Source organism: Peromyscus leucopus, chromosome X (assembly GCF_004664715.2).
Source record: "Peromyscus leucopus breed LL Stock chromosome X, UCI_PerLeu_2.1, whole genome shotgun sequence".
Lineage (NCBI taxonomy): Eukaryota > Metazoa > Chordata > Mammalia > Rodentia > Cricetidae > Peromyscus > Peromyscus leucopus.
In genome coordinates, this window is record NC_051083.1 from 123,434,481 (window position 1) to 123,506,569 (window position 72,089).

A 72,089-nucleotide genomic window follows, 5' to 3' on the forward strand; every position below is an offset into this window, starting at 1 on the left:
AAAGTCTTTCAGCATTGTTGGGTCATCCAATTTGGCTGCAGGCCTAGAATATCTGACAGATCATTTTTAGAGGCAGGAATTTTGAAAGACCATCTTACCCTGTCTTTGCAGAGTTTAGTAGTTACTTTTTTGTGTGTCCCACTCGTCCAGAAAGGACAGCATTCTTTACTGTCAGCAGTCAAGGTAAGGACAGTTCTTTGCCCAGCAGCCCATTATGAGCCAGGAAGAAGTTAAACTTCCAAACTGAGTGTCTTAAAAGCCCAACATTCTCTTGGGATCAGAGTGGTGCTGCCAGGAGCAATTGAGTCTCACGTCAACTGAATTCTAAGTTATTTAAATGTCATATTTTCTAGGTCTATGAAGTGTTTGAAGATTACCTGTCCATGTGACCTATGTATCTGTAAATCTGGACAACCTAACTAATGTAACTATAGAGATCACAAGCATGGGTATCTAAGTCTTAGCTACCTAAATAACCTAAGGACTAAGACTTTATATAAACAAGGTATACAGTCTGTAAGCAAATGTACAGTAAAAGGAAAATGACCTCAAAATTGTGACAATAGATAAAATATCTTAAACTGAGGTAAAAATGTATAATGCAGTATACAATATGACAACAATATGTATCAATATACAAAATATCCTAAACAGAGGTAGAATGTACATACAGTATGATAAATATAATTTTACATTTGTATCAATATACAAGATATTTTTAATAGGAGTATAAATATATGTATAATATAAGAAATATACTTTTATATTTGTATCAATATTCAAATTATCTTAAATAAGAATATGAAAATAGTTTATATTTATATCAATGTACAAGAATCCATAACCATGCAAATTATCTAAGGTTGATATTTTACTAAATTAGTTTACTAGTATATATAATAATAATCTACATTAATATCTCTGTGGGGTCCTGTAAGAAAGCTCAGATAGTTACGTCTCAATAGGGCTAGTGGTAGATTCTGCATCCAGTCTCAGAGTAATGGGTAAGGTTGTCTGAGATTCTGGCTGGAAGTGTGGTATGATGGACCATCTCATCTTGGGACTGTCCTGGAGAGGTTTCAGTCCAAAGTTGATCATTGAGTAATATTCATGGGTACCATGGCATCATTCTAGTCTAGGTAGAGTCATTGTTGTGGGGCCCCATCTTCCTTCTGGAGACTTCAGTGATTGGTATTGGAAAGACTTATTTTTTATTGTAGAAAACTTGAACATTTTTAGTATTGAAATGGAAAGTTTGGATTTATTTTGGATATAGAAAAGATCCTCCAAAAGTGAGGAAAAGCATGGAAAGAAATAGAATCTTGATGACAATGCTCCCTTTTTTATTTAGCAGCTATGCCCCAGGGGCATGTACCTCAAGTCCACAGGCAGGTGTAACAGTTACCTGCTACCTCACTAGGGGCAGAGCCTCAGGGCATAGCTCAAACAGCATCCACTACAGTACCAGCATCTCTTTTCTTGGCAACCTCAGCCCTCCTGTACCTGCCTTCCAGCCTCTGTCCCTCAAACGTGTTTTTTTTTTCCTTCTGTGATAACATTACTCATTTTACCCCCCTTGAGATAGGATCTCAGATGTCTTAGGTTCTAATGATGGCTTAGTTAATCTGGATCTAGTATATACCACATAATTTGGAGAAAAGTAAACTTTTCTGGTTTTATGTTTTCTTAGTCTAACAGATTTTTTAAACAGTTATTGGGATTCCATTAAAATATTAAATATAACTAAATGTGTTAGAACTTGAGTTGATCATCATCAAACATTTTTAGTGGCCAGGAAGTCAGATATTATTTCTTCTTTAGAAAAAAAGGAAACTGTAGAATATAGAGGAGACACAGAAGAAAAGTATTTTCCATCATTCTCATAGAATTTTTACATTTAAGAATACTAGTCAAGATCTGGGAAAATGATTCGATCATTAAAGTGCTTTCTAGACAAGCAAGAGTATTTGAGTTTGGATTCCTAGGACATATATAAAAAGCCAGTCATGGTGCTATTTGTGTGTAATTCTAGTGCTGGTGGCAGGGTAGATACAGGAGGATCCCTGTGGCTTGCTGGCCAGAGTTTCAGTTTAAGTGAGAGAGACCCTGTCTCAAAAATAAGGTGGAGAGTGATAAAGAAAAACCATCAAATAACATCAACCTCTGGCCTTCACACACACGTGCATGTACATGCACCCATACATGTATAGAAGGTTATATAATGCATTCACATGCACACACAATCATACACAATCTTTACTTCACCTAGAATTTATCATGACGTGTAGTTAGGAATCTGATGTCAGAAAATTTGATCTAAGTAGAGGTAGTTCCCCTATTACTATTTTTTGATTTCTTTTGTTACATACCTTAATTGAGATCAATTGGCTTGATCTGTTTGGGAGGCATCCAGGCAATAGGACCGGGTCCTGTGCTCAGTGCATGAGTTGGCTGTTTGAAACCTGGGGCTTATGCAGGGAAGCTTGGCTCGGCCTGGGAGGAGGGGACTGGACCTGCCTGGACTGAGTCTACCAGGTTGATCTCAGTCCTCGGGGAGGATTTGCCCTGGAGGAGGTGGGAATGGGGGGGTTGGCTAGGGGGAAGGGAGGGGGCGGGAGGGGGAGAACAAGGGAATCCATGGCTGATATGTAGAACTGAATTGTATTGTAAAATAAAATAAAAAAAAGAGTGAAAAAAAAAGAAATCTTTATTACACACAGAATCTCAGTATAACCCGCATCTGATTCCATGCTGTATTTGGGTCCACTGATCTGTATTTCCTTGTTGCTCCACTGTTGCAATGATTGCAGTTTATAGGACATGTGTGTTCCTATCTTAATATTTTTCTGAAGACTAGTCTTACCTCACGTTCACTTACCTTATCTCAGTGAATGATTAGATTGATATTTTCTAGTTTTAGGGAGAAAAGCCATTAGATTATGATGAAGTTGTAGAGAACTAACTTTTCCAGAGCATGGTCTAACCTTTCATTTATCTGTATCACCTTTCATATCCTTCTTTCTGGTAATGTAGTTACATTCAAGAAAGCCTTATGTATTTCCTGTTAGGTTTTCCTCTAAAGATTATCATTTTGCACACCTCGTGTTTTATTAACATGTATTAATTGTGTATATTAATGTTTGGATTTGGAGTAATTTCTAATGGCCCGTGTGTTAAAAGCTTGGTGCTCAGCTTTGAGCTATTGGGAGGACATGGAGTCTTTAAAAGGTGGAGCTTGGTAGGAGGTCTTCTGGTTGCTGGAGGAAAGCCTTTGAAGGAAAGAGTGGGACCTGGCCCTTGAACTTTCTCTGTTTTTAGATCCTGGTGGCAAAATAAGTGCTACTCCATGATGTCCTGCTTCATCACAATTGCATAAACATCAAGGCCAATTGACCATGGATTAAAACCTTCAAACAGTGCACATTCAAACCTTCAAACAGGCACTTATTATAGTAAGGGAAGACTGATTAACACAATGGGTACCATGTGATATTTTTGTCATTGTAACTGATATTGTGAAAGAGTTGAGCTAGTTTTCAAATGATGGATAAAATTTCGATCTAGGGAACAAAAATGATACAAGTGAAGACTTACTGAAGAAAAAATTGTACTGCTGAGGGGAATGTATGGGTTAATTATTGGGCAGAAGTTATATATTTATCTCTGATTTTTTTTTCCTGGTAGCACAAGCCTTACTGTTTTGATAGGGCTATTATGATGGTTCTTGAAATGTGTGGAATATGAAAATGAGTCTTTTTTCTAATGCAAAATAAGTAGACTATATTAATTTGGAACCATGATTTAGATGAACACATTCTGACACCTTGTGGTCATTTCAGGGTATGTGCGACATAATTCCACTGTTTGAAAAGAAAGTATAGGAATTGTGCACAGATTGAAATTAATGTTATGTTATGGGTAATACAATGCAGCCACCTTGTTTTACATATGTTAAAAGTGAGACTCAGACAGAAAACAGACCCTGCCAAAGCTCACACAGATTCTTAGCAATCTAGCTGCAATCTGCTCTTCTGGTCTATTCTTTTTGTTGTGTCATGTTCCATTTCTATAACTCTGGAATTATGGAAAAAAGAACTAAAAGAAAATTGTTATGATTTTAGAATAATTTGCGTGTAATTCTATGTAATTTCTAAGGCATTTCAATCATTTATATATGTGTGTGAGACTGGTAGTGTTTGTGGATTGGGAAAGAGGTGTCTGCTGGCTGCTTTTTGGGTGCTCCTAATGTTGACCAACTTATGAGAGCCATTAGATTTGGGAATTCTGCTTTAGTGAGTGAATCTATGTCATTCTCTGAGTATTTAGGACTTTGGATATTGTTAAAACCTTTCGTAGAGTTTTCTTCATAGTGTAAGAAAATCTCATCCATGAATGATGTACCTTGTATGCATGTTGCAGTGATATTTATCCTTTAAATCCTTATATATATTTTTGAGTGTGTGTTTGTGGGTATGTGCACATGGGATACAGGAGCAGATGGAGCCCAGAAGAGGATGTCAGATCCCCTGGACTAGGATGATTACCGATGATTGTGAACTGACCAATGTGGGTGCTTGGAACTGAACTCTAGTCCTCTACAAGAACAGTGAAGTTCTCAACTACTTCAGCTCCTTTTTAAAATTTTGTTAAAAAGTTGTATTTATGTATGTGTGAATGTGCATGTATGAGTTTAAGAGAGGCACACTCTTATGATTATTACAGGCTTTTTACAGATCTACTTTCCACACAAATTCAAGGGGCAGCTGTTCTCTGCAGTGTCCATGTACTTAAAATTAATTATTCATTTCTTAGTGTTATTATGGTAATATTTTATTTGTACTGAAATGTGATTTTATTTGTGTGTTAATAAATAAAGTTGCCTGGGGGTCGGAGCTAATAGCAAGCCATAGCAGAAGCTGGGTGGTGATGGCGCACACCTTTAATCCCGATCACATGACAGACAGATCTCTGTGTGTTCAAGGATACAGCCAGCATGGAGACACATGCCTTTAATCTCAATACCAACCATAGAGACCTAGAGGTCTGTATAGATAGGCAGTGATGAGGAGGTCATGTGCTTGGGTTTACAACCAATGAGAAGACAGAACAGAAAGTCAATAAAAAGACAGATACACAGGAAGTAGGTCTCTTTCTGAGGGGAAGGACAACATCGGCAGTAGGGTAAGAAAGGGTTTTTAGTATCAGCTCTTAGCTACTGCTCTGACCTCTTGGGCTTTTAACTCTGCATTTGGCTCTGTGTTTCTTATTTAATAAGACTGTTACATCTACATGTTATTATTATTTGTTATTGTTGAAAGTGCTTAATATGTGTGTGTGTGTGAGTGCACACATACCATGGCACATATACTTTGGGAGTCTTTTCTCTTCTACCTTTTCATGGGTCTTGGGGATCTTGACTCAAGTCATCAGACTTGCACAGCAAGTACTTTTATCTGCTGAGCCATCTAGCCAGCCCTAATTATTCTTCTGAAAAGAACTCAGAAGAGGAAGAGAAGTGGGATGCCCTACACCTTTACTCATTAGTTGGTCTTGGGGCCACAATAAGTCCTCTTATTCTCTTTCCTCTAGGATCCCCACTGTCTATTCTAAATGTACTTTCTCTCCTTCATAGGGCCTTGTGGTTACTTAAACTTTCATTCTTGAGTGGGCTGAGACCTAAGTCAAGCATTGCTGTGCTTCCCCATTCACAGTTACAATGGGACAAGGAAGATGGACCAAAGTGAAAGATGGTCCTGAACTGTATTGATATCTTTAATATATACACTGTATTTATCAGGGTGTTACCTTATCTGTCATTGAGACACAACCTATAATCATCTGGGAAGAGAGCTTCAATGAAGGATTGTATACATCAGGTTGAACTGTGGGTATGTATGTCTCTGTGTATGGGGGATGTCTTGATTGTCTTAATAGACTTGGGAAGACCCACCCTAAATGTGGGCAGCATCTTTGACAGTAGACCAAATGAAAGGACACAGCAGAAAGAAAGATTTTTGGCATTGGTTGGTGTGAATTCATGCACATTGGCACATTTCCAGCTGCTGTCTTTGCTAATGTGGCCGTCCTAGTTATGAATCCATTTCCACAGTTCTGCTCTGGTCGTGGACAATGGATAACTATCATCAACTGTACAAGTTGTGTCTCTACTTGCTAAATGTGTCTTCACATTTATGTATTTATTCATTCATTTATTTATTGTGTTGTATATGTGTGTGCACATGTGCCCACAGCATGCATGAGGAGAACAAAGAACAACTAGTTGGAGCTAGGTGGTTCTCTCCTTCTACCATATGGGTCCTGGAGATGGAACTGAGGTCATCAGGCTTAGTGGCAAGTGCTTTACCCAATGAGTCATCTTGCCAGGCACCCTCCACTCAGTTCTGAAGGATAATTAGGCTGGATATTACATTTCTGGTTGGAAATTTTTTATTTCAATAATTTGAATAATCTTCTTGTTGTCTTTTGGGCTGTAAGTTTTCTGCTGAGACTTCCCTTGTGTGTGTGTGACCTAATGCATTTCTCTAGCTGAGAATAACCTTGAACTTTTCTTTACATTTAATTATTGTGTGTGTTGCACATGTGTGGGCAGCATGCATGTGTCAGTCAGGGAATAACTTGTCCAGAGTTGCTTCTGAACAACCAAGTGTGTTCTAGGGGTTTAACTGGTCACTCTGCTTGGCAGTAAGCTCCTTAACTGCTGAGCCATCCATCTGGTCCAAAGACCATGAACTTCTGTTCTTCTGCTTCTGCGTCTTCAGTGCTGTGACTACAGGCAAATGCCACCACACTAGGGTTATATGGTGCTAGACATGCATGGTAGGCAAACATTCTACCAGTTGAGTTATATGATCATACCTGCCTTGTACTTTTTATATTTTGACTACAACATGCCTTGGTGAGGTTATTTTAATTGAATTTTACTAGAGTCCTTCTAGATTCTTGAAACTGGATATCCATATCTCTGTGAAAATTTGGAAAGTTTTCAGCCACAATAAAATAGGTTTTCAATATCTTTATCCTTTCCTTACCTTCTGCAAACCATGTTTTGGTTACTTTCATTTGTCCCATAAGTAAAAAGATTTTTCTTTATTCTTAAATTTTTTCTTTTTCTTTCTCATCCTCTTCCAACATCATCATCATCTAACTTGATTCATTTGAGGTGGTCCTCAAGTTCTGAAATTTTTTTTCTGTCATTGTTCAGTGTTCTATTTAGTTGAGGAAGCTATTGTACTTTTTATTTCATTTATTCAAGGTTCCAAGATGCTTGATTGGTTCTTTTCAATGAATTTTCATCTTTTTGGTGAATTGCTCATTCATGTCCTGAGTTGTTTTTCTCATCTTTGTATTCTTTATCGGTGTTGTGTTATATGTGACTGAGTTTCCTTGGAAACATCATTTTAAAATCCCTTCTGGGCATTTTTATATTTCCTTCAAACTTCTATTCAGAAAAATCACTGTTCTTTGTATGTGTTGTATTTCTTGTATGCCTGCCTTGATGCCTGTGCTTCTCTTGTGATTTTGTTTTCAGTTTTAGCAAGGGAAGTGCTGAAACTAAAGGATACATGAGCCCTTTCCCCATTTCCAAGGACAGACTTGAGTGATGCTGAGACATTTTGCACCAGCATCTACAGTTACTATACCCTTTCCTACACTCTTCCAGCCAGTGCAAGAATTGGTAGGGGCTGTTGCCACAAATTCCTACCTCTGTAGTGCTTCAGGGCTTATGTAGGAGCCTTTCCACATCTTCATGCACAGTCGTGGTTGAAACTGAGGAACTTGAAGCTCTATTTCACAGCTGATGGCTGAAGAGTCAGGAGAAGATCTCCCTTCAATCACGTTAGAGTGCGAGTGCAGGTGTCATCAGGTTTTGCTGCTGCATTCTGGAGCTGTGGACCTCAGCCATACTCCTGGAGTGTCAGGGCTGGGATAACCATCCTCCCAACTCCTAATGCAGTGACACAGATGAAAATGGGACCTTGAGGTAAGGTATAGCAACCTGAGGCGTTGGAGAGAAGACCTCCCCTAGATCACATTGGAGCTGAGGGTCCTGTCCAGGATTTTTTTTTCAGCTCTTGATGCACAGGATGGACTTGGATTTCACACTGTTAGTTCCAGTTCTGATATTGTGGGTTATGGAGATCTGCCTCAAAGCTCCTTCTCCCTATTCCGTAGGCAAGCCAGGGCAGGTCTCATGCTTCTGGCCACGGCAGCTGCTGAAGTTTGCTATATGCTCGAGGGGATGCCCTCTATCCAGCCAGACTGCCATTGGGCCAAGGCTCTGGCAGAGCCCAGTGTTCTCCAGGATGGCAGCTGTTAGTGCCTTTTCTGAGGGAGTTTGGCCTCTGAATGGTTAGGTGTGTCTATAATGATACCCTTCTTTGGTTTTTTTAGCTTTTAGTTACATTAAGAGCAAATTTAAACCCTTAACTGAATTTAAAGCTTGCAAAAACTGTGAGTTTCTCCTTTAGACAGGATTACTCGCCTACTTTTATTTTCTAAGTTAATGTCCCCTTCTAGCTGAGGAGGTATTGGTATTTGATAGTAGCTTTGAGAAGGAGAGTCAGTTTTCCTTAAGGGTGTGATCCCTGATAGGTTGACCGTGTTCTAGGGCAGGCCTCACACAAAAAGTAGTTGGGCAACACAAACTGGACTTTATGGGAGAGAGGAAGAGAAGAAGAAGGAGAAGGAGAAAGAAGAGAGAGAGAATATGAAGGTGGGTGGGTAGCGAGGTGTCCGGGGCGGATCTGGGAGAGTTGGAAGGGTGAATGTGACCAAAATATATTTTATAAAATTCTCAAAAATTAATAAAAATGCTATTTAATAAAAGTGTGTGTACCTGTTTCCTGTTTGTGCAAGTGCCATTGGATATGCATGCAGAAGCTAGAAGAGAGCTGCAGTTCCTCATGTAATTGGGCGGATTACTATCCTTGTACTCTCCAGTTTCTCTGAGTACAGCCTGACTTGCACATGTGCATAGTTTTCTGGAGTAGCAAAGATGTCTGATAGCTTATCCAGGGCTACAGTGGTGGTTTTATTTCCCCATCAAATTTCAGCTGGTGTGTTGCTGACTGCAGTAGCATTATATCCTCAAATAGCTGTGATACTGGTCTTCCCCTGACCACTTAGATTTGACACTAAGAACTGCTGTTTTTGACAATGTATTATAGATTAGGGCCTTTTTGCAATATACCCCACATCCAGTCTGTACCCACTGGCAGCAGAGTTGTTGCTTGTCAAGGTTCTCCCTGCTTTGTTAGTAGAGTCGTTGTGATAGGAGCTGGGTGAGGGTGTATGGAGAGATCAGTTTCAAAAGCTGTCAGTGTCCTCAGTGTCCAGTACTTTTTCTTATATAGGTGATTATCAATCTTGGTATGCCTCTGAATGATTAGTATGCACCCCAATACAGTTGTTTTGGACAACTCAATCCAGCTTCATCATTGACCTTGTGCGGAAGATTTTCTTAGCTTCCTACTTTATCAGATATTTTCATAGTTCTACTCCCTTCTAGAACTCTTTTTATTCCTTCCTCTGCCATTCAATAGGACAACTAAAATTTTTCTTCTTTATTGAATGTTTCCCACAAGTTTTCTAGGTTTCTGACCTACTGACAGAGTGAATGTGCTTGTCTACATGCATCCTAGTTAGGGCATTGAAGCTGTGTCTTAAGAATGTACTAACTTGTCAATGAATTCTTGATAATACAGCCTTATAGTCTATCTCCCTATATAACACAGAGTCTCAAAACCTAATCCAGATGTGCAGTTCCAGGTCCCCTTGAGCTCTCCAAGACTTTCTTGGGCAATTACTTTTGTCATCTTTTTGTTGTTGTTGTTTACTTGTCAGGTGCAGTACATTGTCTTCTGGCTTATGTTGGAAATTAACCTATGCTGTTGGTAATGGGTAGAGAAGGTGAAAGCAAAGCCTTAGTGGTGCAAATGCTTTCTTACACGGGAGAAGGCTGTGTGATGTTCTTTAACTATGGCAGATACACTTTTACTACTAGAGAAGGTAGGGCCACCTGTGTAATCCAGTAGTGTTTGAGGTTGATGGGTGCTTTAGAGTCAACATCTTCTGGGGCATCCAGGTGTTGCCGTTGCATAGTTCAATGTCTTAGGTTTCCCCAACAAGAGCTCTGACCTTCACATAGTGAAGGACCTTTGATGGATCTTTTAGCTGTGTTTGTTCCTCACTTCAGAAAATAATGGTTTCTCCTGTGATCTGCCACCAATTTGTTCTTACATCTAGCCATTAATTGCTTGTTAGAGGTCCATAGTTTCTCTTTATCCTTCTTTGAGGTGCCAATAACAACTAACTCTCCTCCCCTTCCTCCTCCTCTTCTTTGATTATTACACCTGTTTTACAAATACTTAAACCAGCCCACTGGCAACAGGATTCTCTTCAGCAAGGATATTCCCCATGTTAGCACTAAGGAAGTCCCTGGCCATTGAGTCATTGCCTTGTTCAAGAGACTGTGTTTCCACCCAATAACCAGGGTGCTATCTTCTTCTTACACTAGACAAATGAGTAAGCTAGTTCAAAATTCTTGTATAATATTAGAGGGACCAGCGTTAATATTATACATCTCAGGGGCTCAGGAGAGAGAACTACTAACGGTGAGGACTATTTTCAGGAAATAGAATCTCAGCACACTGAGCTCTATAGTTCATTTGCTTTAATTCCTCTGGCATAACATCCCATATACACAGCTTCAGTTCTGTTCTCATGCCTAGCTCCTTTCTTGCCTGATTTCTCTCTATACTTAGCTAAGTTCTATATTAATTTTCTCATCTTAATTCTGCCTCATCTAGGTCCTTTTCAGCTTGTTCTTACCCAGCTAGTACCTTCCTATCTGGCTCTTCCTCATCTTCCATTTTGTCCACATGTACTCTCTTATAGCCCTTCAGTCTATTTCTTCCCCATCTCAGTTTGTTCCTCTCAAGTCTTACCCGTCTAGTTCTTCCATTCTCTTTTCTCTTCTCTGTCTGGTATATAAAGCCAGGCTTCCAGGGTCAAATGGAGGGGTGATAAGAATCACATTGAGAGGCAATAATCGTTAATTATCATTTGCAACCCCAAAGGGAAGTGACCAATGGGGAAATGAATTAACTAAAGGCTAAATTCGGTAATATCTAAGAAGAGGGAATCTTATGTGCTCAACTGTAGTCTTAAACATGATTAGTAGAAAATGTTAAGAATCTACAAGTTGCTAGGTCAATGGGAGAAAATAAAACTTCTTTTTTCCTGTGGCTCCTATCTGTCCAAGCTATCTGCCGTTTTTCTGCAGGGTGGGGGAAAGTGTGCTCAGTCACTAGGCAACCTGTGTACAGCTAGATGCCTCTGGTGATAGTTAAAGGGAGATCTGGAACTAGAGGTAAGGTTTGGGAAAGGAGAAAGTAAAGCATAATTGGCACATCCACCAGGCCTTCTCAAACAGGTAGCCTGGATGCTTAAGTCTGTTCTTAGAGAGTACAGAGGTGTCTCTGATAAGGTACTTTCCTCCAACTGGGGATGGATCTGGCCAGATGCTGCCAATGATGATAATTACAGGGAGGCTTGAACTGGGGTTCGGGCTGAGCATAGCTGTTAGCTCAGAAGGTTATCTAAATATTCCTAGAAGTGGTTAGATAAGGAGTTAAAGATCTATGAAGTTAGTAAGAATGTAAGAAAGGAGGGTCCGAGCTAAATTGTGTAAAGCTATACTTAATGTCCACCTGACCTAAGCTGTGTCTCCTTGTGGAATTTGCCTTAAATCAGGAGACCTTCATGTGGACTGTTATTACTGTTAGTCCTTGAAAGTGGCCAAGGGAGATAATCTGATTCCAGAGAAAGCCTTTCCTGAGGCTGTTCTCCAAATACCTTGAATGTGTATGTCCAGAGAGTGATCAGTCCACACTGTTAGCCCTTCTTAGGGAAAAGTCAGTTGGGAAAACTATGAAGGCACACATGATTTTCAAAGCAGAAGACAAGCCAAGTAACACCAAAAACTCCTTGGAATTTGGCTTCCTCGGGAGGAATTCCCTGGTTCCTTCAGGTGGTGACTTTGCCATAACCAGCTGAGTTCTTATGATATATTCCTGTGGCCTGTAGCACAAAATTCCCATCAGCTTAATACTGTTTTTTTTTTCAGGCTTCTTTATACCAAGTATGCTGTTAATAGTACAGGTCCTCAAAAAGTGGGTGCCAAGATGGAAGTGGACATGCAAGAATACTTTTGATTTATTTTGACCTTTCTGGATTTTTTTTGAGATTGTAGTTTAATTGCAGTGTTTTCCCCTTCCCCTTCTTCTCTCCAAACCTTTCACATACCCTTTGCACTCTCTTTCAAATTCATGGCCTTTTTTAAAACTTTCTATTGATTCTTTGTGGGTTTCACATCATGTTTTCCGATCTCACTCATATCCCCATTCCCTTGCTTCTGCCCTCTGTCCTTGCAGCTTCCCCCCAAAACAAAATTTAAAAGTAAAACAACAACAACAACAAAAACAAAACAAACAAAATCTCAGCATGGAAGCTGTAGTGTGACACAGTGAGTTACACAGTAAACCCTTCAGTCCATACATCTTTACTGTTCATTGCAATGAGTCTATCGGTCTGGTTTGAGGCCTCTGATTTCTGCTATACCATCAATACTGAACCCTCACTGGGACTCTTCTTGGATGTCTTATTGTTGCCCTGTGTAACTCCCCACCTTCTTCCCACCCCACCTCTCATCCATTCCTCAGAGAAGGTAAGGCCTTCTCTGAGGCTTCTTGGGGAGTCAACAAAGTCTGGCATATCAAGTTGAGGCAGGACCAAGCCCCTCCCCCTGTATCTAGGCTGAGCAAGGTATCCCTCCATAGGGAATGGGCTCCAAAAAGCCAGCTCATACACTAGGGATAAATCCTGGTCCCACTGCCAGTGGCCCCACAAACTGCCAAAGCCACACAACTGTCTCTCTAATTCAGAGCGCCTAGTTTGGTCCCTGGGCTCCCCAGCTGCCAGTCCAGTCAGTGAGTTCCAACTAGCTTGGTTCAGCTGTCTCTGTGGGTTTCCCCATCATGATCTTGACCCTCCCCCGCCTTGCTCATATGATCCCTCCTCCCTCTCTCCAACTGATCTCCAGGAGCTCAGCCCAGTGCTTGGCTGTGGATCTCTGCATCTGCTTCCATCAGTTACTGGATGAAGTTCTATGATGACAATTAGGGTAGTTGTAGCTAGAGTTTTTCTCTCTGGATCCCGCCAAGCCCTGGCAGTCCCATAGCCCACTTATAAAATAAACATACAGATGCTTATATTATTTAAACTGATTGGCCATTAGCTCAGGCCTACCATTGTCTAGCTCTTACACTTATACTCAGCACATTTCTATTAATCTATATGTTGCCACGTGTTCTGTGGCTTTACCTGCTGCCTTTACATGCTGCTCCCTGGACAGCAGGCTGGCGTCTCCTCCAGACTTCCACCTCCCAGTCTCTCCTCTCTGTTTGTTCCACCTATCCTATACTTTCTGCCTGGCTACTGGCCAATCAGTGTTTTATTTATCCACAACATACAGGACATCCCACAGCAGGTAGTCATCAATCTGATTACAGGGGAAGGCTAGTTCAGGGACCCTCTCCACTATTGCTAGGAGTCTTAGCTGGGGTCATCCTTGTAGGTTCCTGGGAATTTCCCTAGCATCAGGTTTCTTCCTAATCCCTAATGGCTCCTTTATCAAAGTATCTCTTTCCCTGCTCTCCCTCTCTGTCCCTCACCCAACTGGACCATCCTGTTCCCTCATGTTCTCTTGCAACATCCCCCTCCCCCTCCCCTCACAATCCCAGTTTACTCAGGGGATCTTACCTATTTCCCCTTCCTAGGGGGATCAACACATGTCTCTCTTAGGGTCCTCTTTGTTACCTAGCTTCTCTGGGGTTGTGGATTGTAACCTGATTATCCTTTGCTTTACGTCTAATATTCATGGCCTCTTTTTAAATAAACTTTTACTGCATGAATATATGTATTTGTATATAGCTATATCCCCAAATATAGCCTGTTTGCTAAATCCATGTAATGCTACTTGTGTCTATGTTTTCAGGGCAGACCATTTGACACCAGACAACCAGTTGGTGTGCTCTTTCCTAGAGAAGAACACCTCTCTCCTGCCCAGTTTTGCTCAGTTGCTTGTAGTTTTTCATGAAGTGTTGAGCTGTCATGAGCTTTACCCCTTTCAGTTTGGCATATTCAATGGTGTCACCATTATTTAGCTCATGTATTGGTGAGATTTTTTTTCATAGGTACAGCAGCTTCTGATGTTTCTAGGAGATACAACCTCACAGCAAACTTCCTGATTCTCTGGTTCTTAAAATCTTTCCACCTCCTCTGCCAGTGTTCCTGAGACTTAAGTGCAGGAATTGTTTGTAGATGTATCCATTTGGACTGGACTCTACAACTCTGTGTTTTGATTGGCCGTGGTTTTCTGTAATGGTCTCCATCTATTGCAAAGAGAAGTTTCCTTGATGAGGGGTGAAGAGTATACTCTTCTCTGGTTATAAGGATAAACGTTTACATTGTTAGGGATCATGCTGTTTTAGAAAAGTGGTGATTGTAAGTTTTCTTCCAAGATCCATGACTTCACTAGTCCTTGGTAGCTGGCTATGTTTCCAGTACCAGATCTGGTTTTCTCTTTTTGATCAGGTCTTAAGTCTAATTAGAGAGCTGTTGGTTACTGACAAGGTATGTGTGTCACTACTGCATTCATGGGGCTATTATACCATGCTGATCATTGTGGTTCATAGGTGTCACAGCTGTATAGGACTATTGGTTACTTTCCTCTTTTAGAAGTTTGCATGTCATCTTTCAGGGAGCAGAAATTCAGGTCAGTTCCACCTCCTGGAGCCTCTGGGCCCTGTTTCTGAAGTGCATGATGTCTTCAGCAGTAGGGAACTTCCATCTATGGGGGGTTACCAAAAGAAACAGCAATAGGCAATATGTTTTGAGAGTCTCTTGGATAGCCCTGAACAGCAATAGCATTTTTAAAATTATTTTTTAATTTAATTTAATTTTACAAATCAGCCACAGATTCCCCTGTCCTCCCTCCCCCTCATGGAGAATACAGGTAAACAAAAATGTACAGGTCACCAGAGGATATGAAAGATCAAGATACACATTGGTCTCTGTGAGAGAGAGAGACAAAATAAAAAGAGTAAGCATAGAAATCTTAATTCAGTTCTAAGAAAGTTGGTCAAGGCCAAGAAATGGTTCTTGAAGTAAAAGGCTGGCTATCATCGCAGAAGGGATCTGCATTGGTAGCCATCTGTTTGTTATTGCCAAGAAGCAGCTCATGAAAAGCATGGCTTCAGGGCAGATACAGTTGCAGGGTTCAAAGCATGACAGTGAAATACATTGTCAGTGAAATACATGAATTGCAATTCAGGATTGATATATAGCATAGCTACCACAAACATTCTTCTTTTTACCCCTTTTAATAGCTTTACCAAGTTTTTGTTTTTATTTAACATCTTTAGTACTAGTCATCTTTGTTTATTTCATAACTGAAACTTAGATAACATGTTATTAATCTAGTACTAATTATTGAAAAGGAATGGAGACAAAATGGTGAGAAAAGTATGAAAAGGTAGAAATGTGCAAAGTAGAGTTTTGGAAGAATAATATCTGCCAATTGCCTAAAAAAGATGTTAGAAATTAAATTTTAAAGTGAGATAACCACTTTCTTCCATATTTAGTGAGAATGTAGAAGATTTTAACCTATGATAGAAATGATGTTTAAAGTATTTTTCATCATGTATGACAAGGACTAACTATTGTAGAAAACATTCATTTTCTGTCTCTTGGGCCCTTTATTCATCCTTTTGTATGCTTTCCCCTATATACCTTGAATTGCCCAAAAGGTAACCAGTGCATATCTTAATGTGTCTCAGAAGTGTGCTCTTCTATATAAACATTTTACTTTGTATTTTCTGAAATAGATATCTAAAAATCAAGATTGTTTTACAAAAGTAAGTTTATATGATCAAATCTGATGTATTCATTATAAGCAGAATACTTACATGATAGACATGTATTTAAAATAGACAAAACCCTAGTTAAAAAAAAACAAAAAAACTCTAATGTTCGCTGAGGTTGCTTGGGTGCAAGGATATACCCAAGTAGGGGTAGCTCATATGTCTCCATCAGATGGAGACAGTCGACACAGGTGGAAGAGGTACTGTCTGTAAATTCTTATCAGGAAGAACACATCAATGTGTATGGTTACTAGACATGTTTTGTTTAGAAAAATATATTTTTTTTGCAGAACTCTGTTTTAATCAGACAGGTTATAAGTGAAGTAAGCAGCTAAAGAAGCAGTTTATCATATTGTTAGATTTAATGAAAACTTACCTATTAAGGTAGGCATGACTTGAATATTAATCCTTGTTACCTTTGAGTTTACTATTTATATTTAGCTCTCATGTAACCTTATATCCGACACCCTTAACTAGTACAATGTTGATGTGAAAGAATATTTCTGTACCCTATGGACACATCCTTGTCCTCCAGCTAATAATGCCCACTGCTAATCATAGAGCATTTAACATTTTGATAGAGTTGACGACTTTACTCAGACTATTCTATCAGATATTTTAATATCTATATCTACATCTATATCTATATCTATCTATCTATCTATCTATCTATCTATCTATCTATCTAGATGCAGATAGATGTAGGAATAAATTTTAACTGTGAACATTGTGCCTTAATTATGTGGCCATTTTACTGGACAGGTAAGAATACTTGTGTGAGTCTCTTAGGAGTGAAGATTCCTGGGAGAAGAAGGCAAAAATTATAGTCAGTTCTCAAATTTCTATGTCAATAAGTAATCCTATAAAGGGGATGATCCAATAACCACTTCTGTTGGATGTGGAAGTGGATAATGGAATGTTGTAAGTTTTCCTAACATGCTGAATTCCTTAATTCTATTTGACTTGTGTAATTAAAGGTAATTTTTTTTTTTTTTTTGGTTTTTTGAGACAGGGTTTCTCTGTGTAGCTTTGCGCCTTTTCCTGGAACTCACTTGGTAGCCCAGGCTGGCCTCGAACTCACAGAGATCCGCCTGGCTCTGCCTCCCGAGTGCTGGGATTAAAGGCGTGCGCCACCACCGCCCAGATTAAAGGTAATTTTTGACATATCATATTTGTGTTCTAAGAGCCGGAGATGAGAAGAGAAAGGGGATGTTCCAGGAGCATACTGGCTGGTAGAAAAAAATCTGTCCTATATTAAACATGGTTAAAGATACTTAAAAAGCTGTCTAGGCCAAATAGGAAAACCATGAGAGGTTATATCATCTCGGCTTTTTATTTAAGTATTAAATGATTAGGAAAGACTCTATTTAAATTTTATTTTTAAACTTATTTATTATAATTTTTTAGTTAAAATTAAATTTTAGATTTATGTCATTTTTATGTGTTAAGTATTTGCCTGCATGTATGTGTATGTGCACTATGTGTGTGCCCAGTGCCTATGGAGGTCAGAAGAGGATGTCAGATTCCCTGGAACTAGAGTTACAGATGGTAACACATGGGTGCTGGAAACCAAACCCAGGCCCTCTGCTAGAACAAATGTTCTTAACCACTGAGCCATTTCTCCGGACCCAATTTATTTAAAATTGAAGGATTGTTTTTGTAATTGTATCCTTAGTTTGATGTTTCAGCCCTAAGTACACAAAATGCATGTACTTAATTTAAAATTTAAATTTAAAAATTTAATCAGTGTAAATCTAAGTAACCCACGTGTATAGATAATCTAGAAATACAAATTTTAGCAATGTTTTCTCATTAACGAGCTTCCTTTTGTTTCTTTCCCATCTCAGTTTGCCTACACTTGTTTATTTGAAGGTGATCCTGAAGTACCTACATGAGCAATATCTTTACGTGGTATTTTGGTTGGTTTTAATGTCAGCTTGCCACACTCACTAATATACATGGCAATATGTCCCTTTTTTCTGCAAAGTTCCAGTAGAAGAAACAAATGTGCTTCTTCAAGTAATTGTTGACTGCTGTAGTGCACTAATTATACATAGCCTCTTCTCAGTCTGTTCTTCCTGCTTGCAATGTACTACATCATGGCTCACTTGGTCTAATATGTTTAACCTGATAATATGCCTTAAATGAAACAACCATGACCACAAGCTTGATAAACAAAAAGTATAACTAATGTCCTCAAAATGTTTCCACAGTTATTTCCTATAGACAGGTACCATGCTTGTGTTCTCTCAACTAAAATTTCAACTAGAGTAGCATGTTTGGATCATGGTGCCACATTTCAGGTGGAGTGGTAAGAAAAAGGTCAATATGTGGTAATAGTGGATTTTAATATTTTTTAACCAAAGAATTTTTATAATGGTGTCAATCAAGTCAGTGTATTTGTATTTATTTATTTATGTTCATATGTGTGTGCATGATAAAAATGTCTCACAAAACATTAATTGCATGTGATGAACTATGTTTCCTATTGTAATAAATTGTCTTTTATTTGGATTGTTTGTATGTATGTGCATGCATGCACATGTTCACATGCTTGCAGAGGCTAGAAGACAATCTCTGATATTGTTCTTCAGGAGCTGTCCACCTTGGTTTTTGAGATAGAGTTACCCATTGGTCTGGGCAACAGTGATTTAGTGGGGATGGCTAACAGTTGAGCATCAGGGATCTTCCTATCTCCTCATCTCCAGAGGGGGGATGACAAGTGTGATTTCAGGCCTAGGTTTTGAATATGCGCTAGAAATCAAACTGAGGTCCTCATGCTTATATGGAAAGCATGCTGCTTACTAAGCATTATTTCCACAGAGTCTGATACATTTTTCAAAAAGATGTCAAGAACCATACCAATAGCCCATTCTACATTTTGAATAATACTCATCAGAAATATTTGACTGGAAAAATTGGTGTCATCATGATAATTGTTTAGGGGCAATAAATACCACCTTAATATGTAGCTGCTTACTTGATAGTGTATGGTGCTTAATATATATGTATGTACTGTTAAACTTTTATCTTTTATCCGTCAGGAAAATGAGGTGGCTGGCTGCATACACAGTTCTCCTTAAGAAAGAACTCATCTATGTGGAATCACTGCTTAAATGAAAATAAAAGTTATTATAATTTTAAATTTGTCTATCTGTAACATATTCATTCATTACTTTATGGTTCCCATATGGGGATAGAAAAGAAATAAGGCATAGCTAATGAAATTAGAAAAATAATTTTAACTAATTAGAGAAGAACTGAGAATATATTTTTGCAGTCTTATATAAGCAAATACAAATTCAATTCCCACAGGGAACCTGTTTTTTCTTAATGTTATCTGTCTTCTCTACAGTGTAGGGAACTGAATTCTCAATGCAGCACGAACATGCTAGCAACCTAGTTAGCAAACAGAATTGTGCTTCATGAGTGGCAATGCATTTATTGTTTCAATTTCTATACTGAATTCTGTACTGAATTTTATAAATCTACATTCTTTATAAAATATAATATTTCAATAAATTATTTGAGAATTTCATATATCCATACAATGTATTTTGATCATATTCACCCCAACTTCTCTAACTACTCCAAGATCTACCTCCAACTTCTCTATTCCGTCCCAACTTTGTCTTCTTTTTCTAAAATAACTCACATTTAATCTGTCTTTTAGTATACAGCATGTGATCTATTACCATCCATCTGGGTTTTCATCTCTGAGCTAATAATCCTTACTTGTGTCCAGAATTAAAAACTAAAACACATTATAGGTGGCATGAATTAAACAGAAAAGCAAGAGGCTATTCAGCTCTATTTCTCTTTCATTCAGTTGACCTTCCTTTGTTTTCCTTTCTTTCTGCCTCTTCACCAATACCGGTGGCAATGGCTTTAGCTATTAGAAATAAAAAAGGCTCTGAGGTTTATGCTCTTGATAGAGAGAGAAGGGCATGGCAAAAATAACATGGGCTTATAAAACAAGTACAGAAAATAGTTATTCTATTATTGAGGTGATAAGTGGGTTCAATGGTATAATCCTCTCAGTTTTTCAGTATATTTGAACAATTTCACTTATAATATTACAAAAACCACCACAGCCTGGAGAGATGGCTCAGCACTTAAGAGCACTGGCTGTTCTTCCAGAGGACATGGATTTGATTCCTAACACCCACATGGTGGCTCACAATCATCTGTAACTCTAGTTCCAGGGAGTCTGACACCCTCTTCTGATCTCTACAGGAACCAGGCATATACCCGGTGCACAGGAAGGCAAAATACCAATGCACATAAAATACTAATTAAAAAAATACCACAACCACAACCAAACATGGTTCAAATAAGACCAGGAATGAATACGGACCATGCATTGACTATGTGGAGGTAACTGGGAGATGTTGCAAGGGAAGTTTTGATGGGACTGTGGGGAGGGAAGCCTTGTTAGCAAGGATATTTAAGAGAAGAGGTGAAGAAAGGAGTGAAGACAGCAAGTTTTAGCAGCTTTTTTGAGGGCCTTTACAGTAAAGTAAGAAGACATTTACTATGAATAGGAAAGTAGCCAGAGAGGCAAAGGGGAAAAGATGCTTGTGTGCAAGTGGGAGTGATCCACACAATCAGTAAAAGCAGAGTGGTATAGGAAATGAAATGAAAACAAGGTCTCTGGACCAGTGTTGGCAGGCAGAATTCTGTGCAAAGATGGAGTAAGAAGACAGGAACTGGAGACAATGAGTTTTCAGATAGCATCTGAAGAGAATAGGAGTTTAGATGTAGGTCCAAGCAGGATGTGACAAGAGACGCTATAGAAATTTGCTTTCATTTTTGTAACTAGAGTTTTCCTGCCTTGCCCATAGTCAGGACAAATCTTTATCTCCAGCCAGTCCCACAGCCGCTCAGACCCAACCAAGTAAACACAGAGACTTATATTGCTTACAAACTGTATGGCCGTGGCAGGCTTCTTGCTAACTGTTCTTATAGCTTAAATTAACCCATTTCTATAAATCTATACCTTGCCATGTGGCTCGTGGCTTACCGGCATCTTCACACACTGCTTGTCATGGCAGTGGCTGGCAGTGACTCCTTCTGCCTTCCTGTTCTTTCTTTTCTCCTCTCTGTTAGTCCCGCCTATACTTCCTGCCTAGCCACTGGCCATCAGTGTTTTATTTATTGACCAATCAGAGCAATTTGACATATAGACCATCCCACAGATCTTCCCCTTTTCTTTTTCTTTCTTTCTTTTTTTTTTAAGAGGAAAGTTTTAACTTTTACACATCTCCAAAGCCAGCTTGGTATATTTGGAAATTTGGGCGTAGCTTCTCTTACTACTTCCTGCTGGAGGAGAGCGCCATATCTTATGGGGACACAAAGAAAATTTTAGGATTATGGAGTAGTCCATGAGGCTGTATCGTCTGAGCCAGTTGCCTTGAAACGAACAGTTCTGGATGTTGGATCATCTGAGCCATGGTGTCATCAGAGACCTTTCAGGGGGTCTTGGCTGGTCAAACCTGATGTATCTTAATCTGGAACAAATCCATAGCCTCTGGTTTTCTGTGAAAACAAAAGCAGAGCCTCCTTTCCAAAGAAACATATCCTTACATCCAAAATTTGAAGTCAGGGTACCTTTAAAATATACATTTTGGCATAACTCAACAGCTTTTGCAATCAAATGTTTTTCTTCAGTTACGAATATCAAAGAGAACATAATCCAGATTCTCTGTGTGGTAGCCATCTTTATGTGGCTTATTTTTTATATTTATATTGAGACTATTGCTTTAAACTGCAGCCTTCTAAGACTGAAAAGGTGCTGTGGCTGCTGGCTCCTCTCACTTCAGCTTCCCAACATGGCAGTGGTACATTTTCCACCAGCTCTGGGAGCCATCAACTCTCAGAAAAAGTGGGTCTATGCTTCTATCAAAGCAGCATGTAGCCCAGAAACCTCTTTTTTTGTTTTGTACTAGCAAAGGCTAAATCCACCACGCAGCTTAATGTGCCACTTGCAGAGGCCTCATTCCCACCATACTGCACGTCAAGTGCAAACGCCAGGAACCCGACAGTAGCTCAAACCTGCATGTTGGGGCATCTAGCTGCCCATATGAGACGTGAAGCAGGAACCTGGTTTTGGCTCTGTTTAGAATTGCTTATTAAATATTTTCAGGTTTAAGGTGGAAACTCGAGCTGTTGGGCGCCATTTATAGCTAGAGTTTTCCTGCCTTGCCCAGAGTCAGGACAAATTTCTGTCACCCGCCAGTCCCACAGCAGATTCCTGTATATTTTCTCAGTGAAAAATGAAACTAGACCACCACCCAAGCATAAAGCTTTTTGAAATTAGGGATTTAAGAAGAGAAAAAAATGGGATAATCTAGAAGTCGAAGAGTACCTAGGCTAGAGGATCACAACAGTGTTTTTTAAGGGAAAAAATGTAAAATTTGCAATGTCAAAAAGAGTGTGTGCATTTTTTTCTGATAGATCCTGACAACATACCCCTATAAATAGCAAACCTATTCATATTGCTACAAATAATATATCAGCTAATGTTTTCCTATTCCTGTTCTAGAACAGTATAGCAAACAGTGTGTGTATATGTATATGCTTGTGCATGTTTGTATAAGTGTGTGTGTATGAAGGTGTGCACATGCCAAAGCATACATTCATAGGACAACATTGGGTGTTGTTTCTTGCCATCCACCTTGAGGTACCTCATTTGGTATTTTGTTGGCTAGCTGGCCCATGAACTTCTGGGCAGTCTCTTGTCTATGTCTTCCATCTTTCCACAGGGGCACTTGGAGTACAGGTATTCAGGCTACATGTCTGGCTTTTGCATGGGTTCTGGGATTTGAACTCATGACTGTGTGGCAAGAATATTTACCCACTGAGCCATTTCCTGAACCCTCAATTTTTTTTGTCTTTTCCAATATAGAAATGTGTTCACTGGATACCTGCTCTGAAGAAGCCATTGCTTGTCACTCATCCTCATCCATCATAAACTGAGAACCAGTATATGGTGTAGTTTTAGTTTGTTTCTTTTTATACATGAAATAAACATTTTCTTTTTTTTCCTAAATTTTATTTATTCTTCTCTCATATATTATACCCTAACCACAGTTTCCTCTCCTTCTATTTCTCTCAGCCCTTCTCCTCTCATCCAGATCCATTCCTCTTCCAATAAACATATTTTCTTCTGATTAAGAGCCAAAGGCTACAAAAGAAAATTGGAACTGGGGAACTATCAGTCTGATAAGGCAAACAGTTACTGGTTTTATCTCTGTGACTAAGCCTATACTGGATACCAGCACCTCAGATTATAGAAACTTGGAGGTGGGAGTGCTTATTAGAAATACAAGGAGATGGCCAGGCAGTGGTGGCGCACGCCTTTAATCCCAGCACTTGGGAGGCAGAGCCAGGCGGATCTCTGCAGGGTGAGATCCAGGACAGGCACCAAAACTACATGGAGAAACCCTGTCTTGATAAACAAAAACAAAAACAAACAAACAAAAATACAAGGAGAAATTTCCTGTTTTAAGTCTGATGTAGGCACTTCAGAAAGAAGTTAACATCTTAAGAGTCATAACCCACCGTTCCAGCTCTGTGCCTGGAGCTTGAGTGCAACAAAGGTTTTGATGCAAGTGAGCAATGCAACATTCATATCTAAGCATTAGAAAGAAGAGGAACGTTATGAATTTATGATGGGTGAGGATTAGTGACAAGCAATGGCTTCTTCAGAGCAGGTATCCAGTGAACACATTAAAGGGAAAAAAAGAGGATCCTTTTTTAAGGATCAGATAGCGCTGAAGCCTTAGTGTTTTTCCAGCTCATAAAGCCTGAGAACAGTGGTTTTATTGGACTCCATGAGAGAAACAAAGAAGAAAACTGCCACAAGTGGCTTAACTTATTTATTTTTTAAAGATAGTGACTTACTATATAGCCCAGGCTGGCCTGCAAGTTTCTATAGGTATCTCAGGCTGCCACCAAATTGATTATTCCCCTGACTTTGCCTTCTGAATGTGGTGAGCCATTGTACCCAGCTTAGTACTGCTGTGCATATTCAATTTGTGAGCTGAACAAAGGGATCTGAGGCATAAGAGTGGGCAGTAGGTCCTGGAACTCAGCCTGCATTCTCTTTTCTGTGCCATGAGCCCACAGGTCCATTTAAGCCCACACATAATTCTCATTTCAAATGTGTTCAATAATATGGAGTATTTTGTTAAACCAAAGGGATGCTTTTCTTCAGTGTGCCCAGAAAGTATCCTTTTCACTAAATTGCACAAAGGTTCTGGATGATATAGTGGTGGCTGTGTTGATTGATGCCTGCTACGGTCATGTGGCACAGTGCTCCTGGCAGTGAGTGTGGGTGCCCACCTTATCTTCCAGGTCTTCTAAATTCCTATAATGTTCTAAGAACATTTGGGAATGGTTAGAAGTGAAGAACCCAGTTAAAAGGCTGTGCCAGTCCACAGAGGGGAAGAGTAGAGACATGTTAAAGAGAAATTTAAGGAAATGAGGAAATAACTTGGTCTTAGACAAAAAGTCTAAAGTAGCATAAATGTTAAATGTTAGTAAAATTAATGTTTTATATTCCAGTCTTCAGCAGAATAATTGTGTTTTACTTAGAAAATTATGATGGACTATTCACATTAAATCTTTTGCATTATTGGGCTATTTACATTAATGTTTTATTTTTCAATTGAAATTGTATTATTTTCTGTGTGTGCAAGTGCATTTGCATGTGTGTGTGCTTGCCCAGGGTTTTCACAGTGTGCCTGTGGAGGTCAGAGGACAGCCTTTGGGTGCTGGAGCTCTCTTTACACTGTGGATGTGGGGAAACTCAGATGTCAGCTTCACATAGCGAGTGATTCTACCTCTTGAACTATGTCACCAGCTCATATTAAATATTTTTCATTATTAATATAATTCATAATTGATGGTATTTTGCGGTTTATCTCCTTTTGTTTGATATGCATGGAAAAGCTATTTTCTGGGTTGAGACCCTGAAGGGAAGCCTGAATTTTCATTAGACAGTCAGAAATCCAGGGACAAGGAGGGAACCAAGAGTAAAATAGACATTATATTTGTATACATTTTAATTTCCACTTCATTTTCTGGAGATAGGGTCTTGCTTTGTTGTCTAGGCTGACCTTAACTCACTATGTAGACCAAGCTGGCTTTGAAGTTATACTGATAACTCCTGACTCTGCCTCCCCAGCTCCGGGATTATAGTTATGTGCTGTCCCCTTTCTATTTTCCTTTAATGCAACAATTATTTTGTATAAAGCATATCTCTAACAAAGGTCTATTTTCTGAATTTAATGATTGCCTATTTAAAGATAACAGACTTCACACTGGTGTTCAAAGTGTAAACTCAAACAGAAGACAGCTTTAAAGAGAGCTGTGTTACTACATGGATTGCCCTAGGAAGGGGAAATAGATAAGATCTCCTGAGTAAACTTGGGGTGGGGGATGAGAACATGAGGGAACAGGATGGTGGAGCTCGGGGAGGGACAGAGAGGGAAAGCAATGAAAGAGATAGCTTGATAGAGGGACCCATTTGGGGGATAGGGAGAAGCCTGGTGTTAAGGAAATTCCCAGGAATCCACAAGGATGACCCCCACCTTAGACTACTAGCAACAGTGGAGAGGGTGCCTGATCTGGCCTTCTCCTGTAATCTGATCCGTGACTACTCTAATTGTCAACAGAGAGACTTCATCCAGTAACTGATGGAAGCAGATGCAGAGATCCACAGCCAAGCACTGGGATGAGCTCCTGGAGTCCAGTCAAAGAGAGGGAAGAGGGATTCTATGAGCAGGAGGGGTAAAGAGCATGATGGGAAAACCCACAGAGACAGCTGACCCAAGCTAGTGGGACTCTGGACTGACAGCTCAGGAACCTGCATGGGACCAAATTAGGCGCTCTGAATTAGAGAGACAGTTGTGTGGCTTGGTCTGTTTATGGGGCCCCTGGCAAAAGGAGCAGGATTTATCCCTGGTGCATGAACTGGCTTTTTGGAGCCTATTTCCTTATGGAGAGATACCTTGTTCAGCCTTGATGCAGGGGGAAGGGCTTGGTCTTGCCTCAACTTGATATGCCAGACTTTGTTGACTCCATGGGAGGCCTTACTCACTCTGAGGAGTGGATGGTGGGTGGGGGGAGCAAAAGGAGGAGAGGAAGGGGAAACTGTGATTGGTATGTAAAATGAAAAATAAAAATAAAAAAAGAGCTGTGTTACTTACAAATGGTCTGGTCTGTACAAGCATTCTCTACCACCAAAACAGGAAATGCACATCAGCATAGCTGTTTCCTTTGGTACTATTCCTAGTAGTCGAGATATGGAATAAACCTAGCTGCCACTTAGCAGGAAAATGAATGAGGACTATATGGAGAATATATACAATGAAGTACTTACTAGTCAGCCAAATTGAAGAATGAAAGTCTTTCTTTTTCACAGGAATAAAAGGACTTGAAGGAGATCATGTTAAGCAAGATATGCCAGACATAGAAAGACCATGTCATGTTTTCTCTCCTGAAATTAGAAGAGGGGCTATTAGAGATTAAGAGAGGGGCCTCTGAAAGGAGGGAGAGAGAAGAGGGCATTTGAGGGTAGGAGAGAAGGGAGATGTCACAAATGCACTCTATATGCTTTATGGAAATACCACAGTGAAAGAAAATTCATTTACCTAATTAATATGTTAATAAAATACTGAAGAAATAAATTGCCTGTTTCGACACTAAATGAAAGAATTTCTGTAATATTTAATGGGTTATTTGTCAAATTTATCATTTCTTCCAAGTCTTCCAGTCATTGGAACAGGAATTTACCACTAGATGGCGCATGATAAATAGTCATCCTCTGATAGTATGAAAAGCTTTCTCTCATGGATTACTAACTCATTCATTCCATTAAGTGTGTGAAGTCTAACTTTATAATTATTTCAGTTATTTTATGAAATCATTTTCTTCTGTGTTTCTAAGATTTGCCCTTTAATAATTGTTTTCTTTTAAAATACTTCAAGGTCACAGAAAAGTTGAAAGAGTAACAAATGAATATCCTCATATACTTACTTAGATTTAACAACTCTTTATTGTTTTCATGATTTTTTTCCCAAAACATCCCGGAGTAATCGATAAATATTAGTTTTTCTTCTCTCTCAGTACCATCACATGTCTTATAATAATAAGTCTATTGTCATATTTTAGCCTACCAATGAATTTTCATATTAATCCAACATTATCTGTATACAATCTCAATGTCTTCCACTGTCTCCAGAATATGTTAGAAGCATTTGATTTTCTAGCTATTGTTTAATCTAAACTCAAAAATCATATTCACTTACCATGTCTCTTTAATCTTTAATCTAGAACAACTTTACTACCTGCCCTCTTTAACATCTAACAATAATATTTTGAAAGGTTCAGATTAGTTGTCTTCTAGAAGATTCCACAATGTGCATTTTTCTGATTGGTCCTTAATGTTTACTTACATCTAGATTAAATATTTTGGCAAGGACACATCTAGCGGATATGTGCTGGAATTCCACCCCATTAGGAGGCACACTTCATCTTATGTAATTATTAGTATCATCGAGTTTAATGAACTAACTTGATGTATACCATATCTCTCCATTGATAATGTTTTCCTGATTTGTATTTAATCAGATCATCTGTGGTACTTTGCAATATGGTGAGTTTTCTCTAACAGTTCATCCAGCACTGGGTTATGTGTTAATGATGCTTGTCTAAGCCATTCATTACATTGGTGTTTTCTGAGTGGGGGTATATACTAACTCTGTCATTTGTTATTATTATTCTGTAAAGAAGCGATTTACCTGTCCTTCTGCAGGTTGTACAAATCTCTATGAAGTCAAGAACTCTTTTTTTCAATGTTCTATGGTTTATTACCATCATGTTTTATGACAAAACTGAAATAAATTGCCCAGAGTGTCAGCATGTAGTTGTTATCCTAGCACTCAGGAGGTGGAGGCAAAAAGATGGTGGGCTTGATTTACAGTGAGACCTTGTCATGCTTCCTGCCCCACTGGAAATGAATTTGTCCAGTGAAGTGCCTTAACCCTATGTCTTATACCTTATTGCTATGTTGTCCATCACAGTTTGAATAATTCCTTTTGCATATAACCATACCTCGTACTTTTCCTGTATCAGGTATAGAATCAACTATTTCTCCAATAAACTAGTTTATTTTGGTGAGGAATGGTATTTAGAACCCAGTGTCTGAAAAGTAGATGCACTCATTCTTACATGTGTGTCCAATTCAGAACTATTAGCATCATTGCCTGCTCTCTGTGGGGAGATGGGCTGAAATGTTTTGGGATTTCAGGAGATCATAGGTGCTGTGGGATGGTCTGTCATTTCAATCCTAACCTTTGTGTACAAATGCCCACAGAATTCTCTTCACTTTTTCAGGTTCTATATTTGTGCATCCCTTCTCCAAAAGTGAGAATTCTGTTTTCAAAAAGAGTTAATTTGTTTGCTCCACCCATATATTGCACATACCGTGTGTGTGTGTGTGTGTGTGTGTGTGTGTGTGTGTGTGTGTGTGTGTGTGTGTGTCCTATAGTACAGTTTTGCAATTTACTTGTCTTAATAACATTACCAATAAGAAATACTGTATTTGTGTTTTGGGGCAGAACTACTTGGTGGTATTTGTTTAAAATGGAGGAATCTGGTATTGCTCCAAGCCTACTGATAGAGAGTATTTTGGAGTAGGTCCCTGTCTTGGAAAACAGCACTTCAGGTGATTCCATAGAATGCTTCTATTTAAACACAATGCTGTTGTAATTAAGATCATGGAATTTAGGTTAGGAAGGTCAGTGTCCTTGTTCTGTTACTTAATTTCTTCATTTGTGCAGTGGTGATGGTATATACTTCATACCACGGTAATATACCTCGCACTTCATCACATGGTACTTGAAAAACTCCCTGGTTTAAGCTAGCAGGAAATGGAACTGATTTTTTTCTTTTAGTATAAAATTTTAAACTGGATTGTCAGGTATTTCCTATCTATAAAAAATAAATTAAGAAATGGTTTGTGTAATATTTTAGATAGTCATTCTTTTTTTTGTATAAAAAAGGGTATGCCTCTTCATTTTTTTGTTTCAGGTTTTTTTAAATTCTTCACTGGCATTACTTTCTGATCAGTTTCCCCTCCCTCCCCTCTTACAATGTGTCCTTCCCTGTCCTCTCCCCAAGATCCATACCCCTACCATCTACTTTCAGAAAAGAGCAGACCTCCCAGGGATATCAACCAGACATGGTATAACAATCTACAATAGTATGCTATAGTAAGAACACAGACATATCACATCAAGGCTGGACAAGGCTATCCAGTAGAAGGAAAATGGTCCCATAAGTAACACCTCTTCAATTTTAATAGTGCTATTTCATACTCCTTTTTTATTCTTCTCTCATAGTTCCTCTTGCCCTGCTCCTCCCAGTTCCTCCCCACTACCTCTCCCTTGCCTTCCCCACCCACTCCTCCTCCATTTCTATTCAGAAAAGGGCAGTCCCCTCACGGATATCAACAACACATGGCATATCAAGTTGCAGTAAGACTAAGCACCTCCCCTTGTATTAAGGCTGGACCAGGCAACCCAGTATGAGAAATAGGTTCCCCAAAACCAGTCAAAACCTTAGGGTCAGGCCCTGCTTCCACTGTTAGAAGTCCCACAGGCAGACCAAGCTACACAACTGTATCATATATGCAGAGGGCCTAGGTCAGTCCCATGCAGGCTCCTTGGCTGTGGGTTCAGTCTCTGGGAGCTCCTATGAGGCCAGGTTAGTTGATTCTGTGGGTTTTCTTGTGATGTCCTTGACCCCTCTGGCTCCTACAATCCTTCCTCCCTCTCTTCAGGAGGACTCCCCTAATGTTTGGCTGTGGGTCTCTGCATTTGCTCCCATCAGTTGCTGGATGAAGCCTCTCTGATAACAATTATATTAGGATCCTGTCTGCGAATGTAGCACAATTAGACCGTCATTCTTAAATGTGCACATTCTTTAAAACAAAAGTGAAAAACTAAAGCTATCTTATAAAGGTAAGGCACGTTATTGAGATGTACAATCTTTTTATTTTTATGTTAAAAGGTTAAATATATCTTTTCTCACTTCCTCCACCTGTTGGTAATTAATTATTTGGGCAGAAATCTTATGAGAAATTTATTTACAAATGTTACCCAAAGTTAATTCTAGAAAAGTTAAACAAAATACCTATTTTATATTGTATGTGGAAGTTAGATTAGAAAGTTTTTGAAGGAGAGTGGATTATATTCTGTTCGTTTTTAAAGTTTCTGTACCTAAATAGTCTTGATCCAGGATAAGTTGATCTGCTTTTTACTGTGGAATGTAATTTGTATTATATATTTTTTTTCTGTGGATGGCTTCTTACTAATTCTTCACTCACTTTTCATATTACTTATCTAGAGGAGAATGTATATTAAGCAACAGAATAGTAGTGGTCCTCAGAAGAAACTAGATCTTGTCAGTGTTCTCTGATGTCTAATAGGACTACTGCGGGAAAAGTGTATTAATGCGAGAATGTTGCTAGGAGACGGGAGAGCCAAAAGCCCAGGATGTTGTGGGGGTTCCACTGGAAATTAAGGTAATTTAAGTATGTTCTGTATCCAAAGTTGAACCCTTAAACTCTGTCCTTTGGTGAGTATATGAATTTTAGCATGCAGTGTTTAGTACGATCTGATGTTTTAGGAGGATTTGAGAGGAGAATCTTAAGGCATTTCCTTTCTTGCCGTTGGGCTAATCCCTTCTTCACAGTGCAGTTTATTTTCAAGAGGCTGTTGCGTTGCTGCTTTCCCCTCCCACTCCTTCAGTGCGACAGCCTCAGAGCTGATGAAGAGACAGAGAGCACGCAACTGGTAAGTAGCCGAGAAAGCGTTCGTAAAATAGTTGCTAAGGCTCTGCCTTCTAAAGCAAGTGACGCATTTTGATGGGACAAGATAGCATAGAACTGTGTAGGAATTTGTCTAGTCCATAGCACCAAGAAAATGGGCTATATTCTAAAGATTCCATGTTCACTTTCCTAGTTTAAGGCTTGCTTACTAAATGAGGAATGACTCAATGGAAGGAAATACAGAACACACATTAATTGTAAATTTTGTAAGATGCGCCCCCCAAAATAGGATTTATTAAAGACATTAAAATGACGTCTCAGGTTTTTGATGTTTGAATTAGACATGATGAAATGATAGCTTTGATTCATTATTCAAGCTGTTCTTGGATTTGGTTTATTTTCTTGCTGTGGGGAGAACATGACAAAAATATTTTGCAGTGGAGGATAGGATACTGTACTCTACTTGTTTTTAATTAAGACGACGGCGGTGCGGTGACATGTCTGCATAGGAAATGATATGAAGAAGCAGACTATAATATTAAGACTGATTGCTTTGGAGGAGAGATGAATGTGTATTGAATAGGGAAGATTAAAATTTGGTTGTGGGGTGAAAATCATGAAAAAGAAATAGCAAATATTGTGACTGTGCCTTCATTTGTAAAAATCCATTTGCTTTTTGCGTGTCATGTTGTACAGTAAAGCTAGAATGTTCTCGGTGCTTTTTTTTTTTTTTTTTTGAAAAGGAATGTGAGAACGTAGCAGAGATTCCTATGGATACAACATTTCTGTTTGCTTCTCAGTATCCCTGAAATTGTGTGTGTTCTTTTAGGCTGATTACTGTAAGATAACAGAAAAAAGAGGTGAAGTCGTATATTTTCAAATTTCTTTGGAATTCACATTGGTTTTGACACATGACCCAAAAGGAAGAAGAAAAGGGAAAGACAGATTGGCTTTGGAGTTAGATGACAAAACCACAATCAGAGAGGAATATGAGAATGAAAAAGCTTATTCGAAAGAAAGTCCTCAAAGATAAGCCATTCCCCACGTTGAACATGTCTGCTGGGGGGCATGTTTTTCAGGGGAAGGAAGCTGCATGGTGAAGGTAGAGGGAGGGGGGGCATCAGCAGAGCACTGCGGCAAAGAGTGACTGACGCATCCAGGGACATGTGACCATTCTCTGGTGTAGTGAAGAAACATTTCCAGGACTCCATCTTGTATAAGAAATTCTATACATCCTAACATGCAAATAATGCTGGAATCATACTGTGCTGGATAATGAGTTAATCCCGTGTAATCTTCCATTGCTATTTATTTAATATTTGCTTTTTATTGTCTTTGTTCCTAGACTTTCTTCTCTGCACTCTCATAGCTTTCCTATGTTTATTAAAATAACTCATTATAATGTTTATTATCCCTTTGTTATAAAAATACAGTATTGTATAGAATTTGGAAAGATAAAAGGTGACTATAAAGATTATGCACAATGCCATAACCTTAGCATATTGCTGTCAGTCTCTTTTCTCTGCATATATGCAATTATATACAGACAAATATTCATTTAATATAAAATAAGGATCAGATGTGAAGTCTTTATTCTGCTTTAATCATTAAATATATTTTAGAAATAATTTCTCATATTTTAAAGTATCTCACAGGAATGTGTTTAGGGAATGCAGAATTTTTGACTACATGGGAGTATTACTAAACTCCAAATAATAAGTGTATAAATGTGCTGTTTGCTATAATAAATGATTTACTAAATATCTTTCCATATAAATCTTTGTGTACTCTCTGTTCCTTTCCTCCTAGGAAAAACTTCAGACGTGGAATTCATGGATCAAATGGTATGAATCAGTTTCAAGTTTCTTCCCTTGTCAAGACATCTTGCTTAATTTGTTTACCATATGTGATAAAAATATTAAGTCATTATCTACCTAGTTTTGTCACTTATGGTAATTTTGGGGGGCACTTCATATTTTAAAATATGTACATCTGTCAGTTTATTTTTGTGTATTCTTTCTTTTTTAAGGTATTCCTGCACATATACATTCACCTGTATTTTCTCTAGAAATTTAATTAATACATCATTTTTACAATTAACTCTGTAATCTTTATAGTATTCATTTCATATGTATGGTATAAAATGGGATCTAATTTTGTGTTTTTTTTTCCAAATAGGTCACCAGTTGTTTCCGCATTATGTATTGAATAACACAACCTTCTTCCTCTGATGAGAAGTGTCAACAGCTCTTCTCCTGTTAGATAGGGTGTAGCTTTCCACAGGTCAGCCATTTTCTCTTTACTCAAGATGGTTACATTCCATAATAGTACTTTTACCTTCTTGCTACATCCAGCAGCCTGCTAAAGCATCATGTTAAGACTTTTTCCTTTCAAGAATCCTAGCTGTATATAGTTTAGAACAGTTATTTTCAAACAGGATGTGTGTGTGTGTGTGTTAAATAGTTAAAATGTTAATTATTATTATTTTTTTACAAATTAGAAGTTGGTGAATCCAATGACATAGAATACTGATCCAGATGTTATTCCAAATGTTGTTCCTTTTGGATGCTCCTGACATTCCAGTTGTGTGTTTGGAAAGTACTTCAGGGGTCAATGCTTATCCTAAGGATTTCTGTTCCTCAGGTATTTAGAGAATTAAAGCTGTGTGGATTTAGTTCCTGGAATTTTCTAGAGGGAAATGTAAGAAATGTATGAGGTGAATAAATGTTTTCAATTATGTCGCTAGAACTAATATGATCTCAGAATTTAAAGGATGGAGATGAGTCTCGATAGGTGGTACCACTGTCATTATCTCTTCAAGACAGGAAAACACCACTATGCTCCATTTCTTTGTGCTGCAAGTGGAAGGGTCAAGACAGGAAACATGGAAGCTTTTACTAGGAGGTAAGTTAAATAGTAACAGAAGTATTTGACAGTTAAAAATCACCTGCTGTTCTCTGTTGCACCCTTTACTCTCCAGCACAGCTTTTCTCCCACCCAGCAACTTCGAACCACAGCCACTGGCCTTTTCTGATTTTGGAAGGAAAAGGAAGGTAAGTAGTAGGCTGCTTTCTTTGCCTGCTGTTATTGCAAGGGACTCTTTTGGCTCATAGACACAGCTCCAGTCATTTCCTGACTTGGCGACATTAGGCTGTGATTTGTTTATGACTGAGGCTGGTTTCCCTGGCAACAGGAGCTCGCCAGAGCATGTGCATTGCCTCATCTGCAGTGGCAGAATGCAGCTGTGGGGCCTTGGGAGGAATCTTGGGGGCCCTAGTGGCTGGAAGAGGTATTCCACAGACATGACGTCAGTTTTTCTTTCCCTAAACTGCGACTGTTATTGTACACAGAGCATTGCATTTTTAAATAATCCTCAGAAGACTTTGAGATTCTCTTTTCTTTTCCCTCCCAGTACAATCACAGTCTGTAGTTTTACCCGTGACCATGATATTTTTCCAATTATTAAGGTCCCAAATGTCCTTGTGTGCCTATAGGAAATAGGTGGCCTGGTTTCAAACCTCTATCTCTTTTTTGCCAGTTGCATGACCACAGCATAATTCCTTAGTCTTCTTGTGCCTCAGCTTCCTCAGCTGTAAAATGGGAATAATAACAGCACATGTAGGAAAAGTAGTTCATATTAACTGTTAAAAAATGTTCTTTATTGTTATTTGTAGATGTTAAAGGAAAATGCCTGGAACCAGACTTCTGCCTGCATTGTACAACTAACTTGTCCTAATACCCATACTGACCAAATGAGAGACACGTATTTACCCTCACAGAATGCAAACACCTCTCACATAGCACACAGATGACCTAGAGCAGAATGTTCCACTACCCCTGAGGCTCATTCGTGTATATCACAGCAAAAAGATTTGCCCCTTATTACATCCCTTCCATATCACTGGGCTCTTTTAGATAAACACAGGTTCTCTCCAACTCAGAGACCAAGCTAAAGGACATTTATCAGCTTCACATGATGAGACTTGTCTCACTGTGGAGACAGTGCCTATAGCACAGAAAATCTCAACATTGTAGCTCATCTTCACATCACACAGATCCTGTCAAGAACACACAAAGTATACAGACTTCATTTATAAAACACAGATTTCTTCCCAAGCACATAGATTCCCCTCAGAAAATTTAAGTACTCCCCCCAGCAAGCCTCTTCCCACAGCAAATCGTCCCATGTGTGCTCCACCAACTGAACTCCTGGGTGATGAAGTTCTTGTGAAACAGACCTCCCTCACATCACTCTAACCCTTGCAAAACCAAGCAGCCTTGCCCACAACACACAGACTCTTGTCACATCATGGAAACCTTCACCACAGAACACAGACTGTCCACAGCACAGCTTCACCACATAGTGCACATAGTTTCTCCTTGAACACAGACATACAACACAGCTCAAATCCCTTGCCTTGGCACAAAAACTCACCCAATAAACAAACTATCCCTCTGACAAATAAACGAATGCCATGTAACAAAGATCGTTCCAACAGGACACAGGCTTATCTCTTACTACACACACACCTTCCATGGTGCACATTTATCCCATGAAACATAGATTGAATTTATGGTACAGAGACATTCCCAATAGCTCTGAGCATGCTTACTCCACCACATAGCAATGCAGAAGTATAACCCGAAGCACGTAGATCATGCCTTGTTAAACAAGATTTTAATTTAATAAACACAGTTTTACTACAATGTACCAATTCATCTCATGATAAACATACATTGCAAACCTGCATTGCAAACACCTGCCTCAGAGGCACTCATTTGCCACACATTCCAGATTTGCAGAATTACTCTCTAAGGTACTTGAGTTCCCTCCCCACAGTATCCACACTCAACCCACAATCCAGGTGTAAACTATAACATGTGAACACACATCTCAGAAGACCACACTCCACTGCCACAATGCTCAGAATTCTCTAACAGCAGTGTATTTTCTATACATTTCATCTCACAAAATCAACACTTCTTACAGTGGATTTACAGTCTAGACACATGCCCCCAAACACATGAAACCAGTGTTTAAGTGACTCTCAGATTTACCACAAGCACCCAGACTGTTTCACTGTTACCTACAGAACAAGATGTGCCTAGCATATGCATAGAACTCTAATAGAATGCACAGAATCTACTGTTAGTATACATACTTGCCTCATAACTTTTATAAATACTTTCAAACAGTGATACCCTAAATGTACAGATAAGCCATTCAGGTCACAGATTTGCCCTATAATATACTCAATCATAATTCATATGTCTTAAAAGTTATAGACATACACGTGAATGCATAGAGTTGTTTTACATTGTGCAGTTACAACACTTACTTTATAATGCAAGTAAATAGCAATTGTGTAGACATATATACATATGTTACATATATAATACATGTATTAACTCCACTTGCAAAGATTTCATTGTAGAGGACAGACATACTTTACCATATCAATGAGCTACAATTCTGGCTGACAGCAGAGATACAGCTTGATATTCATTAAGAGCAAGGCCTCTGGACCCAGGCTTCCTGGGCTTGCCTCCAGATTCCATCCTTTCCTAATTGTATCACCACAGGTAAGTATATTTCTTTGTTCTTTAATTTACTCATCTGTAAAACAAAGGTGACAATAGTTGCTTTGAAGGATTATCATGAATACAAAAACAAGTTAAGCTATGTTTAGTATAGTAGTAGAGTGCCTGTTACCTAGAAACTGTTAAATTTGTTCGTTTACATTACTGTCACCTACCACTTTCCTCCACCCCGCCATCTTTACTGAAGCAAAGGTGCTTATTCTAAGTATCTACAATAATTCAACAACATAGATTTGCCCACAGTACAGAGATTAGCCCTGGAACATACAGAAATATCATACTACATACAGACAACACTCAAACATGCTTTATACCCTACAGAGCACAGACAGCACACTAAACTAGATGCCATTCACAACATAAAACTTTACAATGGAATTAAGAAGTTACAATGGTCCATAATGCCTATGCTTACTTCCTATGTGCACATTCACTTCACAACACGTAGACTGGATGCACAATACCCAGCTTTACCCTACATAGCAAAATCCATGACATACAGTTTATATACATACCATGAACTTATATTATGTACTGTTTGACAATCATCCCATTATACACAGATATTTGTCCCAAAGCACATGGATTTCCATGCCATTCACAAATGTGTTCCTAAATGCACACTCCTAAGTTTAGAGCATCACATTTTAATGCAGAGACCCCTCCTGTAAAACATTTACTCTTATTTTATGTTTGACTCATAAACAACTATATGCTTTATATTTCATTACTTAAACATAAATCTGATTTATATTAAAACATTCTCACACATATAATCACATACCCTGTACTACACAGATTAACTTTTTAAAAACTTAAATTTTATGCATATGGGTGTTCTGCCTGCATGTATGTCCATGCATCATATATGTGCCTGGTACCCACAGAGGGCAGATGAGAGTTTAAGATCCCCTGGAACATGAGCTATGGACATTTGTGAGCTTCCCTTTTGGTGCTTGGAATTGAACCTGGGTCCTCCAAAAGAGTGGCAAGTGCTCTTAACTACAGAGCCTCTTCTCCAGCCCCACTCCAGCATAGCTTTCTAAGGTCTGCTTAAGTCCTATCATGCAGAGTTATCCCCTTAAACACAGATGTTCTTAAATACACTACATCTTTATCACAAAACAGCATCCATGCAAAGTCATTATACAACTTTCAGGCTTGCATTTAAGCAACTAGACGCATAAAAAGCAAAGCCATGCTTACAGTACAAAAAACTAGCCCACTGTGCCCATTGTGGCACAAAGCAAAGATAAGCCTCGGCTCATATAAGCCCAAAACAGAGAACACAAAACTTGGTTCATCACAGTTAGACCAACTCTCTATTACGAAGCTTGAACTCAGAGATCCAACTGTTTAGGCTGGAATCCCTAACACATCAATATTAACTTTATGATCTAAGAAAGTTTTTTTTGACTGCTCTGTGACTTTTCTCACCTGCAAATTTAAAATAATAATGATTTCTATGCTAGACAGCTGCTAAGAGGAACAAAGGTGTTAATGCTTATAAAGTCTTTACCAGTACCTGGTAAAGAATTGCTGTTATTTGCATCTGCTGATACTGCTATTGTTAATATTATGCTATAAACTGGACAATAATGGTAAGATTCAGCCTAAAACAACTAAAAACAACCTCCTACACAATACACTGTCCTCCATAAAGCACACAATCTAATCACAACCCATACTTTGACCACTACATCTGTATTGACTGTACTTAACTGACATCTAAATGCACCTACCACATAGTGTCTACACAGCATCTATACTCACCACATGACACACAATACAGTGCACAAATACAGAAATTAATCCATATAAAGACTCATCTAATTTTTACCAAATACTCTTACACATGCTCCACTCTGTGTGTGTGTGTGTGTGTGTGTGTGTGTGTGTGTGTGTGTACACTCCAGCCCAGTAGACCACATCAGCTCTGCAACTCAAATAACTCAGCTTAAAATCCTTGAAATAATCCACAGCACATAGATTTCTCCAAAATACAGAAGTCATCACACAACATAAACCTTGCTATAATGAACAGACTAGCTTCATAACTCTAAAAATTAGGGTCTGCCCTATAACACTCAAGGTTCTACTTAGTATTCAAATATACTATTCTCATGAAATACTGTCTTGTCTGTACAATAGAATGCATCATGAACACCAGCATATTGCCCAACATACATTAAATATCTCATAATGCACGTATATATCCCATACATAGAACTATTTCACCTCACCCAGACATTCCTTATATCATGTAAATTGAATCCCAGCTGCCAGATGTACCATACAACACAGAGTAAGTGCCCTGTAATCAATAGTATCTCACTACAGCACGTGGATTGGCAGCATAGAATAGCTTTATTTGCTGTAACTTTTGCCATAGAAGCACACTTTACAAAAGACATAATGCACAGATATGTTCTCTAGTACATAGATGTAATGCAGATCAAGACATGTCCTGGAATGACCAAATATTCACATTGTACAAAGTCACACCACAAATACCAGATTAGCCTGCTAATCAGTGAATAAAATTCACAACACAGAGACATGCTTTGCAATATATGCACACACACAGATTTTACTATTAACACACAGGCTGTCTCCACAAAATGTTTCCTTACCTCTACAAAAATCTAGGCTAGCATCAGAAGAGACAATGAAGAATGTGCAAAGAATCAAAAAGGCACAAACATACTCTACTTCAACCAGAAAATATCCTCACAACACATAAAGAAAGTGGACAAAGCACACAGCACCTAAACTAATAGCACCCAGACTCATGTAAAACACAGAGACTGATCCTGTCATACCCAGCATTGCCCACTATCACCTGACTCATTAGGCTCCCTCCAGAAAATCCAAACAGGAGTATACAGGCATAGCTTTTAATTAGACCTAAAATTAATGGCTAGTCTCTGAAAATATCTTCTTTACAATGCAAACACTTCCAAGCACGTAGAAAGTCTGGATAATTCAAGGACACTTTCTAAAATAGTAGATGTGCTTCAACATATTAAGAGTTGTTATAGCAGAGTTATACACACCCCTATGCAAATAGAATCATCCCATGAGAATAAAAGTAATTCCATGAAACCTGGTCTTTTCCTCAAATTTCCTGGATTTGTCCCATAATAATACATGATCTCCAGACAACATCCTAAAACATAGACTCTTGATGATATTGCTGATAATGATGGGAGGGGATGTAGCTTAGTAGGTAGAATGCAAGAGGTGCTGGGATCCATTCCCAGCACTGCATAAAACTGGCTATGGTGATGTGTATCTGTAACCATAGTGCTCAGGAGCATCAGAAGTTCAAGATCATCCCTAGCTACATAGCAAGTTCAAAACCAACCTGGGATGTGTTTTAGCCTGTCCAAAACAAACAAAAATCAAACTAAATAAACAATAAGTCAAAACAATAACAATGAAGAAATACTTGGGAAAATTCACGTAAAGCACTATGATGCATAGACATGACCTCCACATCTCTTTCTCACTGTAGTATACTGACCAAGTGTCACCCTGAGACATCCAAATCAATACATGAGATTCAGATCTGCTTTATAACAACATGCTTGCCCTGCACAGCCAGAAACATCAGAAATTATTCAAATGCCTTCAACCAACTAGACTTGTTTAGCAACCTAGACTTGTCCCATAATATGTGGTAAATGCTCACAGTTGAAACACTACTCACAACTGCAAACTGACCACAAGCCCAGTTTTTTTTTGCTTTTAAAATATCAAGAGTGTCTCACAGAATATAGAAACTGGGCAAAGCACAGAAAAATTTACAGTACAGTGGTATATAATGTGCAAAATAGCTTGACTCCCTCCATAATACCCAAAATGAACAGGTATGCTCCCAAATTGCCAAGCTAATCCCACAATATATAGATTGTTTCTCCAATAAAAAAATATTAGCTTCACAGAGCACAGGCATAATGACAGCTATTAAGTAAGGTCACACACTCAAAAGTACGGTTGCATAATGATGATGATGATGATGATGATAATAACAACAATAAGACACAGATCTACTCTGCAGCACCAGACTAGCTCTGTAATATACCCCCTCTCCCTCTACATTATCCAAACTTGTTTTACAGCAGAAGTCTGAAGTGCTGGAAAACATTGAGATGAAGCTCTTAACATATGTATCATCCCAATTCATACCTTGGCTTACCACACAACACCTGGGCTCCACCAACTGTCTAGGCTTAGCCTGTTAAGATGCATCTCACAGCACAATTATACAATTGCATTTTCCACAATATACTATCCACACCTACATCTCAGCTCTGTAAAAATCTTTTACTACACAAGCATTTTCTTTTGATTGCGTAGAAATCTTGGACAACAATTATCAAAAAAGCCTTCAGTAATCTTCACATACATACACTGTGCAATATTGCCATTCCCTGCATAAGACTTAAACAGCAATAATGTTAATTTATCCTGTGACGTGCATGTTTACCCATGACACCCAGAGTTACTCCCTACCAACTAAGATACCTTATACATTGAATCTAGCCCAGCGAGACTCATACTGTCCCCACAAACCAGACTTTCATTGCCCATTCTAGTCTTACAACTAGGTATGCAAACCAGCTCCCTAAAATAAAATGTCCTACATTCCACAAACTATTTATATGTGGACGCTTATCAGATAATGAGAATTTTGACACTTTAACACAAAAGTTAGCCTCATAATAAACAGAAAAAATTGAAATCAAACAGAAGAATCTTACAGTAGGAAGGCAGACACCAGTACTCCACATTACAGAAACTCATACATGCTGGTCTCAGAATATATAGACATACTAAGCACATATATGCCTCAAAGACATATCTCCATATCTCCATAACATGTATATTAACTTTGAAAGTATGTTTGGACCAATATAGCATCCATATGACTATTAGAATGCATAAATACTGAAACATACAAACAAATCCTACATTGTCTAGATATGCTTCACTATTGGAAAGCTTATTGGCAGGCTTGTTGCAAATTATGCATACTTTCTCATGTCATCCAGACTTTAGGCACGAGTCTGAGCTTACACTGTCATAAATGACTAAACTAACACAGCTGGTGAGAGAGATCAGTGGGCAAAGTCTCTTAGTGCAAAACCTCATGGCCCAAGTTTGGTCTCCGGAGCCTACATGGTGAAAGGATACAACTGAATCCCATAAGTTGCCCTCTGACATCCGACATCTACATTGTGGCATGTGTGTGCCCTCTCCCACTAAAATAAATAAATGGGTTGAAAAGGATTAAACTAGCAGCACCCAGACATATATCCCACATGATGGTATGCCCTTCAAACAAGCCTTTACCTTTATTACACCAATGCCTACCTTTTAAAACACAAATGGAGAACAACATATACAAGTCTCACAACACAGAGATTATCTATGAAACCCAGAATTGCCTCACAACATCCAGACCTATATAGTGACACTCAGATTCATTCAGCAGCAATGATCGCTTCACTACATACAGAAATGAAACAAAATATAGAGGCATCTCTAGGATATGTGCTACAACATAGAGTGTGCTCCACAACTCACAGACTTTATACAACAGTAACACTTAACCCATGAAGTGGAGAAATTCTGGATACTAGACAGTGAAATAGAAGACACAGATAAACCTGACAACACCCAGACTTTCTGTATAACATCCACATTTGCCTTTGATCACATAAATTTCTTTGTAAACATCATGGCCTCAGAACATACAGATATACCCATATATCACAACACAGGGATATGCTTACAACATATATTCACTCTACACAGCATGGATTAGCCCCACAGACTTTCACTGCACATTCACAAAAGCAAGTGATAGGTCTATTACACAGAACAAAGATTCACCCCAACATGCTCTTATCATGCTTCCCAAATTTATACTGAACACCTGTACTCGGTTAGAAATACATAAACTTAACCCAACATAAACACAGTATAAGATGGATTTTCCTTCCTTTAGTACCAGTTTATAAATCACATTTATTTCACAATGCCTAGATCTAACTTATAGCACAATAATTTAGGCAATCCCCCAAATAATGCAGAATATTACAATGCTACAGAGCTCTCCCTATAACATGCAGAAATGTGTCACAGAACTTCAAAGTGCATTACAGCACACAATCCATAGTGTACAGCTTCTCCTAAGACTTCTGTGTAGTCTTTTTTTTCTTTTATTTGGTTTCTCTGCACCTTTCCTGGAACTCACTTGGTAGTCCAGGCTGGCCTCGAACTCACAATGATCCACCTGGCTCTGCCTCCCGAGTGCTGGGATTAAAGGCGTGCACCACCACTGCCTGGCCTGTGTAGTCTTATAATGTGTAAATATGTCCCATAAAATACAAGTTCCACAGAACCATACAGCATAACATAGCAACTTAGAAACACTTCTCAAAATACAACATTCCTGTCTTCAAACATACAGATTTGCCTCCCCTCCCCCACTTGTGGCCAACAGTTCTAAGATATGTCACACAAAACAGACTTGCTGGATGGGAATGTAGCCCAGTGGTACAGCACTTTTAAAGCTTTACATATACAAGTCTCTAAGTTCCCTCCCCAGTACTTCAAGCCAAGCCAGAAAACAATAAACCTCAAACAGCATCAAAAGAAGTGAAAACAAAACCCCTAGAACAAAACAAACCAAAAACCCAGTCTTGTCTCACAATACATAGTTTACCCAAATTCCAAATGCAAAGTATTGTATTTCACTCCTCTACACAATATAATTCTACAACGCAGGGACTTGCCACAAAGCAAATACTTGCCTCCTAATGTAACATGACCATTAGAGCTTCAGACACAGACACTGACCACAGCACTAAGAAACACTGTACAACATCCTGTATTGCCTGAACATATGAATGCTATAGTGCGTGAATTCTTTCCTAACTACTACACTAACCAACCAGTAACAAAGCTAACTTAATATACCATACATGCTTCATTACATGAGGCTATTGGGATAGCCCACATAGTTCCATCATAACATACAACCCTCCCCCAAAGAAGAAGACATGAAGTTGGGAGGGAGCACACTGGGAGCAACCTTGGGGGAGCTGGAGGGGAGAAATAAGGGACACGTATGATCATATTTCATTGTATGCATGTATAAAATTCTCAAAAAATAAATTTAAAATAAAAAGTACCACCTTACAATGCTGAAGCTAACCAAATGTGGAGATTTGCTCTAGAGTGCACTCAATATTATCTTAACAGATAGATTTGCCTTAAAAGACAATCTTGATCCAGATTACTACAAAAACACCGTACAAGACCTAGAGTGAATCTGCAATGTCTATCGAAACTCCTCCCTGAACACAAAAATATTACCTATAAGTCTCAGGTAAGTTTTACAATATACAAGTCTCTTCTTTAACAGAAAAACCCACTCTACAATGTACGATTATCCTACTTTGGGAAGAATAGCCCTAAACATACAACCCCATCTACAAATTGTCTTGGCACACAAGAGAGACAAATCTCACAATGTGTAGACTAGCTCCATAATATATAGATGTAGGATATGGTAGCTAGACATAGTCTATGACAGAAAAATTTTCTAATAAGATTGAATTCCCATGTACAGAGTTACCTCAAAATGCATGTAACCATTCTGAAATGTATATAAATGCTTTATAAAGAAAGTATGTTTCTACCTACACAGAATTGCTGTAGGACTCACACTTGACCCACAGAATCAATACCTATACCACGTTTTACAAATAACTCTTCACTAGTCATGCCTTTTACAGCAAAGTTTTACCCCACAAGTACTCTTGACTCATCATCTGGGCATCATCTATAGTGTACTTGCTCACTCCCAACAATGCCCTGGCAAACTTTCCAAAAGAAATATGCATTTGATAATGTACAAAATACTTTCAAATTTTATGGATACTCCTTATAGTCCCACAGTTTCCATATTTCTAGGCCTTCCCTTATATCTAGACTCACTCTGAAAAACCTAGGACCAAATCACAGCATACAAGACTAAGCCTGTATTAGATTGTCTAAGCAATGCATAATTACACAATGTTTAGCCTCAAAAATGCAGAATTTCCTCACAGTCTCGAATCATGCCACATCAGTACATGATCTGAAATGCACAACATATGCATGGAAACAGTACGTAAGGATACTGATACCTAAGCAGTAAGACACATGCACCTTAATGGGCAAACATACAAACTCAGTCAGCAAACACCTAACAAAAAGGCCCACAATTCATGATACACTCAATTGGTGTGTCTCACAACACACAGAATTGTGTCTTAATTTAGACTGAACTTACAGTATAATACACAGCACAGGCTCCACCATACCTCAAGCTTACACTTATTCAGCCAAACTCTTTTGAACTCTAGCAAACCTCATACCACATTTAGAGTTAACCTACGCATTTCAGGCTTGCCTCCATAACACACAGAACCGGAATGGATCACAATCACTAGAAATGACATGCTACGTGTAGGATGAACCCTGCACTTGAGGCCCTTCATCCCTGTTGATTTTACATAAAGACAACATAATCTAAAGTGTAAAGCTTGGCTTTCTCTAACATAGCATCTTTGGAGTGATATGCTCCAACATCTGGATCTGCCCTGAAACATAAGGACATGCTTTATAGTCAATGAACATCACTTGTAATGCACTTGAGCACATTTAGAAAATTATAGTCATGAAAGCTATGGCACCATACAAAACACATTGACCTCACACCAAATGCACAATACCCATAATACACAATTCATAGAGCCAGTCTGCAATCTATGGCTTTACCTCAGCAGGTTGCCCTTGCCTCCTTGGACACAGAATGTAACTTTACAGTTCACACACATACTCCATTAGGCATAGACCAGCACCACAAGAAATTCCCCCAGAGGGTCTTCAACTTACTAACTCTTCAAGCCACCCCATTCTTTTTCATAACACCTAGAATCACATTTCTTTCAGAATGACATCACACAACACGAATACTTGTTACTCTAAACTCTAAAATACAAAGAGACTGCCTTTTCAACAGATTTTCTCTACCACACCCAGACTCAATTCACCTTGCCCGACCATATCTAGCCTTGTATTAGCACACAGAGATGCACTGAGCAGCCCAGAAATTAACGTCTCCATGTTCTTCTTAGATTCATGCACTATGCACATACCATGATTCAGAATAAAGCTATGCCTAGGGAGACGTAATCCACACCATGCATGTGATACAGTAACTTGCCCCAAATTTGACATACTTAGAGATTCATCTCATGATAGAAAACTCACCATACTATACTGAAAGTCTAACAATGTCTAGCTCTTTATATATTGATATTCATATGCCTCAAGTTTCTCTCTCTCTCTCTCTCTCTCTCTCTCTCTCTCTCTCTCTCACACACACACACACACACACACACACACACACACAGGGGCATAATTGTGATCAAAACAACTATACGAACATGCTCATACTTACATATGCAAAAAAGTTCTGCTCATCATTAAAACATGTAAATAAGCATGCACACACATAAATGCACACAAATCAAGACATATGGGTATACATACAGATGCATAAGCACATATCTATGACAGAGATACATAAGCACATGTCTGCACACACCAACAAAACAAAAATGGGTTCATGAAGAAATTTCTACATGCATAGTAATACATATATTTATGGAGTTGTATATATAGGTAAATTGATCAAGGATTTGCATATTGATACACACATTTACAGAAACATTGAACTAGACAAATAGACACACAGACACAGGGATGCTCCCAAAAGTGTATGTAGACAAGCATATTTATATTTTTATTTTTACAGAAACTCATTGAGATTAATAATTAATAAGAGTGTGCTACAATGCATGGATATCCCGAAACAGATTCACACAAATCCAGTCATGTACAAAGAGTCAGAGTTGTACATACCCATATCTATATATAGAGATGGCACAGAAATGTGTACAGAGGCAGAGTTGTATAAACAATCTCATAAACTTGCAGAATACAATGCACCAGTATACAAACACTGTTCCATAAGCACATACCTATACAAACACAGAGGTACACAGATTCAATCAGAAACAGATGTATCTATTAAGCCTCTGTTTACAGATATAAAATTATGTGAAACCACATCAAGAGTATACAGCATGGCTTCAAAGATACATAATTGGGTACTTTGTGCACAGTCATATGTTTAATGCAAATACTGATGGACATTTATACCATAGAGGCATGCACAAAACAAATTCGTGTACCAAGATATACATTTTATAGGCATCCACAATTCTTATACATACTTACTCCATTCTCACATCTAATGTGCCTACCTAGAGACATAAACATTGACACATATATGCACTGATTCAGTCAGCATCACACAATTTCATTAATTTGCATGTAGGCACATTAGTACTAACATACAACATGCTTATGTAGACATGCAGATATTCACATGGACATACATGTACACAATGCAGATAAATATGTAAATAACACTGAAGGATACATATGAAAAAAGTTATAAGATACAAGTCAAGAGAATTACTGGCAAGAAAATAAAAGTATACTTATGTACACATATCCTGTGTATACACAGATAGAGGCACAGAGGCTTACATAGATGAACATAGGTAATCAGAAAAACATGTCCACACAGACACAAATACTACATTGTATGCATAGATTAATGCAGAGATAAATATAAGGAATGCAGAAACAGTTCTCTAGACTTTTGTACCCACTTGGATAGAGATGCACTAGAATCTTTGCAAGCTTGTGCACATAGTGCTCTATAAATGCACTAGTTTACATAAATATAATTGCAAATGCAGAAATGCACTTAGATGTCATACATTCCCACATAAAAATGCCTAGGTAAACCATATCTTAAAGAGATATGCATATTTATTTAAAAATAACAAAATACATAAAAATACATTTGCAATCATATACAGACTTGTAAATGCACACATGTACAGATACTTCCTTACACGTTAATGCATACATGTGTCGCTGCACGTACTCTGTCACAGTGATCTACATATGGTCTCCTAAGATTTTAATGATGTACAAATTCTGTGTATACATCAAACAGATGCATACATAAATATATACACATATGCCAAAATGGGTGTATAGATGCATGTAGGACTTCATGCTATGAATAGAAGCAGACCTGCATACACACAGACACATGTGGATCTATATTGTGAAAACATAGATTTTTGATGACATAATGGACATACAAATACTTTTAAAACAAACTCATAGGTTTTAATGTTTTTTAGCCTTTGTTTTCAGTCTCTTTGAGAGAGCAACAATTATCAACTGTCCTCAGTTGACTGTACCATATGAATGTAGGTGTGGAAATTACCAGAAACATCTATAAGACATATTTAGGACACATGATTGTGTACACACGCATCCATATGTACAGAGTCATAGATATAATTCACATGGAAGCATAGAAATAGAAATGTGTTTAGACAAAGGAAAATGCATACATAGATATGCATATCTATCCACCACCAAAATGTCATACTTTAGTACTTAGATGGTAGGTATTGAAATTTAATATGAAATGTATCCTATATCTTCATCCAAGTTCTGGCACTTACTTCTGAGTGATGTGCAGTCATTTTTCTGCCTTCTGAACCTGTGACATAGGAGTAAACATAGAAAACATACATACATAGCACTTACCTTTCAGAATTTTTGTGTAATGGAATGCTTAGCATTGTGCTTGGAATATCATACATGTAGTTGACACTGCCATTGTTTTTGTTGTGTTAGATACAAACTGTTTAGCTATATAGGATTAGATTTTTATAGTTAATTTGTATTGTATCATAGACATATTATTTTTGTATTATTGTAAATGTACCAATAAAATTAATTAATTAATTTATTAACAAAAATAGACCACAGTCATGAACAAGGTCATTTCTGAAATTCTCAGAGATGGTTAGAATAAGCTGCTGTCCTTGGCAGAGAGACTCCAGATTTGTTTCCTGGTACTGCTGCTATGTTATATATATACAACAATTAAGCCACGTATGTCCACATCAGTGAATCTTTATTGTCCCATCTGTAAGTATTATTTTCCTTTCTACAGGACCTGGGAAGATGGAGAAAGGACTTCATCAATGGTGTACATTTGCCACCTAATGACCAAACCGAGTAAGTACAGTACTAGTGCATAACCACAATTTTCCCAACTACTTAACACCCTGGAAAGATGTGTACACGAGTTAACATGCACTACATCATAGTGGTTTCTGCTATGTCTTGAAATGCAAGTAGTAATCAAATAAAATTTCACCTTTCAGAAAAACCTAGCCCCATTTCCTTTCTTTCCGGGTTTTCAGAGACTGTTCTCTACCAGTGGTCTTCACACCTGCTAAAAATGCGCCACCTAACAGCACTTTGAGAAATTCTTGACTCCGAGGATCACTATATTTCTAATGCTCCTTTTTTTCTTCTATTCCACTGTGGAATTGAACCCAAAGTCTTACATAAACTAGGAAGGTGTCCTGCCACTGAGCAATGTCCTTAGCCTTTATTTTTCATGTTTACTAATGTGAGAACTCAAGTAGCTTTTCATATAGGTAATTAAAAATAAATAGAATGCATATTTAAGTCACAAGTAAAAAACCACACAGTGACTATTATCAAAAACCATTTTTTAGTCTGAAGTGATGATGCACATCTGTAGTTCCATGGCTTGGAAGACAGAGGCAGAGATATTTTAAGTTTCATGCCAACCTCAGCTTCAGGCCAACTTCAGGTATGTAGTGAGATGATCTTTCAAAAAAAGATTTTGAGACGTGAATGTAGAAAGAGGACTACTTGAGAGGAGTAAGGGAACCAACAGAAGTGAGGGAGGTAAGAGGATAATGGGTAAATATGATCAAAAACAATATCTCCATTTATGTGTTCATGAAACCTATTGTGTATAATATATACTAATGAAAAATAGAAGACAGAACCAAAAACATGATTGAACTAAAAACGTTTTTCAATGATTTAAAAAAATAATAAGTAAAATTTTAATAGACAACTTGAATACTATCTCTAATTTCATGAAAACAAAGGACCCCATGATTTATGAAAAGATGCATTGGAGCAATTGATGTTTTCAATTTTTAGGAAGCTTATCAGGATAGCTTTATCAATACTTATCAAATGATTATTTGATTAATTATACTTTGACTTGGGGAAATTCATTTTAGTCTACTATCCTTACTAAAGATTGGGAGAATCAAAATACATAGATCAATATGTGCTTGCCAAAGCAATAATTTTATTAAACTGCTTTGAATTTACTATATACTTTAAATATAAAACTTAAAACTACAGATTTGAATCAATAATTTTATAGAAAATATTCTATTATAATTTAGTTGGAAAAAGCACAGTTTACATCAAGATAATTAGCCAAATCAGGTTTACTTTTGAGAATATCAAAATGAAAAAAAACAATAAAATATTTTAGAGTGGTTATCAAAAACCATAGAGAAATTAATTAAAAATACTTCCTGATAGATAACAAGGTAAATATTAGATTAAAATAATGGTGATGTATTTTATCTATTTGAATTAATAAATTATTTTTGTTCTGGTATGTAGTTTTAAATTAATATATAGCTGACATTGTGCCTAATGAATCATTGAATCTGATGCTGTGTGTAGCTTCCTTTGGTAAATATATATGCATTTGCTTTTAGCACATTGATGCTGAGTTTATGAGAATTGTTGATTGTACATAGTGACCTTTATTGGAATATAGAATTAAAATTTTCAACTATATGTTATTATATAGAAGGTTATATGTTGCTAAAAACTAAGTAGCATTTTTTTTATAAATGTAATATAGATAATGAGGTAATTTTAAGATGAAATGAGAATTGATTTTAATTGGAAAAGATAATACACAATATACTAAGAAAAGTTTTAAACTAATTTAACTGAAAAATAACATTTCTATGCATAAATTTTGCCAGTATAAATATTTTTTAGTGCTGGAGAACATCCAGTTATAGTTAAAAGAATCCACTAATGATAATTAGGTTTATTGTTTTCTATTGAAAACAAATTAGTGATTAGTATTGTTGATAACTGGAAAAAATAATGCTTAATTTTAGCATTTTGGGTGAAATTGTTCTAATGTGGACCATTTTAGGGAGAGAATAGATATGAAAGTTGAACGTCTGAAGGTAGATTCTCTGATACCATCCCTACTCCTGTAGTTCTTAAGAAGAATTCATGCATCAGTAGCCAACTTTGGAGACCACTATTCTGGACTGTCTCCCAGCAGGCTTAGTCTAGATCACTATGTTATTGTCATTATTGAAATAATTGGCTTACAAGACTGGAACTAGTTGCCATGTTTGAACTTCTGAAAATGCTTCTATGATTGATCATGTTTAATCAAATGTTCTGGGATGGAATATGTAGCTAGAGTTTTCCTGCCTTGCCCACAGTCAGGACAAATCTCTGTCACCCGCCAGTCCCATAGCCACCCAGACCCAACCAAGTAAACACAGAGACTTATATTGCTTACAAACTGTATGGCCGTGGCAGGCTTCTTGCTAACTGTTCTTATATCTTAAATTAATCCATTTCCATAAATCTATACCTTGCCACGTGGCTCGTGGCTTACCAGCATCTTCACACACTGCTTGTCATGGCAGCAGCTGGCAGTGACTCCTTCTGCCTTCCTGTTCTTTCTTTTCTCCTCTCTGTTAGTCCCGCCTATACTTCCTGCCTAGCCACTGGCCATCAGTGTTTTATTTATTGACCAATCAGAGCAATTTGACATACAGACCATCCCACAGCACTTCCCCTTTTCTTTTTTTCAAAAGGAAGGTTTTAACTTTAACACATCTCCAAAGCCAGCTTGGTATATTTGGGGATTTGGGCGTAGCTTCTCTTACTACTTCCTGCTGGAGGGGGGCGCTGTATCTTATGGGGACACAAAGAAAATTTAAGGATCATGGAGTAGTTCGTGAGGCTGTATCATCTGAGCCAGTTGCCTTGAAACGATTCTGGATGTTGAATCATCTGGGCCATGGTGTCATCAGAGATCTTTCAGGTGGTCTTGGCTGGTCAAACCTGATGTATCTTAATCTGGAACAAATCCATAGCCTCTGGCTTTCTGTGGAAACAAAAGCAGAGCCTCTTTTCCAAAGCAACATATCCTTATATCCAAATTTTAAAGTCAAGGTATCTTTAAAATACACATTTTGGCATAACTCAACAGCTTTTGCAATCAAATGTTTTTCTTCAGTTACAAATATCAAAGAGAACATAATCCAGATTCTCTGTGTGGTAGCCATCTTTACGTGGCTTATTTTTTATATTACCTTGAGCCTATTGCTTAAACTGCAGCCTTTTAAGCCTGAAACGGCGCTGCGGCTGCTGGCTCCGCCCACTTCAGCTTCTCAACATGGCGGTGGTACCTTTTCTGCCAGTTCTGGGAGCCATCCTGGGTTTATGCTTTTATCCAAGCAGTGTGTAGCCCAGAAACCTCTTTTTGTTTTGTACTAGCAAAGGCTAAATCCACTATGCAGCTTAATGTGCCACTTGCAGAGGCCTCATTCCCGCCATACTGCAGGTCAAGCGCACACGCCAGGAACCCGCCAGTAACTCAAACTGGCAGCTGCTGCTCATTTGAGAGAGACAATTAGGAAGCTGTTTTTAGTTCTGTTTTAGAATCTTTTCTCAGGTTTTAGGTGGAAACTCTTGCCCCACATTGGGCGCCATTTGTAGCTAGAGTTTTCCTGCCTTGCCCACAGTCAGGACAAATCTCTGTCACCCGCCAGTCCCATAGCCGCTCAGACCCAACCAAGTAAATACAGAGACTTATATTGCTTACAAACTGTATGGCCGTGGCAGGCTTCTTGCTAACTGTTCTTATAGTTTAAATTAATCCATTTCTATAAATCTATACCTTGCCACGTGGCTGGTGGCTTACCGGTGTCTTCACATGCTGCTGGTCATGGCGGCAGCTGGCAGTGTCTCCCCGCCTCAGCCTTCCGCTTCCCAGAATTCTCCTCTCTCCTTGTCCCACCTACTTCCTGTCTGGCCACTGGCCAATCAGTGTTTTATTTATTGACCAATCAGAGCAATTTGACATACAGACCATCCCACAGCAGGAATAATTTTGTTGGCTGATGAATACATACACTGATTAGGCCGACCTCAGCCAGTATAGGAGATATAAAAACATGCATTGACACCTGAAGCCTGGCTAGCACAGTGATATTTGGCTCTGCTGAGCTAAATGAATACAATGAAAATTAATTTCGCTTGATTTTTTAAACTTTTTCAAGTGTTACAACATGAAAATTTTAATTTAAACATATGTGATTCACATTATATTTATTATGTAATAGCACACATATTAGTCTAGAAGTTCTAACCTCTCAAACCATAAATATGGAAAATTAGGTTCACAGCCTAGTCACATGTAGTATACTTCTATTCTGATGTTACCAACACCTTATTCTAGTATTTGTGATTCCTTCTTGGGAAATTTTTAGTTGTAAGTAGGTAAAATGAAAACAAAACCAAACAAATTCCAACAAGATGAAGAGTATTTGAAGAGTAATCTTTTATTAGCACCTAGAAATTTTCCTGGTATGAAATTGAGATGGCTTCACAGTGGTGGTGTGTGAAACATCTCAAACTTCTGAACTCCTAGAAGTGACTTCTTTTATATTATACTGAAGCTTTGAGTGTTTTACCATACCTGGAATGTTGCCAGTATAACAAAGATGTAATGCTAAGAATAAATCTACTTGTAGAAAATTGTCACACAATTCTTTCTTATCCATAGATTTTAATTTTATACCTGCTGAAAGAGCTTTAATAACACTTATGGGGGGGTGTCTATCTTTAGTATAAGTCATAATATAACCAACCACAGCCATCATGATTTTGCACACACACACACACACACACACACACACACACACACACACACACACACACGGTGATAACTCCCAGTCATCTGTATCTTGGTCCAGTATCACTGTAGAGTGCCACTGATTAGCAGTTATATTCTTATTACATAGGTATAGAAACATTTAAAAAACAACATCATTTGTCAGGGCAAAAGGATCACATAGGGCTTTTGCAATAACATTCCCTAGAGAGGTAAAATAGAACTTCAACTGAAGCCACTAAATGCCATTGAAAAGATGACTTCCAGGTCACCTTGGCAGTATTTTATATTTCTGACAGAGATAGTGATTAATCATTTACTTTATCTCACATTGTACCTTCCATATTGCTGACCAAATGGTCAATGGCTCCCTCTCTACTCTTCAGCCCTGACTAGGCTCAGAAAATTAACTTTATCTCTCTAAAACTTTCTATCAATAGGGAATTCCTGATCTCTTCTGTGGTGAGTAAGGTTGCATTCAGAAGGCTTTCCCAGTGGAACTGTGCTCTATGGAAGTCCATTGGAAAAAATGTGTGTGTGTGTGTGTGTGTGTGTGTGTGTGTGTGTGTGTGTTACAATGTAAATTACTTAATAGAACTTATGAAAACATTCTTTGTTGAATATTTAAAAGCCACCAATTACACCATATTTATTTTAATATGTAGGGCACTTAGCTTGATTAATGTAAGGCATTCTTGTGGCATTCCTGTGAGAGACAATGGTCTAAATATTAAAGTAAGTTAATTTCCTGTTGGCAAAGTAAGGATAAGCGTTTCAGTCATTTGAGATTTGCTCTTAGGTTTGTGTTTCAAATCTAATGTACCAAAAGACAGGAAAGGAAAAAAGTCTTTTTCCTGCACCTGATCAAATAGACTCCCACTATGTATTTTTCTTTCGCTGTACCACTTACTCATTTGTTAAAACATGTGCCTCTTTTAAATGCAAGTAACTACGTGGATTATTCTGCCCTATAGAAAACTAGATTGTGAAGGCATGGAAAGCATCAAGTGGTAAATGGAGAAGGTATCTGCTCTGGTGGTTTTGTTGAGAACTTGAGTGTCTGGTCTTCTACTAAAAACCCCTCATTTGTCACTTCATTTTTTAGGAGATGGCCAAGAGCACATGGAAAAGTAAATATAGATAGGACTGAGGAACTCTAGTATCTACACTGATTGTGAATGGGAGTGACCATGAAACCTCCTTTCATCCTTCATGCCTCCCTCATCACCACAGTGTTAACAGTGAACACCACAAGCTGGCAAACAGAGGGAACCATTAATCACAAAAATAGAGTTTCATTTTGTTTCTAGATTTTTAATCTTTTGAAAAATAGCCATTGGATGTGTGTGTGTGTGTGTGTGTGTGTGTGTGTGTGTGTGTGTGTGTGTGTGCATATATGTATATCTCCATATATATGGGGTACAGTATGACTTTTGGTATATCTTCACATTGTGAAATGATTACATTAAGTTCATTAACAAATTCTTACCTCATATAATTATAACTTTGTGGTGAAAACATTTGAAATCTTTTAAAAGCAACTTAATAATACAGCATGTTGTTACTAATTGTGGTCTCTATGTAGTATAACAGATCACTAAAACTTCATCCTATTTATCTTGAAACTTTCTGCCCTTTGATCAACATCTTCCTTTTTCATTTCCTACGGATCATATTAAATCTGTTTAGTATAATAAGCTAAGGTGTAATATATTGTGTGTCTAATAAATAATAGTCCATTGTGCAATGTAGAGTGTGATTTGGCATGCGCATGTTGCATCCAGCTGAATGAGTGCAGAACCCAGTATGTGAGATGACTTTTTGAGTCTGGTCACATTCCTGGTAGATTTGTACAGCCAGCACTTGTCACAATGGCTATTCACCTAGAACCGTATGATCAACAGTCTATCAAGGGTTCAATTAAATATGGTGATGGAAATACTGTTTACAGATGTATCTGTGGAGGCTATTTAATATTGAGGATCTTCTACTAAAAGAATCATATAATTGCTGAGAACTGCAGGCACTCTTTCCCTTGCATTGTGCCATATTCATGATTAATATTCTACCCTTTTGCCTTAGACATTTTCTAGTATACACTGATTGTGAAATTTCGCTCTCTTTGGGGGCCTGATATCCCACATAGTATCTATATTGCAAATACATTTGTTCTTACACACATCTGTCCCACTCCAAAGCCAATTTCAGGCAGTTTCCATTTGCCCTTTCTTTGGTGTCCTGTAAAGATAGAGAACATAGGAGCTGGAGAGATGGCACAATAGTTAGGAGTACATAATATTCATTTTGAGAGGACTGAGTTTCATTCCATCACCCACATTGGGGGCCTCACAACTATCTGTAACTCCGGCTCCAGGTGTCCTGATGCCCTCTTCTGGCCAACATGACAACTGCAATATTATGGAGCATTTGAGTGTATGATTGTGCATGCCCGTGTGTGTGCACACACATGCGTGAATAGAAATAAAAATAAATCTTAAAGAAAAAAGACAGGACATATAAATTTCTATTGTAAAACCAAATTCATCTTAACAAGAAAAGTTGAGCATATTTTCCTGATTTTCCATAATAAATATGTAGGAGTTTCCTGGTAGGGAATATAAATGTGATTAAAAAAAAAAAAACAAAAACAAAAACTACCATCTTGATAAATTCTTGAGGAGAACTTTCTACTCTTTGAGAATTTGGAGCATTTGGACTGATAATTAGGTTGGCATGCATCGAATCCTGGCCTTTCTTTTCACTCACAGTCCTTGTGAGTAAGGAAAGTAAGAGAAAATAGATTTGATGTTTGTTCTGTCTTGATTGATTGTGGCACAGGATGACTATTCTCAGCCAGTGTCACTAAGAGCTTCCTTCTTGCTGAAGTAAAATTAATCAACAAAATTCCTCTGGCTAAGCCCTTAGTGCTCCAGCCTGAAAGATCACATCCTGTCCCTGCTTAGGACAGTGATCTCCTCTCAGACAATCTGATAGGGAGCAGAGTGTGCTATGGACAGCTTTGCCCTATGTAGTTAAAAGGGATGTCACATTCGTTTATAGATTAAAAAAAAAAAAAACTAGGACAGAATGTAAAGTATTGACTATTGCCCTAGAAGAAAACAATTTATTTTGGTTTTAGTGAAATGTTATTAATGTTATGAACTTAAATTTTATTGTATTCAGGAAAATGTGTTTCTTTTTTAGATAAAGTGAAGTGAGAGCCAGCTAAAAATGCTTCATTTAGCTTCATTTTAATGGCATCAATAAATACGTTATCTGAGAGTGGAGCAGCACTCTTTCTGTTTATACTCAAATTCTTTTCTTCCCCAACCCAATCAACCTACTCTTCAATGTAACTTGTATAATTTATTCAGACAATAAAACACCTGACCTTTGATTGCTAGATCAGGACTCTATACCTCAGTGCTGTCCATTGTCAGTGCATATATTAATCAGGAAGGCAGAAAACGTTGATTCTACTCTAGTATGATGAGCTGAGTGGTCTTTATCCCACTTACCATTTAGATGTATAGATTTACCCTAATCTATAAAATGGGTAAATAAAGAATATTGGCTCTGTCTACTCCACAGGACTATTTTGAATATATGTGAGAATACACATAGAAACCAACATTCTAAAATTTGAAGTGCTATGCTTATAGTCTATGATGAATTTTACTTATTTTTCTTTATATTATAAAATACTTGTGAATCCTATGAGTTGGAGTCCGGTCTAATTCATGGAGGGGGGTCACTTTTCATGAGTATGAAAAGGTACTTTTTCCGTTTTGAAACAGTGTTTACATGACAACCCTACATTTCAAAATGAAGCAGTTGTTGCACTATTACATCCCTCTTAGCCTCTGTTAAAAGAACAGAAATTTTTTCTAAAATCACTCTTTAATCATCCTGGATAACATGGAGCTGGGAAGGGGTTTGTGATACATTTCCTTTTCCCCCAGCTTTAAGCTAAGCAAATTGACCCAGTCTGTGAAATACTGAAGAATGGAGGAAGAGGCATCACAGCCTTGCCTGCAGTGCAAAATCGAATGGTCTGAGAGCCCACCGGTGTTGGCATAATGAGTTTGATATTGATTCCTCTAGGAACAGCCAGAAGAGAGGAGCAATTTGAGGCTCAGTGAATGGCCCAGTCACCATGGATGAGGGAAGCACACGATTTCCAGCTCGAGGCTAGGGGAGAAGATCAGAATTCCAGAATTATAGGAAGAATAAGGCAAGTGAAATGAGAGCTGACGGAGAGCAAGCAAGAGATGGTGTCTGTAACCTTTGGGAGGCCATTTTAAGTTTTGCTGCTTTAAAAGCAGTGTCCTGAGGCAAGATGGTTCGGTGGGGAGGTGCTAAAGTCAGTCCCTGGAAATCACATGGTGGTAGGAGAGCACTGATTCCTGCAAATTGTCCCCTGACCTCCACACACGTGTACACACACACACACACACACACACACACACACACACACACACACACACCACAAAACAAACAAATAAATAAAATGTAATAAAAATAAAAACATCCTGTCCAATGACTGAATGAATAAGGACACCCCTCCCAACACACACACACACACACACACACACACACACACACACACACACTAAATAAATAAATAAATAAATAAAATGTAATAAAAATAAAAACATCCTGTCTAATGACTGAATGAATAAGGACACCCCCCAACACACACACACACACACACACACACACACACACACACACACACTAAATAAATAAATAAATAAATAAATAAAATGTAATAAAAATAAAAACATCCTGTCTAATGACTGAATGAATAAGGACACCCCCCCAACACACACACACACACACACACACACACACACACACACACACACACAGGAATACTATTTTTTTAAAAAGGAGGTAAATCTTACTATTTGTAACAACACGGAGAATCTAGCATCAATTGATAGACGAAAATGACATAATCTTACAAGTAGAAGCTAAAAATATTGAACTCATAGGTATATGGAATGGAATGGTGGTTACCAAAGGCTGGGGGTCAGAGCAGACGGTCAAAGGGTAATAATTTTTAGCTAGGAAGTATAAACCCTGGAGATCTCTTGCACTACTACAGTTAATAATCTATTATACATTTGAAAATTGCTAAGAGACTACATTTTTAAGTGTTATTTTCACAAAATTGACAAGTATGTCAGTTAAATTGGTATGATAATCATTCCATAGGGCATCCATCTTCAAAATGTCATGTTGTAGACAATAAATATCTTTTATTTTTTCATCAGTTGAAAACTAATCTTCAGATGACTTGATTGGAGAGTATGTATTCTGTGGTCTGAGGCCTGACAACCCTTCCCTCCTGGTTTCCTAGTAAGGAGTACATTTGGAGGGCGCTGCACTTTCTTTCTAGGGCTGAACTATCCGCTGAGGTAGAATTTCATACTAAACAAGAAGATTAGCTGTGTATTTCATGCAGGCTATTAAGAGCTTCCTAAAAGAAGATTAACTCCAAACTTACTACAGTCTGCTAATGCTTCTGATTAATGTCGCTGACATTTTTGGCTTTTCAGGTTTTTCACTGAAACTTGTCTTGGTGACTCTTACAAAACTTGTAGTGATTAAGAACTTGGCCGGGCGGTGGTGACGCACGCCTTTAATCCCAGCACTTGGGAGGCAGAGCCAGGCGAATCTCTGTGAGTTCGAGGCCAGCCTGGGCTACCAAGTGAGTTCCAGGAAAGGCTCCAAAGCTACGTAGAGAAACCCTGTCTCGAAAAACCAAAAAAAAAAAAAAAAAAAAAAAAAAAAAAAAAAGAACTGGGAAAGGGCCTTGCTTGCAAAACCCCTTGATGTGCTTCTCTGTGGGAACTCAGAAAGCTGTCTGCATATCTGCCCACATCAGGAGCCTGGGCTATGGCTGGGGTGTTAACACAAAGGGGAGTTGAAATAGCATTGGCCAACAGGAAGAGGTGTTCCTTCACCTTTGCACATAATCCTCTCTTTTCTCCCTTTCTGAGTCTCTTTGTGACGATTTGACTTTAGAGTTTTAGAGTTTATTACTTTAGAGAGGGACACTAAAGAACTGGAACCCGCCAAAGGAGAACTCTCACCCAGCTCTTCTCTGGGCCTGCCAGTGATCCTGAGGTGGAAGTGTGGGCTTCTGTTGCTCAGGCTCCTCTCAGCTCCCTATGTTTTCCTCTCACTCTCACTTTCTGTTCTGCTCGTTTTGTCCACTGTGCTCTTTTCCCTCACTTCAGCTTTTCAGAATATGCCCCTTCCATCGAGACTTGCCTCAGATACTTCCCTGTCATCCCGTCCACCATAAGCAAGAAACCACATCTTCAGCCATTTCCTCTGTTTTCAGCTCATTGTGGTCAACAGCAGCACCTCAAGAGGTTGTCAGTTCCAAGGTCAAGAGGAAGACAGGGAGGGAATGAAGCCCCAGAATTTATTGTAGGAAATGACGTCCCTGTCTCTGGCATCAATCATCTTGGGCCTGTTTATCCAACTGCTGGTTGCAGACATTTGCTTGTTACCTTCATTATATGGTGTATGGATAGTCAGATTTTCTGGGCTCTGTGCAATCTCCTTCATAAAGTTCCTTTTATTGCTGTATCAAATACGTAACTTTTTAAAGTGTATCAGAGATTCAGAAGGATGTTTATCATTTTTTCTTTTGTAGCAATTCACGTCAAATCATACTGGGTAGTGTATAGTTTAATAGCCAGACGCATCACTATGCTGGGCAATTGGGGATTTTTCTAACCCCTCTGAAATTAAAGTAGAATAAAGAAAAACTTTTTTGGAAGTTAAATCCGTAGCTAGACGTGGTGGTTCATACCTGTAATTTCAGCACTCAGAAGATTGAGTCAGGGGATTGGTGTGAGTTTGAAGACAGTTTGGTGGTTCATAGTGAGTTCTAAGTGAAGCTAGGGTACAGAATGAGGTCTTTTCTCAAAACCAAACCAAATCAGACCAACCCTCAAAATCCTGACTCTAAACATTGAAGTGCACCAGAATTGTTTGTTTACCCCTGTAACTTGTGTCCATTTCTGTAACAGTTCAAACTTCAGTGTTCTAGTAATTAATTATACAGACATCTATAGCAAGATATGCGGTTTCCTGTAATATTAGATAAATTATGCTTGGAACACTAAAAGCTTGCTTTTTCTTTCAGTGATGCGTATGTTTTCTTCCATAAGCATCTAAGTATTTTGAGAGTAGTTATACCTTCTTAGTCTTAGCACAGGGACTTGTGTGGGGATGGCTTGTTAATTGGTGAATGCACAAAATTGCGTGTGTGTGTGTGTGTGTGTGTGTGTGTGTGTGTGTGTGTGTGTGTTAGGTATCTATGTGTTGGCTGTTTGCTCAATTATATGGTGTGACAATGACAAGTAATAGATAAACCAATATTGAGTGGAACAGAATTATCTCCAGGTCAACACCAGCAAATTACTGAGGGAAATAGTTGAAGAAACAAAAAAGGACTCAAACACATTGACCTCTCTCTAGTATATACAACTGCATGTTAGGGAAGCACATGTTGATAGTTAATAGAGTCCTTTAAAATAAAGACTTTTTAGTTACCATGCATTCCTGAGTATCGGGCAGGTGGCTGTTTGTATTAAGTGACCTTTACTGACTCTTTCCTCTGAAAACAGATGATAGACTAAAGAGGTTGTATAACCAACCAGTGGTCTGTAACAGCCCAGATACTCTTTTGTTTAATATAAGACTGTTAATGAGGCATCTGATTGTTCCTACCAGATGTGTGGATTGTTCCAGAAATCATTCACTCCATTCAACTAGAAACCCCCTGAGTTAATTTGGCCCTTTAGCCATCTCATTCTTTGTGCTGAAATTGATGGTTGAAGAAGTGCCAAATAATCTGTCCAAACCAACAAGGTGAAAATTATTTCAACATAAATTGCTCTGATAAGTTTGACTGAATAATACAAATGTGAATTGCTACTGACATTTTTCTTTTTATACAGGTCAATTTCTTTGCTTTATTCATCATTGGGAAAATAATTTTTGCTAATCAGGAAAAGAGAAAGTTAGGAGAGATAACACCTTTTCAACAACCAGTCCCTTTCAGGATGGTGAGACCAGCCTGAGATTCCAGGGTCTTTGTGCTGTCACTAATAATCAATCTAGTCTGGGAAGAGTCTTCCACCCTAGGGCCTCAGCCACCTTGGAAAGAGATAAAGAAGTTCAGCTAAATGCTGTTGGAGATCTGCAACTCTTTGAAACATTTTTTTTATCTTTATCGCTGTAGGCAGTGTCATTTCAGAGGGGTAGTCAACAAGGACTTGTCCTCCAGTATAGAAGATGTGCTGAATATGTAAAAACATCCTGCATGTGTACACTATAAATTTAGATCTAGATTATACATATGTCTTTCTAAGTCTGGCTAACATAATGATTTCAAAATCATCCATTTTCCTGCAAATGACACGATTCTACTTTTCTTCCCCCCGCCCTCTTTTGGTTTTTCAAGACAGAGTTTCTCTGTGTAGCCCTGGCTGTCCTGGAACTAGCTCCGTAGACCAGGTTGGCCTTGAACTCAGAAGTCTACCTGCCTTTGCCTCCTGAGTGCTGGGATTAAAGGTATGCACCAGAACCCCTGTCTTGTTACTTTTCTTTATGGCTAAATGAAACTCCATTGTACACACATAGCATATTTTTTTTTATCCATTCTTCTGTTGAATTTTAAAAGGCTCTAAATTTCTCAAAAGGCCTTAATGGTGTCCTATTAAAGAAACGATTACATGTCCTATTAAAGAAATGATTCATGTTACATGAATGCCAGAGGTGTGTCTAAACCCAAGTTGCAGAGTTGCTGAATGAATGGGAAACACAATACCGAGCTACCCCCCACCTTAGCCATGTCTCAAGAGCAAAAGAGGGTTCTCTTTAGCACTTGATTTAAAAAAAATCAAGCAGATAGTAGACAGGGACTTGAATTAATTCCTTCTTAGTTGCTGTTTCTTATTTGAGTGTCTGAAGATCAGTTTCCAGTATTTCATCTGGATTATCAGGCAGATAGATGATGTTTCAGGAAGGGGCTCAAGGATTGTTACCATCTCCAAGGTTAAGGGACTGTTTTTATGAGATTTTTCCTGATTGGGTTTTGTTTCAGTGGAAGGCTTTTTGGATCCATTTGAGAATTAAGGAGGTGAAGACAGAAAGTACAGTTTATTTGGAATTGGACTGATGTAAAAAAAAAAAAAATAAAGCAAGCAGCCATCAGTTCTACATTCCAAAGGCCACCCTTCTCTGAGATCTGTCATCCCTTATTACTCACTAGATTTCAGTTTCTTGAGGTTGGGCCTTACCCTAGGCCTCAGGTAAAGGTAGAACCTGCTGGTGTCTCCTGATAGTTCTCTGAGCTGTCATCTGTCGTGTTTGCCCAACTCATGTGGATAACTAAGGTTGAAGTCCTGGCGATGAATTTAGAATTAATATTAAAAGTAACTAAAAACTCTGGGCTGTCAAAAAATTGGACTTTAAAAAATTATTTCTTGCCGGGCAGTGGTGGCGCACGCCTTTAATCCCAGCACTCGGGAGGCAGAGCCAGGCGGATCTCTGTGAGTTCGAGGCCAGCCTGGGCTACCAAGTGAGTTCCAGGAATGGCGCAAAGCTACATAGAGAAACCCTGTCTCGAAAAACCAAAAAAAAAAAAAAAAAAATTATTTCTTGGGAATTCTGATCATCCTACAACTTTCTATCTCTGTATGTCCTTGAAGAAAAGGTGCTGAATAACAGTGATTATGAATGTCTAAATGTAGTGTCAACTATAGCAGTGGGAATGACTTGTCAAATTTGAGATCCAGGAAATAAGCTTGTGTGTCTGCAGTGGCCTGAGACTTAACCTTTGTCCAAGAATTCTGGTCAAATTCTTCCCTGAGCTAAAATTAACTAAAGGGTATCTGCTGTCTAAATTACTTTGGAAAGGACTCTGCCATTTTCTTGCTATGTAACATTGGGCAAATCACTTTGTTAAGGTCTCTTGATAGATAGGAATTATTAATGGTATCTATTGCACATTATGACCGTGAGAAATTCACGAGTTACATATTTCCCACACTGTGCAGTGAAGTGCCGAGAATTGCAGCCAAAGAAAGGTTTGTGGAATGAATAAATGAATAAATACGTTAATTCTGCCAAGGCAAGTACAAACTTACAGAGGCATCCTCATTTCAGATCTGTCCAAAAGTATTAGCTTTTAGTCTGGTAGGTTATTGTCAATGCCTAATTTTCTTTCAGACAATTAGATGCTTTATATATCCAGTTCCTTGGCATTTTCACACAAATGAGGTGAAATAGAGCTAGAGAAATTATCTTATATTAATTGTCATTGTGTCTTAACACTGCTCACATTTCATATTTTATGTTAGTGATATTTTAGAGGAGCAGATTGCACTCAAACCTGAAAAGTGATAAATATATAATTACATTAAATATAATTTAAACTAATGAAATGTCCATTAAATGGAAAAATATATGCTATGTTTGCAATTTATCATATATTAATGATGCATCTACATTTGAGTATGAAAAAAGTTATTCTCTAAATGAGTTATATAATCTCTCCTGCCAAATACAAAAAATGTGAATGAGAAGCTAATTTTTCCTTTAAAGTGCACCTAAAATAGAGTAATGATATTAACACAGAAAACATTACATTAACCATGACTGAGGTTATTTTTATTTTTCTGTAATGTGAAGCTTCAAAAGATAATATCATCCCTTTATACTCAGGATTGATATTCTGAAAGTCATTTATTATACAATAGTCATAAACCTACATTACATTTCAGTGAAGTCTGGAGACAATAAAATTGGAAAGCTCTTGTATTTAGACATAGTTATGGCTATGGTGAATAAAAGTGACATGCTTTGAAGTTAGGTCAAGTGTAGAGTGATTCACTCCGGCATGTGTCAATGGAATTCCAATTAGAGAACTGGATCACCTCCACAGCTTCATTTCATTGATTTTTAATCCCATGAATAGTTTTCTTTAGGCATCTCCATCATAGGAGCTCTATGAAATGGAGGACACTGGGAATAATAGGACCTCTCACATGTGTAGGGACAATGTGCAAAAGAAAAACAGGTGCAACAAGAATATGGGTGGCTGGATGCACAGCTGGCCCAGCAGGTGCTACTGTGAGCTGGGTCACTAAATCAAGTGGAGCTTTCCCCTAACCCACGTGCCTGGCTAACATAGGAAATGCACATTCATAATGCCATTGCTTTATTTTCTATATTAGTTAACAGCTTTCCAAATCAACATTACATTTTATAGCAGTTAACTCTAATTACAAATTTTAAAAACATTTTTAAGGATAATTGCATGCCTAATTATTGTTTCTTCATTCTCATTTAATCTAAAAGAATTTAACTGTCTCATTTTGACAAATGCTTAGTGTTTTTAAAACTGATAGTGAATACTCTTTTACTTAAATATTTCATGCAGTTTAACAATCTCTCCCGAGTCTGCAATTGTCTTTAGATGTTTGCAGTGACTCTTTGCATACACACACACGCTGGTTGCACATTCACTGTCATAGCTGATTCATTGGAAGGGATTATCACCATTGCCAAGGAATAGCATTTCTGACAATGTGACGACAAGGCCAATTAATCACTGAGAACAAGAGAAGAATTGAGCTCCATATTTTCTGATGGTGATTTGGGACTTGGCAGCAGGCCACCAAGTGAGTTATTGATCTAGTGGAATGTACTCCAATTTGGATTGTCACTACTGCATTTCTGTCACCAGGCTATTAAAACTGTGCATTTGTGGGGAGATGAAAACCATCCAAAGGCTAATTTGTATAGCTTAACAAGTTTAAACTGTAAAGTGAAGTGAAATACACAATGATTATTAACAGTAGAGTGGCCAAATGGCAGAGATACACTAGCGGGATGTGTGCTGTATTAAGCAAATAGTTGCAATGCAAAGAACTGGCCCAGATAGCATCTAGAATAGTGTTTGTGGGGAAGAAGCATAAAGTAAAATAGTGCCGATGAGGAATTCCAGGATGTATACTTGCAATGGAATTTTTTTAATGGGTAAGATAAAGGGTGGACACAGAAGAGGTAGGCTCAAATTCTAACTTGGATGCTTTTAGCTAGGTAACATCTGTTTGATGTTTTCTTAGAGGAACACATCAGATCATGTACATTATTTTATGTGTAGTAGATAATAGAAATGTCCTGTTGCTTACTGCAAACCTTAGATTTGTGTTCGGTAAAATCACCAGTGTTGAAAATAACTTCTTCCTGAGAAATTTTATCTTGATTTAGCAGTTGATATGAGAAGAATTCATAATTAATTGGTCGGCCCTTGTAATTTTTAGGTTTTTTTTTGTTTTTTGTTTTTCAAGACAGGGTTTCTCTGTGTAGCTTTGCGCCTTTCCTGGAACTCACTTGGTAGTCCAGGCTGGCCTTGAACTCACAGAGATTCGCCTGGCTCTACCTCCCGAGTGCTGGGATTAAAGGCGTGTGCCACCACCGCCCGGCTAATTTTTAGGTTTTTAACCCTTCTGTCATTCTATTATAACACAATTCTTTTGATTTATTCTTTTTTGTTATCAAACCAGGTGGTAAGGTAATTAAGTAATTATCTTTAATCATTCAAACCTGATGTGAAAAGAATGGTATGGTCAGGGTACAATCATACTAGCAAATTAACAGTTTATTTCTCTTGAATATCTGCAGCTATTGTATGAGAGTAACACTTTGTATGAAAATAACTTTTGTTATAGATTATCACTGTCCTAATGTGTTAGAAGTTGATATTTGTTCTCCTAATTTCCACTGTGGTAAAGCAAAAAAAGAAAATAGTGAACTAACTGCCTGTCATGTCACAAGTGACAGTGATAAATAATGGCTGCTTATCAGGATAGAGAGTGGCAGGCCCTGGAGCCCACATCTCTTCTATCACACAGAACTTCCTTTAGCCCACCATTAAGGGGCCACATTCATTGTAATGAATTATTTATTTATAAAGTATTTTGGGAACTCACTTGTGAGCCTTGAATACTGGCAGGTGACAGGAAGATGGAGCTTCTTTGACAAGAGGTCTAAGACTTGTCTAAAGGTAATTAAGACATGTTTAAAAACAAGGATCATAAGGAGGAGTACATTGTTGTTGCCTTTCAGAGAAAGAAGGATAATTTCTAGTTGGAGGCATTCAGGAAAGACTTTACTTGTTCATTCATTCATTCACTCACTCACTCATTCATTTTCTAAGCGTGTAAGAAAAAGTCCATGCCAGACTGGAGGTTCAGAGACAAAACACCTTAAGGGCATTCACTTCCTAAGGGAGGTCGTAGCCCAACAATACTAACTAACTATTGCATGTAACTGAGATAAGTGTTGAGGGGACTTGGGGTTATCGATTTTGGGAAACACAGAAAGGAGTCATGGTTGAAGCAGAGTTTAGAGACTACAGTGTGCATAAAGGGTTATCATAGCAGATAAAGTATGCTAAGTGCCCTAAGATAAGTTCACACAGAGAGCCATGTGGGAAGTGTAGAAGAGATCAAGCTGGAGATAGCCCTTATAAGTTGAGTTCAAGTTCAACAGGAAGGAGTGAAACAGAAGGACCTCATAAATGGAAACTTTCTATGTTACTGATGAGTGCTATGGAGAAGCTAGAATGGAGGGGACTTGGCATTGACACAGACTGAGAAATATGTGATACAGAAAGTATAAATACCAAGGTGGATCACTGGACATCACTGAATAGATTAGACTGTGTGGAATAATGTATGTTTTCTTTTTCTGTTGGTTTTGTATGTTTGAAGCAAAAGTAATTAAAAACCATTGTTCCAGTATTAGACTACCTGGCTTCATATGCTGTTTTACCATTTATTAACTGTGAGAGCTTGAGAAAGTTTCAACTTTGTGTCAGATGGGAGGGTAACAATAATAATGTAGTCCACAGATAATGAGTAGTGAGAACTACCTTAGTCCACATACACAAATCCCTTAGAATGCTGCCTAATGAGAATATTTTGTAAGTACATGTAGTTATTATTAATAACAGGACTAGTCATGATATAAGTGCCACAGATTTAAAGAAATTCCCATGTTGTGAACCCATAAGGACATACTTGTGATGGCCTGATAAACAAAGAATGAGCCTTGGAGACTATAAAAATGAGCAGTACTATCATCTGTACAATTGATGTGGTATATACCACAGTTGAACATACAACAGCCACACAAATAGGCAAGCCTTAACATCAAGAAATGGCTCATCTGGAGTGTTTACAGCCAAGACATGTGGTGGTGGTGGGTTGGGCCCAGGGTCAAGTCCAAGCTAGAGAGTTCCAGGGGCATTCTTCACCCATGACACAAATTGTGTCAACACCTTTTATAAATAGTAGGGTCCATCTGGGTTTAAATAAAAGCTGTGCACAAAGTCCAGGATTAAACTCTTCCATGCTGATATCTACTTCGACTCTCAAGTTGGTATAAAAGGTTTATTTGTATTTTAGTTTGTGAGTTCCTGTGTATATGTGTATCCCCACATGTATGTGTACACATATACATATGTGTGCTCCATGAACAACTTTTCAGGAGTCACTTTTGTACTGCTAACCTTGATTTTTAGGCAGGGCCTCTCTTGTTTCTGCTACTACAGACTTCAACGTAGCTGGCCCATCAGCTTCTGGAAAATTCTATTTTTACCTCCCATCTTGTCATAGGAGTGGTAGGATTTCAGATGCATGGCACTGCATCCATTGTATTTATTTACCTATTTATTATTTTTAAATGTGATTTCAAGGCTCCAACTCAGGTTGTTAGGCTGGCATAATAAGCACTTTTACCTACTGAATCAACTCTCTAGTCCCCAAATTGAAATTTTCACGTGACATTGAAATTCTTTGCAAGTAATTCTGAAGTATTCATTCGGGGAACTTGTTTACAAGAAATAGGAGCAACCTGGGAACAGTGATTCGCTAAGCTCTGATAACTGTCTATTGCTGATCTGACCCTCTGTGTATTTTTGGACACACTCTAATACAACTACATGTAGCAGCTGTCCTCTGCTTTGGTGTACATTGTATGCCAAACTGTGGAGCAAATGGATGACATCACAAATGCAGGTCTTTCTGTAAAGTTCCCCAGCCCTTGGTTAATTGACCTGGTTCCTGGTCATCCCTAGGCAGATGGGTGCTGTTCTGATACAGAAGCACCAAAGGAAGAAATACAGGCACCTCAAGCCTTCTTTCTCCAATGAGCCTTTAGCACAGCATGCTCTGGGGTCCCTTTGCAGATTCACTAAAAGCCCCTGAAGTTTCTGAGACACTAGCAATGAGAATGGATTTCTTTTTGTCCTCGTCTTACACTCTGAAAGCTCTGTACAAACATGTGTGTGTGTGTGTGTGTGTGTGTGTGTGTGTGTGTGTGTGTGTAGATGTACAAAGTACAGAATCATATTGTTTGGGAAACATTCTTATTCTAGGTCTTAATCAAAAATAATTTAAAAATAATAGATGGCAGGTGTTCTGCCTGTAGTCAGAAAGCCCTCCAAGGGCTGAGCATTGAATATTGTTTGCTAAAGTTATACAATGTAGCTAGAGTTTTTCTCTCTGGGTCCTGCCAAGCCCTGGCAGTCTCAATACCCACTTATAAAATAAACATACTGATGCTTATATTATTTGAACTGCTCAGCCATTAGCTCAGGTCTACCATTGTCTAGCTCTTACTCTTATACTCAGCCCATTTCTTTTAATCTATATGTTGACACGTGTTCCGTGGCTTTACCTGCTGCCTTTACATGATGCTCCCTGGACGGCAGGCTGGCGTCTCCTCCTCTCAGCCTTCCTGTTCTCTCAATTCTCCTCTCTGCTAGACCCGCCTATACTTCCTCCCTGGCTACTGGCCAATCAGTGTTTTATTTATCAATCAGTCATCCACAGCAATACATCTTCCATCAGAAAATTGACTGAAACTAACCTGGTTTTGATGAACATTAATTAAATCCTTATGCAGGAAAAATAGTGTTTAACTCTTTAGATTTTTATCCTCCTCAGGAGGGAATGTTTCAATGGTTTATGCTTACTTAAGAATGACTGTCCCTGGAGAATTCCTAGAACAGAAATATTTATGGCAAATAAAGACTTTCAGAATCCTACATAACATAGAATCAAAGGTGAAGAAAGGAGAGAATCTAATCTCAGAGGGCCTATAGTCGTGGCAGTTGGGTTAGAGCCTGACCTTATAACCTTGACTAGTCCAGACCCTGTCCTCCTTTGCAAATATGGGAACGATCTGCTTGGATTACAGCATCGTGCTAAGGGAGTCGCCAATGAAACACTGTGCTTTGGGAAATGCTTTTTCCATTACAAAGCGCTGCTCATACATAAGGTGCCACTGTTATTAGCACCATTGTTTGAAGGTCCTACAGTTTCTAGCTAGCAGCTCTGGGTTGTCAGAATAAAGAAAATAACATCCTGTCATCTCTCTCCACTAGATGGCAGGTGAACCACTTAGTGAAATGCAAACTGGGTATGGTATCTAAAGGCCACAACAGTAGTCTCATTTGTGAGTGGAACGGAGGACAAAGAGTGAAGTCATGGGAAGGAGAAAGCAAAGACAGCTGGTAACGTTAAACACAAATCTCGTTCAAACACCACTAGTGTGCAGTTGGCTCAAATTCTGCCTCTGTAAGAGCATATCTTTTTCATTAGATTGTGACTGAGAGGCAAGCAAATACTTTCTGCAAATAAGGAAGGATGTAGTTCACATGGAATTAAAGCTGACACACAAGTTTAAGGATTATTTATAACACCATTTCATAGGAAATGGCTTTATCAGTATCTGGGCTTGACAAACTGCTGCTGTTAAAGTATTTGTGGCTTTGCAGGTCACAGTCTCTATTTAAACAATCCAGCTTTGCTGCATAGCCCCGCCCACTGCCACCCCCAATCAGAGGCACTAAGAAAATGGGCATGGTTGAGTTAGCACTTTTGATTTATTGACACCAAATTTTAAATTTACATAATTTTCACTAGTCACAAAATACTCTTTTAAATGGCCATTTTAAAGTGTAAAATTATTATTTGAAAAAGATCACAAAAATGTGTGATGAGTGGTATTTTTCAGACCTCTAGATTAATGTTAAAGACTCAAAAATTTTAGCTATTAGATTGGCAGACCCTTCCGTTAATATTTCTGTACATATATCTACAGCTTTTATAATAAATATATCACTGCATTGATGTATTTTACACATACAAGTTACTAAATGTTCACTTTGCAATTTTGCCTATCTCTGTTATTGCCTAGTTTAAGCCTACAGAAAATAAATTTAAATAATCTTTGTAGTTCATCGAGTTGATAGAAGAAACTGTACCGAATAAATTTTGAATTTCTGTTAAATGAGAAAAATAGTTCAAGATCTTACATAGAATATTTTTATCCATTAGTTCTCCTCACTCTAGGGGATACATTCTAAGAGTTCCCCCATTAGATGTATGAAACCACAAACAGCAGGGGCCCCTGTGAGTGCTAGGATTTTCCCTATACTCATACAAATTACCTTATCCAAGCACTTACTGTACCTGGTGGCTGTACTTTTTACAGTTCGTGGTATGACAGCAAAACTAGCAAATATTTCTGTTATATAAATTTTGAGTTGTGTAGTTTCACTATACATTTTCATATATGCATTTTGTGAATTTTGATTATGTTCACACCTTCTACTGCTCCAATATCTCCCCCTTCCACAGCCCTGATAATCCTTCATTCACGTTCACGTCCTCTCCAGCTGCCCTAGATTCCACAGATGAGAGGAAGCAGCTGGTGTTGCTCTTTGTGGGCCTGGCTTATTTCACTTCAAGTGACTAAGTCCAATTCCATCCATTTCACTAAAAACAGCATAAACAAACTGCTTTTGATTTCACAATTTCATTTATGGATTTATTCTTACTGGAAATATTAGCAACCTCAACACATAGAACTCTAACTTTCACTTGAAAGGCACTTTTTATACCTTTTCTTTGGAACATCTGAAGGGTTTTGGTTTTTTTTTTTTCCACACCAGCACTGCTCTACTGGGACAGTCAGTCTAGTGACAGAGTGACTCAACAGAGGGATGATTTCTCTATGCTCTGGGTGGGGTGGAGCAGGAAGGCATGGGGTTTCACCATGTTTTTTAAGAACAATACAAAATTTAAAAAATTGTGACTTGCTAATTTCTAGAATTTTTCATTTAATAATGCCAAGCCGTGGTTCTTGTGGGTAACTGAAACCTTGCAGGGTTTTGTAATTTTTTTTTTTAATATTGGCTGTTTATCTGAGATGCAATTTTAACTGAGTGACCTGAATTTTTCTTTGCTAAATCTGACATTTGTTCTTGTGCTTATGAGCTTTGCTTAATCCTCAGTTATTAAAGCCTTCAAATATCAGAAGGTCTGAAGGCAGACTCTTGAAGCAAAAATATGTTTTGAGAATGTGGAGGAAATATACATCATTCACGCCATGATTGCTTTCAGGCCATTTTTTTTTTTTTCTGTTGGAGACGGCACACTTGCATACTCAAGTCTCCCTTGAACTCCATCCCCTGGCATTATCGGCACACTTTAACATGTATGACATGAGCATTGGTGTTTTGGGT

General features: G+C 38.2%; 1 long non-coding RNA gene across 4 annotated transcripts; it reads left to right on the forward strand.

The window, feature by feature from the left end:
• Window positions 1-30,734: 30,734 nt before the first annotated feature.
• LOC114704015 lies at window positions 30,735-58,029 on the forward strand. Of its 4 annotated transcripts, XR_005089995.1 has the most exons (7): window positions 30,735-30,868; window positions 32,653-32,687; window positions 33,022-33,896; window positions 34,518-36,426; window positions 43,720-43,846; window positions 48,623-48,687; window positions 57,560-58,029. It is a non-coding gene; the product is annotated as an uncharacterized LOC114704015 (long non-coding RNA). The 4 variants fall into 4 exon arrangements; XR_005089994.1 differs by lacking the exon at window positions 57,560-58,029 and having other exon boundaries at window positions 30,736-30,868; window positions 48,623-49,816; XR_005089993.1 differs by lacking the exon at window positions 43,720-43,846 and having other exon boundaries at window positions 30,737-30,868; window positions 57,560-58,027.
• Window positions 58,030-72,089: the final 14,060 nt, after the last annotated feature.